Source organism: Euprymna scolopes, chromosome 32 (genome assembly GCF_053919585.1).
Source record: "Euprymna scolopes isolate OS-2025 chromosome 32, ASM5391958v1, whole genome shotgun sequence".
NCBI classification, from domain to species: domain Eukaryota; kingdom Metazoa; phylum Mollusca; class Cephalopoda; order Sepiida; family Sepiolidae; genus Euprymna; species Euprymna scolopes.
The window spans coordinates 7,243,255-7,315,343 of record NC_136513.1 but is presented as its reverse complement, the minus strand read 5'-3'; positions in this window follow the sequence as shown (position 1 = coordinate 7,315,343).

Sequence of the window (72,089 nt, the reverse complement as noted above, 5' to 3'; positions counted from 1 at the left end):
TGTTACGCTTAAGTTTAAAATATCATTTTATTTAGTTTGACAAGATTATGTTTTAAATAGCATTTTCATTTGTCTATTTAAAAGTTTAAAATGGCATTTTCAATGGTTTGTTAAGCTTGTTTTCATTGGTCTGTTGTATATAAATTTAAAATAGTTTTTTAATTGCTCTATCACGCTCAAATTTGAAATACAATTTTTATAGATCTGTTACGCTTACGTTGGAAATAGCATTTTCGTAAATTTTAGATGGCATTTTTATTTGTCTATTACGCTTAAGATTGAAATAGTATTTTCGTTGGTCTGTTACACTGAAATTTAAAATTGCATTTTCGCCAAGTTTGAAAAAAAACAAACATTTTCATCATCTGTGTAACTTAAGTTTTATCAGTGTTATGCTAAATATGTTGATTTGTCAAGCGTAGTTTGAAACGCGTATTTTCATTGGTCTGTCTTGGCCCCCAGTGTGTTATGCTAAAGTGACAAATAGTATTTTCGTTGATCTGTCACGCTAACATCGTAAAACTATTTCGTTCGTTCGTCACATTTCACATAAAAATAGCATTTAAAACACAAGCTGAATTAAAGAAAATCTGTTATCAATGTTTTAAAAATTACATTTTATTGATTTTAGCTTCTTTTTTATTTTTTTTTTTTTGGTGAGTTTTCAATTCATCTGACACAAGAACCTTTCTTTTCTATTAAATTGTAATCACAGGGACAACCAATATTGCTTGTTTGACGTCAGCAGCATTATTAGCCAATCAATAAAGAACACGTCACACCCACACACTTGTTTGAATACATGCTATTTTCTGAGGTTGTATTTTGATTGGTTTAAAACTTTGAATCAATATTTTTTTCTATTTTTTTTCTTAAAAAAAGTAATTCTCATTGTCATCATCTGAAGTTGATTGAGAGGAACTATTTTCTGTGGTTGAGTTGTCGCGTTGTCACTGACGAATGAAATATGAATTTCCGAATGAAAACATAGGATGTCTTCATCGCACTGGCGTCGTCTGAAGTGGACTTCAGATTCTAGTAACATATCTCAACTAAAATATTTCAATTTCACACACACACACACACACACACACACACACACACACACACGCGTCTCTCTCTCTCTCTTTCTCTCTCTATATATGTGTGCGTATGTATGTGTGTGTACGTGTGTGTGTTTGTGTGTATGCGCGTGTGTGTATATGCATATGCGCGTGTGTGTATGTGTGCCTGCGACAGCGTATGCGTTTGTGTAGTATGAAAATATAGCTTTTGGCAAATGTTACTTAGAAGCGCTCGACTTTTATTCTTGAGGAAAATAGCGAACGAATTAATCCGGCGATTTATTTAGGAAACAAAAATCATCTCAGTGTAGTTTACTAGCCATGAGTATATTATCATTTTAATACTAAGCTATACTCGCTTACTGAACATTATCGAATCTAATGCTGAAACTATATATGCGTAATAAATTATTTTATAATATATGAAATACATTACTCTTTCTCATACATACATACATACATACATACATACATGATGATTGCTGCATCTTTCCAGATGATCGCCGTCACATTGAGTTCTCCCAATCGTGTCGTCCATACCATCTCAGATGACTCTGCACTCCCGCCGCAGATTTGCACATCTTGAAGCAGATGTGACATACAAATTGAGCAATTTCCATCGAGTTGACTTTCTCTGGAGGTTGAAGGGTATTCCTATGAACAATCACATGTCTTCTCAGACCAGCAGTAGACTTGCAAACTTTGCTGCATGTTAAACAAATCGTTTGGTTCGGACTAAGAGGTGCAAAGTTGACCTGAACAGGAGTTTTGTGCGACTTAAGGTGGTTGACGTAGCCAGCTTTTGACAAAAGCGCTCGTTCACAAGTGTCGCACTTCCAGCTCTGTGTGTCATGGTTAAGACCGTCAATTAAACCTTTGCGAAGCTCTCGCTTCAGATTGCTGTGCGTCTGCTTTCTTTTCTCTAGAGTATCACAACTTTCACGTACAAGCTTTCACCACTTCAGCCTTTGTAGAGTAAGTTCTTCCCATGTGTCGATGTCGATTTGTAAGGCTTTCAAATTAGTCTGTAAAAAATTTGTTTTGGCAGCCTACAATCTTTCATTCGAACCAAGTGGTCCACCAAATGCATGTGAGATCTGATTACAAGGGTCTCAACACTAGAGCAACATGCTCTCACAAGGACTTCAGTATCGGGTACTTGTGCTTGCCACTTGATGTTTAAGATACGCCTCAAACATTTTTGGTGAAATCGTTCAAGCCATTTAATGTGCCTTTGATGCACTGTCCATATCTCCGATGAACACAGCAGTGTGGTTAGCACACAGTTAGCACGCAGATACATACATACATACATACATACATACATACATACTTAAGTTAGATATGTGCATATATTATATTATATTATATATATATTATATTATATGTTATATATTATATTTCAATATTTTAATCTCTTAAAGTAACCAACGGATTATCATGAATTTTGAAATATGTATTCTAGGTAATACGGTGAGTAATATGGGCACATTAATATTATTTGTGTAAATTTTAAGTTTTAGAGGTACACATACACATGCACATATATAAAGTTAGATACGTGCATATCTTTTTTATATCCATTTCGTTTTACATGATACACTGCTAAACTAATGAACCGAATATGAATTTTTGGGATGAATATACTCGGTAATATGGCGTGAAATATGGGCACATTATTATACTTTGTAAGTTAGCACATCAAAAGCGTGCATGTAAATAAGTTGCGTATGTGTATATGTTTCAATATTTCTATGTACATGATTCAATGCTAAACAAATTAACTGATCATTATGAATTTTGAACAGATCTGCTAGACGTAATAATAATATTAGACTATATTTTGTAATGTGTCATAATATAGGCTATATTTTGTAATAGGTCATAATATAGGCTATATTTTAATGGGTCATAATATAGGCTATATTTTAATGGGTCATAATATAGGCTATATTTTGTAATGGGTCATAATATAGGCTATATTTTAATGGGTCATAATATAGGCTATATATTGTAAAAGGTCATAATATAGATTATATTTTGTAATAGGTCATAATATACGCTATATTTTGTAATAGGTCATAATATAGGCTATATTTTTAATGGGTCATAATATAGGCTATATATTGTAATAGGTCATAACACAGGGTATATTTTTAATAGGTCATAATGATAAACAGAACACTTCATTCAGTAAGCACTTAACACGGAAGGAAGTGCCTTTATGCAGGTCGCCATGACAGTTTATATTTTACCTCTGCCAGGGGTAGCCGAGTTCCTATCTAGTGCACATAACTGCCAAGGTAGCCGAGTTCTTATCTAGTGCACATAACTCAGGTAATATGTTAACATGTATCTTTCCTTTTTTTATTTACAAAAAAAAAAAAAAAAAAAGAGAGAAATGTCATCCGAGTTGGAAGTCCTTAAATCTAGCCGGCAGTCGTTTGTTACGGACGGATCTAGACCTAGTTTCTAGGTCTTTGTCTTGTTTTGTCTCTGTTGTTTGCAGATGTGTCTTCCCTATTGGTGTTCCTGTGTTGACGTTATTTGTGTTTGCAGGTGTTTGCTGTCTACGTTTATTGGTATGGGTAGGATAGGCCATTGAGGGACATGGTTATCCATCTTGTTGTTTTGTAAGGCGTCTGGTAAGGTGTCGTCATGGGCCAAGTTGCGGGTGTTTGTGATTATCCTGCGAAGGTGACGGCGGTTTCGGAGTGTGGTTCTTCTACTGCCATCAACTAATATGCGGTACTGTCGGGGGGGGATCTCAACAACTGTGCCAGTTTTGTCCCAATGCAGAAGTTTGTGTCCGTACTGATTGTGAATAGACACGTATTCCCCAATGGGTCGGGCTGTTGCCTGTCCTCAGTATGCTTGGTGTTATTTATGAACCGCTGGTTGATTCCCCTCTCACGCATGTCAGCAAGTTCCAACCATTCATGATGGAATTTTGTAGGGTTTGGTAAGTGGTCATTCAAGAGACGAGCGAATAAAAGTTCTGCTGTTGACGCACCTATGTCGGGTGGTGGTGTATTGCGATGTAGTGGCAGAAGCTCCTCGTCTGTATCCAGTGATCCACTGGGGCTAATGCTTTTTGTGAGTATCCGCGTCATGTGCTTGACAATTGCCTCAGCTCTGCCATTGTCTGACGATACTCGCAGGGATATGCCCCATGTCTTTAGAAATGTCCTCCATTCACCGGAGTTGTACAGGGGCCACCATTGCAAGCAATCTTCTCCGGCACACCATAACTCACAAAGTATCTGCGTAAAATATTGTATAATGTGGAGACACCGGCATCTCGGTGCACTTAGGCTATCTCTGTCCAACCTGAATATCTATCAGAATATATTATGTATTTTCGTTCAGCCATGTTAAAGGTATCCGTGACTATTGACTGGAAGCGGTAATCTGGGTGGGCAGGTGGGGGTATGGGTTATTTATGGTTTAATGAGGCAATATTGTTTCAGTGTTAGCATTGGTTACATCTTTTCTGCAATTGTACACCCATACCAGGCCAATAAAAACGTTGTTTAGCATTGCTTCTCATGCTATTGACACCCTTGGTGACCAATATGAAGCTGGGCAGTGAGTTCACGACGTAATGTCTTGGGAATTAATACGCGGACTTCCTTGAACACTAGGGATTAAATAGTGTACAAGTCATTTCGCATATTCCAGAACTCTTTAAGGTTTTGATCCAGATGATCGTTATGTTCAGGGAATCCATTTTCTATCGTATCGACGAGGCTCAAATATTGGTTATCTACCTTAGACTCTTGTTGTATACGTGCCATTTTGATGGGTGATGTTTCCTGGTTGTACCGAGACTCTATTCCAGCTTGTAATACTTCGTCAAATTTGTCCGATTCAGCTTCTGTGACTTTGGTGCTAGGTGCAGGGATGCGAGACATAATATTTGCCCCACTATTAGCGTTGCCTGGTATGGGCACGGCCTTGAATCTGTACCCAGTGTCTGCTCTTTATATCCTGTCTTTTTTTTTATTTCGTCCAGGCCACGATCAATGAATATCGGCACAAGGGGGTTGTGATCAATGGCGAGTATCAGGTGGAGGCAGCACAGAACAAACATTTTGCAGCTTTACAAACCAAACTTTATGGCTACATGTTCCCTCTTCAATTGGTGCGTAACGACTCTTAGCGGACCTAGTGAATCGTGAACCAGCATATACAATTTTTCAATGACCTGGTCCACAAAGGTTGTCCACTATGGATGCGCACCCACAATGTCTTTATAGTAGAGTAAATCCTATTTTCGTTCGATTCCAGTCTGTAGTCAGGCATGTTGAGCAATTTATTTCGAATGTTTTAACACCATCTCGGATGCTTTCTAGTATTTTATGCTTAGACTGTTGAAAGAGTTGCTCCAATATATCATCCCAGTAAACCCTGCTGTTATGCTTAAGTAGCTCCCTGAAAAGTGACATGACGGGTGCTTGGGCAAAAGCATATGAAACCTGGTTAATCAGATCGAAGAAAGATCTGACTCTCGTTATATTTTTTTGGAGGGGGGGGGTTCTGATACCCTCAACCAGTTTATGAGATGGCTTATACCCTGTCAAGCTGATGTCAAAACCGGCAAACGCCACATTGTCTTTTGCAAAATGGAATTTATCTGGGTTAGGAACACGATCCATTTTTCGGCAGAAAGCATGATGTATCTAATAGTGCGTCAAAAGGATATTGCTATATCATAATCCCATAAAATTGAATCGCCCACACAACGGGTCACACGAGGGAAACCATCCGTAATGGTGTCGAATCTGTTTTTGTAGCCATCATTTGAATCTTTGAAACCTTGGGGTATTGTATTAACAAGGTTAAATGGAGAACGTGTGTGATGTGTTTCCCGTTTTGTTGCTGCATTAAAATTCTGCAGGTGGGCCGTTCTACGTGGGCTGCCATCTTTTTGGGGAACTGTGATCATTCTGGAACACCACGTTGTTGGTGTCCCAGCTGGCACTGGCTCAATTATTTTCAGGTCCACGTCGGTGTCTAGCTGAGAGTTGACAGCTTCTTTCCATTGGTGCGGGACTGGGATTAGCTTGTGAACGGCTTTGGGTTGGTAGTTGTCTAAAAATATAATAGTGCGTGATTCGCCCGTCATGGTCTGCAACTTTTAGTGGACATCTCGTTTGGTAGTAGTGAACAAGGTGATTTGGAATGACAACTGCAAGGAGCTAATGTACAGTTAGTTAGTTTACAGTCTTTTTTTTTCTTTTTTTTACACAGTGATCACCACTTATCAAGGCCCGGAAGCCACTCAGGGATATGGGTTATTGCAAGTACATTACGTTAGTGTGGATATTTGATGAAGTGTTTACTTAAGCGGCGGTTTATTAGGAATTTGTTAACATTGGACTCGAAGACATCCAAGTTGTAGCAGTTGGGAAGCAGGCAGACGGAACAGAGTTCCACAGGCGTGCAGTTCTAAGAAAGAAGCTTTGTTCATGGAATCCGCGTTTTGATTTAGGCACAGGTATAGAGTGGGGGAAATTTTTCACAGTGGATTCAGCTAGACGGGTGTTTTTCGTGAAAGATTGGCGAGGGGGGACCAGAGCACCTGCCATGGAAATAACGATAAAACAAGGATAGGCTCGCAACGTCTCTTCTGTGGGAGAGAGGTTGCAGGGTAGAGAAAAGGGCATCCCCCACTAAGCCACGAAGTCTATTTTGTACTCTGTCAAGGCAGGATAGGCTGTTTTTAGCAGTCTATTTTTGTTGTGGCTATTTGACTCCTAATTTGTGTTGGAAAGTCATTATCAATAATCCTTAGTTTTTTGGGGGATGTCTGTGAGATGTATAAGCCCCTAATTTTGGGGCAGATGTAAATCATCTTCGAGCATGTTACATCAGGAAGTTTTAATGTGGTGATTAAGGCTCCTATGATGGGCAAGTTGTTGTTGTTCACAGCACGTAATCGATGCCTAGTGCGTAATAGATGTTTAGAAGTGCACCCGAGATCCTTCAATATATTCTTTCCAGCTGTACTGGTTTGCACCCCAGTATCTGCCATTGCAATTGAGTAGATCGTGGTTTCACCTCAGTATGCATTAATTGTTCAAGGTGCATGTGAGCCATCGTGTTCAATGTGACTGTAATATTAACAAATGGGGTTGGCTCTGGTTATCCTGGTGTGAACTAGTGTGAACTGGTTGTTGATCCATGTCCCATGCGGAATTCCTTCTTCTTTTAGTCACCTGGGCTGCATGTCATGGTTGATATGAAATAGGTGTCATCACTTTGGTTGTCATCAGGGTAATCCTCCATTATGGCATTGGATAATGCTTTGCTGTGGCATGTGCTCGAGAAGTGGTTCTCTCTTCCACATTTGTGGCATAATTTACCTCAAGCGGGACATTTTCTGCGGCCCTTTGAATGTGCTTTGTCATTGTAACCTTTACATGTGTCCTCATTACTTGTCTTATTCGTGGCAGTAATTTTTGTTATGACAAAGATCTGATTGGCGCTATTTGTTTGGTCTCAGCTGGCCGGAAGTGGCTCGATGCTCTAGCAGTTGACTCTAGAGTCAATAAACGCTCGGCTAGGTCGCTTAGCTTTGGCAATAAATTAATCTCTGTCAAAATTTTGCTTTGTTGGGAAATATCCCGTAAGTCGGCAATGATGTGAGATCTCGGAAAATGAAAAAAAAAATCACTACTTTACTATTGCAGTCTCGTGTTATTTCTAACTTAAGTTCATTAAAGAATAGCTTAATTTTATTCCTAGTTTTTTCTATTATTCGATCGCTTGAATTTACTAAAAAATAGTGCCTGATTTCTATATAGCCCTTCATTTAGACCCGGTATTATTTAAATCATCTCCTTTAGTATATATAGACCTACTAGGTCAATTAAACAAAGAGTCCAGATGCCCATCATAATATCAAAATAGTTTTCTCTATCCTTCCTTGTCCATAATTCATTATAAACGTTCTTCTTGCTAGTTTTATAATTTCTATTTCTAATCTACTTGCATCTTTTTCAATTTCCGCTAGTTAGAGTGCTTTCTCAGATAATTCAGGAGTTACACATGGACAACATGAGACAATCTCAAACATAATGAATTTACTGTTTTGTAGTCAGACATTTTTGGCGATATATATACACATCTCTCTCTCTCTCTCTCTCTCTCTCTCTTTCTCTCTCTCTCTATATATATATGCATGCATGTATATATATATATATGCATATATATATATATATATATATATATATATATATATATATATATATATATATATATATATATTGCAAATTATGAAAATATATTGCAATAAACCTACACAGAATCTACTGGCAATATATATATATATATATATATATATATATATATATATATATATATATATATATATATATATATATATATTCCATGGTGCTTAATTGCTATATACTTACATAATATTCTACCTAGTTCTACTCAGTATTGAAGTAAATACTAAAAATTAATACATATAATATATCGTCTTATAACATTTTATGTTAATACATAAAATAATGTTATATATATATATATATATATATATATATATGCGTGTATGTGTGTATGCGTGTGTGCGTGTGTGTGTGTTAATCATTATACCCTGCACTGAAAATTCCCGAAAGGATGAAACATTAGCGTCTGTGTATTTAATTATTATAGTAAATAATTATATATATATATATATATATATATATATATATATATATATATATATATATATATATATAATGAAATAAGAATTACAGTTAAGTTTACCAAAATGATCCAAGATGGCAAAACTAAAGTATATTACAAATATATATTAAAGAATTAATATTTATAAAGTAATCTCAACCAGATGTAAAAGCTCGATAAAAGCAAATAGGAGATAGAGCTTCAAATACTTTTGTATGCAAAATCCGATCCCGCATTTTGCTAATTCCTACCCTCTGATGAGAAGGAAAGTATTTCTTCGAAACTCCGCGGATTAAGGACTATCCACTTATTTAGTGTTTCCTTTTAAAATTAAATATGCTTTTTTTTAACTCTTTTTCAAAGTGTTTTTAACATGTTTTATTAACTACTTGTAATTATATGGATATTTGTAGTAAAGCCAAGACTGCTACTACTACTACTACTACTACTACTACTACTACTACTACTATTGCCCCATTTACTTCCTTCTTTCCTTCCTTTTTTTAATTTTTTATTTACATTTCTAGATACAAAATAATTGTCTGAGAACGGTGAATTTGTTGACACATTTACTAATCTGTTTCAGTATTAGTTTTATTTTATTTTATTTATTTAGGTTTTATTGTTTTGCTTCAAGTGTTATTATTTATTTATTTTTTTTTAGATTTTAAGTTTTTATAACTTGGTTGAAGCATTCCAATGGTTTTTCATTCTTATTTTCATCGACTCTAGGACTTCTCAGGCTTATGCGCATAATTTATATATATGTAATTATAAAACTCAAATGACCTTGTAACGAGTGATGTAACCCACTTTCAGGTTTACGACATCCGGTTGCACATGCGCGCATAAACATTAGCCCATAAAAACATAAACAAATAAACACAAATCGCTTCTTTTGCAGATTTTGACCTGCGCACTGAAATATTAACGTTATTATTTCAAAATTATTATTTAACATGGGAAGAGTGGGGGTGATTTTTTTTTAAAACTATTCTTTATTACAACTATACTGTCGCTATTTTCTTACAACTAAACAACTTTAGCCCGTTGACAAACATAAGAACAATTGTAGTAAAAGCAAGACTACTACTACTACTACTACTACTACTACTACTACTACTACTGCCCCATTTACTTCCTTCTTTCCTTCCTTCTTTTTTATTTGTTTTTTACATTTCTAGATACAAAATAGTTGTCTGAGAACGGTGAATTTGTTGACACATTTACTAATCTGTTTCAGTATTAGTTTTATTTTATTTTATTTATTTAGGTTTTATTGTTTTGCTTCAAGTGTTATTATTTATTTTATTTATTTTTTTAGATTTTAAGTTTTTATAACTTGGTTGAAGCATTCCAATGGTTTTTTCATTCTTATATTTCTCATCGGTAGGTTCATGTGCGTTTTTTCTGCTTTCATCCGCGTTCGATTCGTAGGAAAATCATGTTTAATTTTCGATTTTTGAGCGATTATTCGGAAAAATAGGTAACTTTACATGAATAGGGAGGATTTTTTTCATGTTTGAGTGATCTGTCCGTGATTTTTCATTTTAATATATTTTCATAGAAATGTCTTTGTTATGTAAAAAAACAACTATTTTCTTTGTCACAAGTGTCACGCTCATACATGAATTCCATAGCTAATATAACATATTGACCTAACGGAGAACGGGTTGTCTAATATATATATATATATATATATATATATATATATATATATATATATATATATATATATAACTACTTAATTTACTCACATAAAATTAATATACCAAAGTATAGATTTATGCGTAAACTTTAAGTATTTACTTCAAAAGTGCTCAATACGTAGGTAGAGCTAGTTAGTAATTTATAAAATATATATGGCGATTAAGCTACACTGAATATTTGGCGTTTCATCCACTCTAGGACTTCTCAGGCTTATGCGCATAAGCCTGAGAAGTCCTAGAGTGGATGAAACGCCGAATATTCAGTGTAGCTTAATCGCCATATATATTTTATAAATTACTATATATATATATATATATAAATATATATATTGAAATTTTAAATTCCACTGTTTTGGATTTTACCATTTTTGGATTTTTACCCTTCACCGGACTATCAATTCATGTGAAATCTTTTTAGTATTTTTCTTTTGCCTCCTGTTCCCCTTACCTCACCCTTTTTTTTTAACCAAGTAAGATCTTTGACTTACTTGTAGTTTCATTAAATACTTTTATATGCAAAATCCGATCCTGCATTTTGCTAATTCCTGCCCTCTGATGAGACTCGAAACTCCGCGGATTAAGGACTATCCACTTATCTTGTGCTTCCTTTTTTTTAAAATTAAATATGTTTTTAACTCTTTTTCAAGATGTCTTTTAACATGTTTTATTAATCATTTGTTCATGTTATAAGCTTTATTTCCTTTTCGGTTTTATTGAGCATTTTACATCTGGCTGAGTTTATTTTACTTGTAAATATTAACTCTTTAATATTTATAATATATTTTAAGTTTACCATTTTGATTACCTTAGTAAACTTATTGTAACTTTTATCTTATATATATATATATATATATATATATACATATTAGAACCAGTTTTAGCTAGAATAGATGTTGTTTTTGTTTTATTTATTTATTTGCCTAAAGTACTGCTATGACAGAGCCCGGATGTATAGTGGGTTATCTGGGTGCGATTTACACAGCAAATTGTTTAGTCACATTACATTTAAATGTCTTTATGATGATATTATGAGGGAAACAAGAAGCAAGGAATGAATTATAAAAGCAAGTGGCCGGAGAAAATACTCTATTAGAGTAGAAAATAGTCTTTAATCTGGAGACCATTACGATGAAAGGGTGCGCTATTGCTGTCAATCGGGAGAGTCGGGGTATTTAGGTTGAGGGAGTATAAGCGAACAAATTTCATTGGCAACCATTATGAGAAAGTAATCGTAAAAAAAGAAAATGAACGAAATTTAGTGGAGATGCGGTAGAAATTGGAGCTTGGTAGACAGTGCAGGATTCATTTGTTTCGAAATTTTTTGTCACTCGGTACAAGAAAAAACGAATGGTTGGTGCACCAGCCCAGATGTGATAACAATCCTCCGGCCACAGGCAAATGGTGGCTTTGTAGAGATATATGATGCTGATAGGCGTGAGAATTTTTCGGTGGAGGGAGCCTACCTTTTTGCGGCAAACTTATGTACTTATTCCACTTCAAGGTACGTGCAGATGTCAGGCAGATGAGTTTAAACAATAGACCTCGGAGAAAGCTGTTACAGCTCATGTCAATCGTTGATAAGAAAAGGTTTCTTATAATTGTTAAAGGAGCTTTGTCTTACAAACATTAAACGTGACCAGCTATTAACGTCCCCATTTCACGACAGACTGGAGGTCCTTTTCTAAATAATCAGGCATTACAGACACATACGTGTGCGTTCATTTTCCCCACATGTCAACAAGAGTCTGATGACATCAGCAAATATACTCATCTCGGACACAATTTAACCGGAAAGGTCGTTTATGAATATAAGAAATAATAAAGGCTCACAGCTTGACACCTAACTGACCATCGTATTATTATCATTCTACTACACACTGGAGGCCCTTTTCCAAAGAATTCAACTATTGCCTTTTTGTGTGTATTGGACATTATCTTATGCCGGCAACAGAACGTGTTGTCATCAGCAAATACACCCCTTTCGTTAAATCGATTGTATCTGGGAGGTGGTTTATGAACGTATTATTTGGATGTATGGCCAACAAGAAAGGTTTCCTTTACAAGGTGGAGCGATAAACGTGTCGCCCTAAAGAAAACAACACTACAGCTTTATTTTAAAACTTTTATTGAAAAAAAAACAAAACAATCTAATTAACTTGATTATGTAGCAGAGCTGATATCTATTCAATGTATCCGCCTTTAGCCTCAATCACCGTCTCAATACGAGTCCGGAATTTGGAACATGCCTTTTCCATAAGCGCCGGCGGAAGCTTGACGATCAGGTTGGCTTTGGCGTTATGGGTGGTCATGTTGGTGATGCTTCCAACATACGACCAAACGAAGTAGTCCAGTGGGTTCAGGTGGCGGGAGGAGGGGTCAGTGAGAAAAGGGTACAAAGTCGTAGGATTTCTTCTGAAACCAAGCCTGGGCCTATTTGGACTTGTGAGCCGGCTCTGAGTCCTGCTGCCACACCCAAGGTCTGACAGCGGCCACCTGACTGCACCAGAGAATTGGTGTTTACTTTCAAACCGACTTCGAAGATGTAAGGAGGCATGGTGTGGCCCTTACTTGAAACCACATCAAAGACCATAACCGTGGCAATCCAACGATGTATTTTGAGGGTGCTGAAATGGTTCTGTTGTCATAACTTGGCTCGGTAGAGAGCGTCAGTTGGACAATGGCGCATCCCCGATCTAACTTGTTGAACATTGTGATACTTTCAGATATGGTAGAAGGCTCCTATCGCTCTTGGGATTTATACACAACTGGCCAACTAGTAGATGGGCTGCAAAAAAAAAAAAAAAAAAAAAGAAAAGAAAAGAAAAATGGTATTCATCAAACATAAATGGAATCATGTCGCCTTTTTAGGGCGACAATTTTATCGTTCCACCCAGTATTGATGTTATTTCTGTATTTACGCAGAACTTGTTTTAGTGTTTTTGTTGCAAAAGAATTCAATTTTATTTTGCTATTTAACCATTTTTTTTTTTTTAGATCGTGAGATTTTTTTTTAGACGGTAAAATGATCACTCATTTCCTGACCATCACTAATTTTCATAACGTATTGTAAAAAAAAAGAAACAACAACAACAACAACAACGACTGTAACCAAATTTCGTATTTAGTTTTTAACCCACCATATTTTTTACTACAAAAACAAAAACAAAAACAAAACAAAACAAAAAAGTGGAAACTACTCGTGCTAGCAAATTACTCACACCTGAAATTTTTTGGACATGGTCTAAAAAAGAATATCTAAGCTAATGAGTCCCGCACTGTCAACTAAGCACCGACCTCTGTCTCATCGCTTCAACGTTGCTTCTCGGTGCCTATTTTACAAGTATTTTGATAGAATATGCTCTGATGAATTCGTAGCACTTGTGCCCTCTCGACATAAACTGAATTCTCTAGCAAAATACGCAAAAATAATGTGGTCTAGTTGGCGATGGTTAAAATGTTACGTGAAGTTTATATAAGAAAGTGAAAAACTGAAAATCGAAATTATTATTTATTTGCTCGGTCTGTTTTACGGCAACTCAACCCTTTTGGTATGACTATTGTTTCTGTTCTGATAATTACACTTAATCTGTTCTTTTCATTCAAAAAGAAAATATACTAGGTTTAAATCACTTTTTTGTCTCAATTCAAAGTGCAACTTTTTTGAAAACTGAATGTTTCCTGCATAAAAAATTGACTTTGTGTTTAAATCTACCCTCGTAGCCGTTAAAACAGAAAGCTACATCAATACACACAGACATTGGGAGAAAATAAAATAAAAATTTGGCGCTGCTTTTGCAATCGTCGTCATTGGTTCATGGGAGATAACTCTATTTAACTTAGCGATTCCTTCAAGTTTTTATATGAGAATTTGAAACGTAAATTGCAGAGTTATTTATTTATTTACTTATTTATTTTGTCTTTACGTAAGGTCAGCTGATATTTGAGCTTGACGAGAAATGCCATGGAAAAGTCACTTCTGATTAATTCTAGGAAAAAATAATTTGGTTTTCAACTACTACATTACAAAAATATTAATAAAACAAAGAAAAAGAAAGCGACGATAATTGCAAAGGGATCGTTATTTCTTCGACTACATTTAAAAAAAAAATAAGAATAGTCAACTTCTAAATATATATATATATATATATATATATATATATATATATATATATATATATATATATATATATATATATATTGGAAATTGATATTCATATTATAGGCACCGCCAAAACTGGGGGGGGGTCAGTACTTTTGACGGACCGTCTTTTTAAAAATCTACCAAAAATCAGGCAATTATCCGATCAATACGAAATTTTCAGCGATTATTAAGAGAAGAATGAACTTTATAACAGTGTACTTATTTTTCATAAACGATATTTATATATATATATTTTTTTTGCTTACAACCCCCCCCCCTTGTTTTGAAGTGGGAACAAATATGCTTAAAATAATCATCTGAAACTGAACACAACATAGTGTATTGTTGTAAGGGACAGAATTATAGATTTAAAAAAAAAAATGTTTGCATACCTTATTTTGACGTCTGAATATCAGAACTTCGATTGTGTTTAATTATCCCGCTTTTTAGTTTTGAAGTGTGAAATTCGGTGAATATGTTAAGTAAAATAATTAATTTAAGTTAAGCAAAACAAAAAAATTTTTTTTTAATATTTATACGAAAAAAGCCATTTTAAAATCTTTGATAAATGAATTAACAATTTTTTTTAGCGAGTCGAATAATGCATGACCATTATTAAACAGGGCATGCTTTGAAGAATCGATACAAAAAAAAATTCGATAAATATTGTGCCCTTTGTGTTAAAAATAGCATCATTTTTTTCGATCCCGTTTGAAAACGTTTGCCGCCTTTCGACTACGGTGGACCAAACGCGCTGAAATATTTTTTTTATTCTGCTTTAAATTGCCCCCCCCCCATTTTGGGGAGCCTACACATACACATTAAAAACCAAACTCATACAAATGGTCACCCATCTGGTACTGGCCAGCCTCAGCTTGATAATACATTGAAATTTTCGTCACTGAAAAATAAGTTGTTTTTTTTTCCTGTTTGGTCTTCCATAGTTTGCTTTTTATCAAATGCAAACGTAAACAGTGTCGATCTAGACTCTAGATCGACGCGAAATAACTAGTTGCCTATATGAATAAGTGGAATTATTTGAAATCCAGGTACTTATATTATAATATTTTGCATATTCTCTTAGAAAATCATCCTAAATCTTAGTTAAACAACAAATAAATAAATTATTTCAAAAACCTTTTTTTTAATATTTATGTACATTTTTTGTGCAAGACAAAAAATGTCAATTGTTAACTTTTTGGGAAAATTTAACATTTACAATTTAATAAAAAATAGTAGAAAATTTTTTACATTATTCTGTTTTCTATATGAGAAAATTCAGGGTTTTATCTTTCTGGAAAAAAAAAGTTACTCAGAAATAATGGATTTTAATAAATGTAATTTCGTTTTAAAAAACAACAACAACTTGATTTTTCGGCCATTTTTGTCGGTGCCTATCATATTAACCCCCCTTTTTTCTATTTATTCAAAAATAAAATACAGATTTGTTATAAATTGGTCATGGAATTGCATTCATCTGCAAAAAATCTAGCTAATTTACATATTCTTTTAAACATTCATTTTAATTAATTCCCTATCAGTTTTTTTTTGGGGGGGGGTTCTTATGGGATGATGATCTTTAGTTGACTATTAAAAGTAATTATATTCATGCAGATATTCTACATGGTTTAAACTTGCGTAATATTTGTGTAAAAAGGTTATAGTGAACACAAACCACTTTGTATATATACTAGGAGTTTAGCCCGGCTTTGCTCGGGCCCTTTGTACTGTTCATAACTTGCCTTACGTAGAAATACACTTTATGTAAGATTTCGTTTAGACCAAAATTTATCTGAGTAATTCCGCAGAGGTCAGTTTTTTTTTAAACTTTGACCCTAATTTTGACCTCTTAACATTTATTATTTTGGTCTCAAATCAAAATAAAAAGGTTTATCCATGTCCAAGTTACCCACATCTAAAATTTCAAGTCTTTAGACCCAGAATTGGTCAACTCTTTCAACTGTGACCTTTTGGCAGCCAAATCTTTGCCTCCAAACTGATTAAAATGCTTGCCGCATATCTGAATACCAGTTATGCATAAATTTAAAATGTTTAGACCCAAAATTGGCTGAGTGGTTTGCTAGACACCGCAAAGGTCAAATCTTTTGAACGTTGACCCCTTGGCAGCTCAAATTTTCGACCCCAACAGATTAAAAAGCTTGCCTTATCTCTGAATATCCTTTATGTAAAATTTCAAATGTTTAGACTGGAAATTGGCTAAGTAATTTGGTAGAGACCACAGGGGCAATTTTTTAAAAAACGTTGACCCCAATTTGGACCCCGTAACATTTATTTGTTGAGGCTCAAATCAAATTAAAAAGTTTGATCCATGTCCACGTAACCTACATTTAAAATTTCACATGTTCTCACCCAAAATTGGCGGAGGAGTTTGGTAGAGTTTTCAAATGTCAAATCGTTGAACTTTGACGCTTGACAGCCAAATTTCTAGCCGAAACCCGATTAAAAATATTTTCCCAAATCTCACTACTCCTTATGTCAAATCTCGAGTCTCTAGAACGAAAATTGACAGAGTTATTTGGTAGGGAAATGTACACACACAAACAATTTTTGTTTTATAGATATATAGATTTATGTATGCATATATATATATATATATATATATATATATATATATATATATATATATATATATAGCAGAACCACACCTGTGATTTATGCGGTAAAATGACTGGCCTAGCTAGCCACAAGCGTTCACATGGAGATCAATCTTTCTTTGATGGGGAAAACATTGCAGGGCACAGATGTTCTGTTTGCTCTGTGGTCTGTAAATCGAGTGGAGGCCTGAAGCGTCATATGAGTGTCCACAGTAGAGTAGCACCAGTTGGCATCCCTCAATCTCAGCTTAAGTGTGACCCTTGCAACACTGTGTAAGAAGAGCCACCTGCGTTCCCACAGAAAATAGGAATTCATGCATCTCGATCACATCTCCACATGTATATATGTATGTGTGTATAAGTGTATGTATGTGTATGTAATTTAAATAAAAAAAAATTCAAAATTTTTTTAAATACATGAAAATGATTGAGTAATCAACAATAAAGCAAGGGAAAGATGGTCTTCTTCTGTCAAGAAGTGACAATTACCACACACACACACACACACACACACACACACACACACACACACACACACACATACGCACACATATATATATATTTGGTAAAAAACGTTTGCCTTGTGATTAAACAAAACATTCAACTACTTTATTTAATGTTATAAAATTTTATAATATTAATAACAAAAAAATGTAAAATGCGACGATATTGTAATTTTTATTAAATAAAACATTAAAGTAATTGTAAAAAATATTTTTTAAACTACTTTATTTAATGCAACAGTTTTATAACTTTGTTATTAAAACAACATTATTTTGTCACCTTAATAATTAAATCTATATACCTATAAAAGTGAATGTATCTGTGTGTGTGTCTGTGTGTGTACATTTCCTTACGCAATAACTCTGTCAATTTTTAGTCTACAGACTCGAAATTTGATATACAGCGTACTGAGATTTGGGAAAATCGATGTGATCGGTTTTTGGCCAGAAATTTGGCGATTAAGGGGTCAAAGTTCAACGATTTGACCTTTGAGAACTCTACCAAACTCCTCCGACTTTTTTGGGTCTAAACACTTGAAATTTTAGATATAGATTCCTTTGACATGGGTCTAACTTAATAACTTAATTTGAGACCAAAACAATACATTTTTAGGGGTCATAATAGAGGTCAAAGTTAAAAAAACATTGACCGCTTTTTTTTGCACAACATACACCTCCAAATACCAAGGCAACGCCTGCCACCCATGCTAGTATAAATATAAAAATCATAGAAAAAAATAGAAAAAATCCCTCACGCAACACCGAGTAGGTATATATTTGTACCTAGTCCTAGGAATCTAAAAATAAATGGTTTTTGTTTTTCGTTTTTTTAATCCTAATTTTTTACTTATGGTCTTAATATTATTTAAATCTTAATTGCTTATTTTGTCTTTAAATTTCACAATATATCTTTTTTTTTCTCTTCACTTTGAAACTTTGAATTTTGCAAACCTATTATAGATAAGTAAAAATTATCCTGATCCCTTATTGTATTTATTTTGTTTTAGTTGAAAGCTAGTCGACATTATTTATCTTTTGTATTATTTACCTCTTCTTGAAAAATCTCTGATTATTTTTTATACTTATTCCCAAGAATATTGAATTGTGTCAAGGAGCAATATTGTTTATGAGAAGTAGAAAACGTCGTCGCAGTTTCCTTAAATAAAAAAGTAACTTAAATTATTACATTAAAAAAGTCGTAGCAGTTTTAAAAAAATGACAATTCTTGTTGCATTTATCTTCTTTTTGTAACATTTTTTTTTTTACATTAAATAAAGTAGTTGAAAAAAAAAATTTTATACATTAAAAAAAGTAGTTGAAAAAAATAATTTTTTACATTAAAGTAGTTGTAATTTTGTTTTTACAATTGCTCAAATGTTTTATTTAATAAAAAATTACAACATCGCCGCATTTTACATTTTTTTTTGTAATTAATGTTATAAAACTTTATTATATTAAATGAAGTAGTTGAATATTTTGTATAATAAAAACAATATTGTCTTTTGTAAGGTTAAGGTACTTAGTTCTCTCCCACTAAAAGAACTTACACATCACAGTCGGAAAGGTGTATTGAAAAGTCAGCGCCCCCGAGAAGGGGCACTCTGACCTAAAAAAAAAAAAAAGTTCCCAGGCAGCGGCGTCGGCATTTCCTGGTAAGCATGCCTCAGGCGATTAGCAACAAACTAACTCCTTCTCAAAGAAAGAAGGCAGAGTCTTCACAGAAATAGCATTACAGTAATTATGTAATTACAGGAATAGTCTCATCTCTGCTTATTTTTGGAATAGTCTCATCTTTGCTTATTTTGGAGCCCGAAGATAAACATCCCTAACCGGATTAAATAAAATAGTTGAATGTTTGATTAGTATTACATGGGCACCGCCAAAACTGGGGGGACAGGTCAGTACTTTTTGACGGACCGTCTTTTTAAAAATCTACCAAAAATCAGGTAATTATCTGATCAATACGAAGTTTTCAGCGATTATTAAGAGAAGAATGAACTTTATAACAGTGTACTTATTTTTCATAAACGATATTTATATATATTTTTTTTTGCTTACAACCCCCCTTGTTTTGAAGTGGGAACAAATATGCTTAAAATAATCATCTGAAACTGAACACAACATATTGTGTTGTTGTAAGGGACAGAATTATAGATTAAAAAAAAAATTGTTTGCATACCTTATTTTGACGTCTGAATATCAGAACTTCGATTGTGTTTAATTATCCCGCTTTTGAGTTTTGAAGTGTGAAATTCGGTGAATATGTTAAGTAAAATAATTAATTTAAGTTGAGCAAAACAAAAATTTTTTTAAAAAAATATTTATACGAAAAAATCTTTGATAAATGAATTAACAATTTTTTTAGCGAGCCGAATAATGCATGACCATTATTAAACAGGGCATGCTTTGAAGAATCGATACAAAAAAATCGATAAATATTGTGCCCTTTGTGTTAAAAATAGCATAATTTTTTTCGATCCCGTTTGAAAACGTTTGCCGCCTTTCGACTACGGTGGACCAAACGCGCTGAAATAATTTTTTTTATTCTGCTTTAAATTGCCCTCCTCCCCATTTTGGGGAGCCTGGCCCCCACACACATACACATTAAAAACCAAACTCATACAAATGGTCACCCATCTGGTACTGGCCAGCCTTGAAATTTTCATCACTGAAAAATAAGTTTTTTTTGGCCTGTTTGGTCTTCCATAGTTTGCTTTTTATCAAATGCAAACGTAAACAGTGTGGATCTAGACTCTAGATCGACGCGAAATAACTAGTTGCCTATATGAATAAGTGGAATTATTTGAAATCCAGGTACTTTATATTATAATATTTTTGCATATTCTCTTAGGAAATCATCCTAAATCTTAGTTAAACAACAAATAAATAAATAAATTATTTCACCCCCCCTTTTTTTTTTTTTAAATATTTATGTACGTTTTTTGTGCAAGACAAAAAATGTCAATTGCTAACTTTTTGGGAAAATTTAACATTTAAAATTTAATTAAAAATAGTAGAAAAAGTTTTACATTATTCTGTTTTCTATATAAGAAAATTCAAGGTTTTATGTTTCTGGAAAAAAAAAGTTACTCAGAAATAATGGATTTTAATAAATGTAATTCCGTTTTAAAAAACAACAACAACTTGATTTTTCGGCCATTTTTGGCGGTGCCTAATATTACAATATCGTATTTTGTAAGGTTAACTGTTTCAGAAAAATTGAAGCAATTGCTTAGTTTTTACTAAGTAGAGTTATCTCCCATGAACCAATGTCGACAATTGCGAAAACGCCAAGTTGTCTTTCGTTATTTCCCTTTAACGATTAAAAAAATATATAGTGTTATCCCCCTTAAACCATTTATGCTATCGCCGAATAAACAAAAGGCGATGATGATTATTACTCCTCATCACAATCCCCATCATCTTGCAAAAACAAAGGGAGTACTTATACGTACTGATTCGATCGGAATAAGAAACAATGTCAATAAATCAAGCTTATTTTCCACTTTTGCATGACAAATAAGAGGGATAAGTTATCTTAACTTAGACATTTTCCAACAATTAAATCTTCAGCAGCAGCAACAACAACAATAATAATATTAATATATAGATAATAATAATAATGATAATAATGATAATAATAATAATAACAATAATAACAACAACAACAACAATAATAATAATAATAATAATAATAATAATAATAATAATAATAATAATAATAATAATAATTTATTCACTAAGAGTAGTCACACAAGCCAGCATCAAAGTTTTCTATTTGAGAACAACTTGTGGTGTTATCTGGAGTTTGAGTGACAGCAAGTCTCCTCAGATGTGCAGTACTCTCCATCACTTTCGATAACTTTTGCAGATCATTTTACGTTATCGCAACAGCCTTTACCATTGATTTCTCGTTGGCAGCGACCATTGGTCTTCACTGAAATTTGGGTGGCAATAAGCTCCCCCAAGGTCCTCTTTACACTCATCCAACGGAGTTCTGGCTAGTGTTTTTTTTTTTTTTTAAACTTTTCTTTGGAAGAAATAATAAAAAAAAAAAAGGACTACCAAAATGTAAGTTTATTGAAATTGGATATTTGGTGGGAATTCATAAAAATATAACAAAAATAATAAAAACCTCAAGACTTTGGACGTTTTCATATCACTAATAAGCATATTAATAAACACTAGCAGGGACGCTCGGCGTAGACCGGTCGTAAAATACGCTTAAATATGATATTTTAATTTCTATCGATTCTTATATATTATAAAGTTGTGATTTAAAAAAAAAAAAAAAAAAATACAGAACTTGAGCTACTTCAGCTATAATCGAACTCAAAATAAAAACTTATAAAGAATTCTTGGTAAAATTAATTATAAAAAAATAAGATGACTTAAGTGCCATCAACTATAATCGAAACCGAAACCAAAACTTGTGCAGAATTCTTAGTAAAATTATTGATTACAAATATGGAAGGTCATAACAATTAAACAACAGTCACTCGGAAGAAAAAAGATGTAAGCGTAACACACACGCTATCGTATTAATAAATAGATATTATGAATCCTATATTCACTCCAGCTAAAATTACAGATTTTAATCTTTTTATTCCGCGCGTATCAAAATTAATAGGAAATGAAGCCCATAACACGGGTTCCTTATGTATCATAGTTAATTTGATATTTATGTGTAATTTGATATATATATATATATATATATATATATATATATATATATATATATATGTGTGTGTGTGTGTGTGTGTGTGTGTGTGTGTGTGTGTGTGAAATATGGCACTTATCAACAGAATAACAGGGAAAATTTAGGGTTCTGACCCAGAATCTGAGCCCAGATCGTGTCGACATCTTCCGGCAGTTTACATTAAGCTGCCGGAAAAGCAGCAGCAATAAGACGACGTGATTAGCCAATCAGCAATCAGCTTTCGTTAATAGAAAAAAAAATATTTTAAAAAATACTCATCTGATATTATTCTTAAAAATAAATGTTTTTGTCCTTACAAAGGAAAAACATTTGATTAGCATTTAATTAAGACTTCGAATAGAATTTGAATTTTATAAATTGAAGAAAAAATACTGTATTCATTTTCGTAAATGTAAATAAAAGTTAATATTTTCCACCCCAAGTAAGTAATTTATTAAGTTGGCACTGAAACAGAACCTGACTCAAAGCTGCGTCGGCACCGTCCAGTAATTTAGGATAAGCTATTGGCAAAGCAGCTGGGAAAAGTACGCATTTTTAAGGGTTTTAAAGCCATATGATTCTTTTTTGTTTACGTTTTCATTTTTAAGGAAGAAATTTGCTCGCCATCGCATTCGGCGCATTAGTTCATCTGTTTCTTGGATTAATTTAATAATATAGCTATGCTTGCTAGGTGTGGGGATGTTTTTTAGCGATGTTTCGAAATTAACTCTTTCCATATCTATTTTTAATGTGGTGAAATAAATTCTTTTGAAAGTGCTAAACCCTAAGTCCAATCACCAATCATCAATTATAAAACAGATTCCTAACTTGATCGTAAGTAGACTCAGTAATAACTCAAGCGATGAAAATGCATTTAACAGGTCAACCAATATCTACGAAACAGCCCTAAAAAATAGTGGATACAAAAATATCGATATCAAATATTTTTTTTTTTTTTTTAATTACATTTTCACCCCAAACAAGGCACATTGCCACTTTGGTGTAGGGGGCTACTATCAGGGGAAACATCTACTGGGGCACTATGTAGGGATTAGGGCAGCGAGATGTTGGTTCACGTTGCACTTGAACTTATGCATGTCAGTACAGTTGGGGAAGCAGTGACCTGGAATGGAATTCCAAAGTCTAGCAGTTCTGGGGAAGAAACTACTGGAGTAGAACGATCTTTTACATCTAGGGATCTCTACAGTGTGGGGGTGGGATTTTGCAGCTTGTCGGGTCTGTCGAGGGTGTTCACGTCGTGGGGGCACAAGTGCTTGCAGTTCTTCAGAGCATTCACCATTATAATACTTGTAGAACAGGCAGAGGGATGCAACGTTTCGACGATGGGACAGAGGCTGAAGTTTTGATGCCAGTTTAGGGCCTATCAGATTTGCGACTCTCTTTTGAACCCTGTCAAGGAGAGAGAGACTAGTAGCAGATGCACCGGCCCAAATATGACAGCAATACTCCATACATGGGCGAATAGTGGCCTTATAGAGGTACAGGATACTTTCGGGTGTTAGAAGTTTTCTAGCACGGTAGAGAGAGCCCACCTTCCTCGCAGCGGCCCTGGCAATGCCCTCGATGTAATTGTTCCAGCTCATGTTTCCTGTGAACGTTAGGCCAAGGAGCTTGAAAGACGTACTCTCAGCTAAAGAGTTGTTGGCCATTGCTATAGGTGGTAGAGAAGGTTTCCTGTAATTATTGAATGAAACCAGTTTTGTCTTGGTGGCATTGAACGTTACCATCCATTTTTGTCCCCATTCCACTACTGATTTGAGGTCATCCTCTAGTGTTTCTGCCATTACTTTAGATATATGTTCATTTGTTTTCCTGTCGTGCCTGCTATAGAGTGTGGTGTCATCAGCATATATACCCATCTCAGAGGCAATTTTATCGGGGAGGTCATTTATGAATATCAGGAACAGCAGAGGACCAAGGATAGATCCCTGGGGCACTCCGGCATTTATATTATATTGTTTAGACGTACGACCGTCGAGGACAACCTGGATTTTTCTCTTATCTAAGAAGGATTTAATTATGTTAAGTATTCTACCAGTGATACCGTAAGATCTAATCTTCCTGAGGAGACCCTCATGCCATACCCTGTCAAAAGCCTTAGATATATCTAGAGCTACCGCTCTGCCCTCTCCCGCTTTGTCCAGTGAATGGTATATGCGTTCAGAGATTACAGTGAGGATGTCTGCCGTGGAACGGGCTTGTCTAAATCCATATTGATGGTCGGTCAGAAGTTTAGCATCTGTAAGGTGCTGGACTAGAGCATGGTTAATTAAGGTCTCAAATATTTTGGCAAAAAGTGGGAGGAGGCTAATAGGGCGATAATTTAATGGGTCAGTTCTTTCGCCAGAATTCTTGAATACTGGTACCACAGAAGCAGTTTTCCAGCAGCTCGGAAAGCAAGATTCATTAAGGCATTTGTTGTAGAGTTTGGAGAGAACTGGAGCTACTTCGGCTGAGCACTTTTTTAATAGCACAGCTGGGATGAGGTCGGGTCCACATGCTTTGGAAGTGTCAAGGTTTTTTATGATAGCATGCACCTGAGCAGGGGTGATTTCCAGATCGTCTAGCTTGGCGTCTGTCCGCATAGGAAAGTCAGGTAGGGGGTGGTTTAAAGGGTCCAGTGTAGAGTTGGAGGCAAACCGACTGGCAAGCATGTTAGCCTTCTCGGTTGCTGAGCAAAGAACCTCGTGATTGTTGGTTAGTGGGGGAATCGTTGATTGCCCATTATTTACTACACTGTTGTAGATTTTCCAGAAGTCACGAGTTCCTAATTTTTGTGCTTCGATGCGTTTTTTAAATTAAAAAATAGAAGAAAAAGAACTATAATTTGGTATACGGCCCCATACAATCAAATGTTAAAAACAAAACTTGGCAAGAAATTTCTAGATCTTATTGAAAAACACTTTCCCGCAACCAAATCCTTACACAAAATCTTCAATAAAAATACCTTAAAATTATCCTACAGTTGTTGCGAAAATTTAGAAACAACAACAACAACAACAACAACAACAACAACAACAACAACAACAACAACAATAATAATAATAATAATAATAATAATAATAATAATAATAATAATAAAAAAAAAAAAAAAAAAACCCAACCCCGGACAAGAACAATCATACTATAAATAAAAATGCTAATAACGAACAAGATAAATGCAATTGTAGACACCGCACACTTTGCCCAGTTCAAAATAAATGTCTAACCAAAAGCGTAGTGTATCAGGCAACAATATTTGCGAAAGAAACCCCGGATAACAAGAAATATTACGTAGGCATGACTTCCTTAGATTTCAAAACACAATACTATGATCACAAACATTCAACAATAAAAAAAACACCGTATAAAAACAACACTAGCGAATAAGTACTGGGAACTCAAAGAAAGCGGACATTCGCCGGTAGTCGAATGGAAAATAATAAGACAAGCTACCACGTGTAGGGACCTAGACGACTCATGTAGATTATGCCTTCATGAAAAATTTGCTATCCTGTACTTTAAAGAATCCCAACATCTATTAAACTGTAGAAGAGAAATAGCAAATAACTGTGTCCACAAGATAAAATTTACTCTAAGATAGTTTTAAAACTATTTTGTATCGCTAACAAAAACAATAGAAAATAAACAAATAAATAAATTAAATAAACATTAATATACATAAACGATCACACATATATATATATATATGTGCACACATATATATATTTATATATAAACTAACAATAAAAGAAAATAACCTAATTTTAAAACAGATCCTTTGTCCGATAAAATGCATGCCCATTGGCTGATAGGAAGGGCGCGGTGGATACTAGAAAGCTGATTGGCTAACTAAAATCTCAATAGAAGAGGAGCATATAAAAACGATAAACAACCACAGAATTCGCGCATAAGCCTGGGGAGTCCTAGAATGGATGAAACGCGGAATATTCAGTATAGCTTAATCGCCATATATATTTTATAAATTACTAACTAGCTCTACCTACGTATTGAGCACTTTTGAAGTAAATACTTCAATTTTACACAAAAATCTATACTTTCGTATATTAATTTTATGTGAGTAAATTAAGTAGTTATATATATATATTTTATTTATTTATTTTTTAAATTATTTTTAAGACAGTACTGTTTTAAAAATAATAAAAATAAATAAAAATAAATTAAAAAAATGTTATATATACGTCCAAACAAATTATGAACGACTTTCTAAAATAAATGATCAAAAGATCGAGCTTCGGGGCGAAGCCAATATTAACCGAATCTATCGTTTGAAAAACAAAAAACAAAAGAACAACAACATATATATATATATATATATATATATATATATATATATATATATATATATATATATATATATATTTATATATATACTAAAATACCCGTGACCCGTTGGGTCAGTATATCATATTACCTATGGAATTCATGTATGAGCGTGACACTTGTGACGTAAAGAAAATGGTTGTTTTTTTACATAACAGAAACATTTCTATGAAAGTAGATTGACATGAAAAATCACGGACGGATCACTCAAACATGAAAAAAATCCTCCCTATTCGTGTAAAGTTACCTATTTTTTCGTATAATTGCTCAAAAATCGAAAATTAAACATGATTTTCCTACGAATCAAACGCCGACGAAAGTCATTTAGCAGCAAAAACGCACATGAACCTACCAATGAGAAATATAAGAATAAAAAATCCATATTGGAATCCTTCAACAAAGTTATAAAAACTTAAAATCTAAAAAATAAATAAATAAATAAATAAAATAATTAATAACACTTGAAGCAAAGCAATAAAACATAAATAAATAAAATAAAACAAAACTAATATTGAAACAGATTAGTAAATGTGTCAACAAATTCACTGTTCTCACACAACTATTTTGTATCTAGAAAAGTTGGTTGGTTGGTTGGTTGTTTTTGTTTTACGGCATATCAACCGTTTTCGGGTTATTTAATGCCGAATCCAAAGATTTTGAAGAAAAATCTTTTTAATAGAATATATTTGTTGTTTTCACGTCGATTTCTATTCAACCCATAGTTGGGACCCTAACATGTACTACCACTCCAGGTCAGAGTGGGCTTGGGAGCAATGGTAATTAAAGGGTGGCTCCACACTCCCCAAATCCCACAAGCTGGGGCCTCACCACTGGATATAGTTTAAGGTCATATCCAGGACCCCCATTGAGGGACTTTTGCCCTCTGCAGGAGGACAGTCGGCGTATTCTAATGCCCCACCGACAGGGCCGTATCTAGAAAAGTAAACAAAAAATATAAAAAGAAGGAAGGAAGTAAGGAAAAGGGCCGGATAGAGAGTAGTATTAGTATTAGTAGTAGTAGTCTTGGCTTTACTTTACTTATCCTTATGTTTGTCAACGGGTTAAAGTTGTTTAGTTGTAAGAAAATAGCGACAGTATAGTTGTAATAAAGAATAGTTGCAAAGCACCTCCACTCTTCCCATGTTAAATAATAATTTCGAAATAATAACGTCAGGTCAAAATCTGCAGAAGAAGCGATTTGTGTTTATTTGTTTATGTTGTTATGGGTTAATGTTTATGTGCGCATGCGCAACCGGATGTCGTAAACTGGAAAGTGGGTTACATCACTCTTTACAAGGTCATTTGAGTTTTATAATTATATAGATACATGCATAGATCATCGTAGAACGATTAAATCACTGTCGGACTGACGCAAAGAATATTTAAAATTAAAATGTTTAAATTCAACGTTATTTCACGCGGTTAATGGTAGCCGAATGGATACGGTCTTTGCTAATCGAGCCAAAGATGGCTCGTGTTGACACCTTGCACTGAAGATTCCCAAAAGAATGAAACACTAGTGTCTGTTTAATAATTATAGTATAATAATAATAATAATAATAATAATAATAATAATAATTATATATAAATGCCACATTTTTGGCGATTTTTGTTCGAAATCTCGGTGACTATTTATCAGAATTTAACAAATGAAGATTCGTTGGAAAGGTAATGACCTGAATTGTGTAGCGGGCTATGTGACATTTGCCCTAAAGATCGCACATTATTGTTTAAACTTATGGGGGATCACTTTTTTTTATAATAATTTAACATAAAGTGAGTACCCATTTTATGGTCACCTTGGTTATAAAGTTGGTGTTTATTTTACGTTAAATTAATATAGAAAAGAGATCCTCACTTTTAAAAACTATAATTTATTCATATCATTGAAATTACTGGTTTCCTGGGATTTTAACTGTTGTTTTCGTTTTCAGCACCCTCGAAAACCTGTAATAGTGGTAAATGTAAAGGATTTTTGTGGATGGAAAGAAACTGCACCTTTACCAATATTTCAATTATAGTCATTTTTTCCCCTAGTTTTGTACATGAATTACAAAATATCTGAAATTTTCCCCAAATCTCTGATTTTAATAGAGAGGAGATTAAAACTTGCTGCTATGGTTTCAAATGATCTGAAAACAGCAAGGGAAGACTTAATTTCAAATAGTTCTTATATGTTATATCTCCCCTCTTTGGTTTTCATACATAAAGTAAATTTCACAGTGTATAAGGATTATTTGATACTGGAGATATTTATAATCGTACCCTATTTCCAAAAACAAAAGGGGGAGATATAACACATAAGAAAGATTTAGAATCAAGTCTCGCCTTGCTGTTATTTCAGATCATTTGAAACCATAGACGCGTCCCCTCTACTCCATCAAGGCCAGAGCAGAGATTTTGGGGATATATATATATATATATATATATATATATATATATATATATATATATATATATATAATTATTTACTATAATAATTAAATACCTACATACACTAGTGTTCCATCCTTTCGGAAATAATCAGTGCAGGGTGTCACGATTAGGGTCAGTCGAGAGATTCGAACCATGTCTGGCTTTATTAGCAATGACCCGAACCATTCGGCTACCGACAATCGCGAGAGATACAGTTGAAATTAAACATTTATTCTTATTTAATGCTTTTTACGTCAGTCAGAGTGACCTAATCATTATATGACGATCCACGCATATGAGCTAAGTTGGCCGACTTATTTCAACTGAAAGTGCTCAAAGATACGAAATAAGTTTCTTAAATGGGCTGACATAATTATTTACTACTAGCGGCGGGTACCCAGCGTTGCACGGGTTTTTAGAGACGTGTGTGGTGGTGGTGGTGGTGGGGGGGGGGGTAAAATGAAAACAAAGCGAAGTAATAACCCTGTTTAAATATTATAAAAACAAACAATGTTTAAACTATAAAAAAAAATCGTGAAAAAACAAAAGGAATTATTAATACGAACGGTCCGGCCGTGGCTGGGTGTTTGAAAAATCCTAAAAAAGTTCGGGGGTGGGGGTCTCGAACTCTAATCATTGAGGTGGAAGCGCAAAAAAAACAAAAAACAACAAAAAACGTGATAAATTAACCAAAAAGTGAATTAGCTCAAATATCAATTCCGCAGTGAAGTTTGTTTTGGTTTAGTTTCAGTAGTCACACAACACACTCGAATTCGCAATGAAATTTTTTGTTTTAATTTTAATTTCAGTGAAATGACGATATCGTTGCGCTGTAATAATAAATATTAAAGAATGAATTCTTTGTGTAAAAGTAAATGTTGAGTTGAAAGCACTAATAAATGAATGTTATAGAAAATTTCACGGTTAGAGTCGTTAAAACCGGAAGTAAGAAGCGGTTAGTCCCGCAGAAAATAATAATAAAAATCGCGTTTTCTTTTTATTTATTTTTATTTGTATTTTATTACGGGGAAAACAGAAAGCATAAATCAGGGGAAAAATATGAAGGAAAAAAATGGCATAAATAACCTTGTCCGATTCCAAACCGGTATTTCCTCATACTGTTCCTTGTGAATGCATCCGCTGCGGTGTAAATGGAGAGCGAGGAAAGGAGAAATCTAATAGATAGAAAAGATGTTGCAACTTCCATTGAATCTAACCGATTTTGGCAGCGGACTCTAACCAGAAAAAATATAGGAATGTACAATTGTCGAGGAATTGTAGAGGTAATAGGCCTATAGCACACCTCAGATAATGTGCTACAATTTGTACGCACTACATTTGTATGTAATGTCATGATTTTTAATCCTATTAAGGTCAAAGTCGGAGGGGAAAATGAGTTCATTTTATTTATATAGAAGAAGATAGAAGAAGATAGAATAGAATAGAACAGATAGAGAAGGGAAGATAATAATTAAATACTTACAGACACTAGTGCTTCATCCTTTCGGAAATCAGCAGTGCAGGGTATCAATATATATAAGTAGTTATATATATATATATATATATATATATATATATATATATATATATATATATGCATGTCTTGTGTGTCCCTGTCTTTCCCCCTCTCTCTTTATATATATATATATGTAGGAATAGCTTTTGTTCACTGTATTTCCTTTTTATATATACCAACCTTTATCTAAGAAGCTTAAAGTAATTACAGAACATATAATGAATGAATGACAAAAGTCTATATTGCAAAGTTCATGATGTTGACCATCTTAGAACTTATTCCTTCAATTCAGTTGACATTTACACTTACAGTATTTTTGTAGTATCTGTTTCGTAGCACAAAATTATTCACTTAATTATTACATCAATAAATGAATCTATTTTACCCTTAACTCATCGAATATATATATATATATATACTAACATGGGTACCTGGCGTTGGCTGGGTTGACATTAAGTTCCGTTTGAAACACGCCTGCTATACTGATCACTTTCATCATGGGTAACGTGGATACCCTCACAACAATTTCAAAAATAAAAGAACGGATAAAAACGTAAATATAATCGCCCCCCAAAAGAAGCACCTGATACCCTCTCCACCAGATGTTTCAGCAGAAGGGATACTAGCTGTACCCTGCCACGCGTTGCTGTGGCTGAATTTGATGTAATGGAAAATTCTAATAAAAAGAGAAAATGCATGTTTCTTATATTCTTAGTACAGCAATCCACTCCAAAAAGTAAAAAAAAAAAAAAGGCGAAAATGAAAAAAAATGGTACTCTTGCAGAATTGGATCCGGATCATCGAGAGTTACCGTTAATCATGGCTTGGGCTCGACTAACATTCAGTGGATTAAGCCGAAAGTTGCTAAAACGTTGAAACGCTAAATAGTTTTCTGTTTTATTGTATTAAAAAATGTGAGTTTTTAATTAATATTTGGGTAAGGGGGGTGTACTATACACAGATTCGAAAAAGTTGTCCAAAAACGAATAAATGAAAGCAAATGATTTTTTAATGTTTTTATTTAATGTAAAATGTTTAATCGGCTCAAAAAACTCCGTGTTTATCTATGTATTTGAAAAAGATTAATGGTCACGGACTCTGTTGAATACGTTAAGTTTGGGAAAATCAGTTAAAATCTATACAAAACAGTGTCAGACACCTACTGATTATATGTCATTGTGACATAGGCTGACATATTCGGTGGATTTCTGATAGTATTTTGTATAGTTTTTTAGTTTTAAATCATTTTCTAAAACTTAACATCATCAACAGTGTCTGTCACCGTTTGTATTTTTCAAATACACTCATAAACACTGTTTTTCGAGCCGACTAAACATTATAGTAAATAAAACGGGTTTGTATTACTAAACACAGAAACGAAAAAGTTGTTGAAAAATAAATATAACAAATAAATGTTATCAAAGGAAAGATAAGTTACTTTTCTACCTAACTGGATAAGATTTTAGTGTTTTTATTAAGTGTAAAATATTTAATTGGTTTGAAAACATGTAGTGTTAATCTGTATATTTGAAAAACACAAATGGCGGTAGACTGTGTTGAACACGTTAAGTTTGGGAAAATTAGTTAAAACTAAAAAACTATACAAAATACTGCCAGGAACTCACTTAATATATGTTACCGTGACATAGGCAGACATGTATTCGGTGGTTTTTAACTATTTTGTATAGTTTTTAGTTTTAACTCATTTTCCCAAACCTAATGTGTTTAACACAGTCTGCTGCCATTTGTAATTTGCAAATATAGCAGTAAACGTTGTGTTTTTCGAGCCGAATAAACATTTTACATTAAAAAACAAAAAAATTATCCATTTTGGTAATAAAGTTACATATCTTGCCTTTGATAATATTTGTTATACGTTTATTTTTTGACAACTTTTTCGAATCTATATGTACAGTAGTACAAACACAATAAAAACACTAAAAATTATCCAATTAGGTAGAAAAGTAACTTATCTTGCCTTTGATAATATTTACTTGTTATATATTTGTTTTTGTTGACAACTTTTTAAAGTCTTTGTGCAAGTACAGACTCAAAGGTGTATTTTTCTGTCTAATTTTATTTTTAGTACCGCGCTTAAATTTAAATTTCACAATATCTTTTTTTGAGGGAGGGTATTTTTTTACATTAGATCCACCTCCAAAATTTTCGACTATGCTGAATAAGAAAATCTCATTTAAAATTTGCAGAGGCAAGTAGTTTTCGAGATATAAAGACCTGTACTATGCACTATAATTCACTGACGGCCATGAATAAACACTCCCAACCTCCCCATATTAAGAACGGTTTTCGGAATAAACAACACGCATGCCTAACCACGTGTTTTAACCTTTTACCTGTCTTTCGTCTTTTAAAAACGGCTTTGGAATAAATACCACCATTCTCCCCATGTTAAGAACGGCTTTCAGAATAAACACCCCCAAACTACTCATGTTAAAAAATTGTGGAGGTGGACCTAATGTGAAAATTTACCTTTTGTTTTTTTATGAATTGTTAGTTGAAAGCATAGAATAGTGACAAAACACTATTCTCTCCTCTTGGTAAGAATAGCAAAAAAAAAAAAATAATGTTTTTTTTGGTAGAAACTTTTCTGTATTTCACCTAACAATTTCTGGTGCTAATGAACTTACTGATCCGCGCTATTTTTTAAATCGTATTTCCAAGTTTAATTAAAGTTTTATGATATGTTTTTTTATTCAATTGTAAGGTTAAAGTACAGAATAGGTACAAAGCACCCTCCCTCCCCATATTAAGAATGGCTTTTTAAATAATAACATTATTATTTCAGCACGGACCACTCTCTACATGAGTACCTAATAGTTTTTTCAGCCATTCTTACCATAGAGAGGGAATGGTGTTTTGTAACTATTCTGTGCTTTTAACTAACAATTTATTATTCAAAAAGATATTGTGAATGTTGAATTTAACTTGAAAAAAACAAAACAAAAAACCAATGTGAATGGCGCGTTCAACATTGTAGCCGGAGCTTATTTGGCAATAAAGTCACGTTAGTCGATTAATGGGTGCTAATGCACTTACTGATCCGCGATATTTTTTAAAATCGTATTTCGAAGTTTAATTAAAGTTTTATGTTTTTTTGGTATTTTTTAAGATTAGGTCCACCTCCGCAATTTTCTTTTAAATGACGAGTTTTAAAGGTTTCCGACTATGCTGAATACGGAAATCGCATTGAAATTTTGCAGAAATAAGTACTTATCGAGATATAAATAGTTGTTTTATGCATTGTATTCTTTAGCGGCCATCTTTGTTACGCGCGTAGATTTGTTTATGACGCGCGCAAGCGTATACAAAAGATGGCCGCCAAAGATTACAATGCATTATACAACTTTTTATATTTCGATAACTACTTATTTCTGCACACTTTCAATGCGATTTCCGTATTCAGCATAGTCGAAAGCCTAGAAAAGTCGTCATTTAAAAGAAAATTGTGGTGGTGGACCTAATCTAAAAATTTACCGTTTTTTTATTCAATTGTAAAGTACAGAATAGGTACAAAACACCCTCTTCTCCCCATGTTAAGAATGGCTTTTTAAATAATAACGTTATTATTTCAGCACGGATCAAATAAGTGCACGAGTACCCAATTTCTTTAATAAAGAAAACGCATTCAGATTTTCTTATATAAAAACAACTTCTGTAAAAAAAAGAAAAAAAGAAAAAACGTGTACTTTCAATTTTTGTTAAAAAATGTTTTCTTAAAAAAAACAAAAAAATACGGTAAAAAAAAGCAAACAACAAAACATTAATCGGTATTCATGCAGAGAGTGATCCGTGCTGAAATAATAACGTTATTATTTAAAAAGCCATTCTTAACATGGGGAGGCGAGGGGGTTTTGTACCTATTCTGTACTTTAACCTTACAATTGAATAAAAAAACATATCATAAAACTTTAATTAAACGTGGAAATGCGATTTAAAAAATAGCGCGGATCACTCTCTGCATTAGCACCGAAAGTACAGAATAGTTAGAAAACATCCTCCCTCCCCATGTTAAGAATAGCTTTCTAAATAATGTTAATGATTCAGTAATGTTCCTTGTCTGCTTAAGTTTAACTTTTGTTTATTAAATTGTTAGGTGAAAGTCCAGAATAGTTACAAAACACCCCTATTCCCATGTTAAGAATGGCTTTCTAAATAATAACGTCATTATTTCAGCAGGGTAGCTTCTCTGCATAAGTACCATGTTTTGTTTTTAAATTGTTAGGTGAAAGGACAGAATAGTTACAAAATACCGTCTCCATGTTAAGAATGTCTTTCTAAATAACATTATTTCAGCACGGTATTTTCTATGCATACGTACTATTTTTGTTTATTAAATTGTTAGGTGAAAGTATAGAATAGATGCAAAACTCCCTCCCCCATGTTAAGAATAGCTTTCTAAATAACGGTATTATTTCAGCACGGCATCTTCTCTGCATAAGTACTATCTTTTGTTTATTAAATTATTAGGTGAAAGTATAAAATAGTTACAGAACACCCTCCCTTTCCCATGTTAAGAATGACTTTCTTAATAGCATTATTTCAGCACGGTACCTTCTCTGCATAAGTACCATCTTTTGTTTATTAAATTGTTAGGTGAAAGTATAGAATAGTTACAAAACGCCCTCCCCATGTTAATAATGGCTTTCTAAATAACGTTATTATTTTAGCACGGTACTTTCTCTGCACATTGTTTATTAAATTGTTAGGTGAAATAACGGTACTCATGCAGTGAGTGATCCGTGCTGAAATAATAACGTTATTATTTAAAAAGCCATTCTTTACATGGGGAGGGGAGGGTGTTTTGTACCTAATCTGTATTTTAACATTACAATTGAATAAAAAAAACATATAATAAAACTTTAATTAAACGTGGAAATACGATTTAAAAAGTAGCGCGGACCACTCTCTGCATTAGCACCAAATATTATTTAAGCACGTCATCAATCCGAACAATTTCTTCGAAAAAAAACCTCTACTTTTATCAAACAATTTATAAAAACAAACAATAATAAAAAAGTTTAGGCACCGCCAAAACTGGGGGGGGGGCAGGTCAGTACTTTTTGACGGACCGTCTTTTTAAAAATCTACCAAAAATCAGGTAATTATCTGATCAATACGAAATTTTCAGCGATTATTAGGAGAAGAATGAACTTTATAACAGTGTACTTATTTTTCATAAACGATATTTATATATATATATTTTTTTGCTTACAAAACCCCCCTTCTTTTAAAGTGGGAACAAATATGCTTAAAATAATCATCTGAAACTGAAATCAACATATTGTGTTGTTGTAAGGGACAGAATTATAGATTCAAAAAAAAAAAATTGTTTGCATACTTTATTTTGACGTCTGAATATCAGAACTTCGATTGTCTTTAATTATCCCGCTTTTGAGTTTTGAAGTGTGAAATTCGGTGAATATGTTAAGTAAAATAATTAATTTAAGTTAAGCAAAACAAAAAAAAAATTTTTTTAATATTTATACGAAAAGCTATTTTAAAATTTTTGATAAATAAATTAACAATTTTTTTTTAGCGAGCCGAATAATGCATGACCATTATTAAACAGGGCATGCTTTGAATAATCGATACCAAAAAAAAAAAAATTCGATAAATATTGTGCCCTTTGTGTTAAAAATAGCATCATTTTTTCGATCCCGTTTGAAAACGTTTGCCGCCTTTCGACTACGGTGGACCAAACGCGCTGAAATAATTTTTTTTTATTCTGCTTTAAATTGCCCCCCCCATTTTGGGGAGCCTGCCCCCCACACACATACACATTAAAAACCAAACGCATACAAATGGTCACCCATCTGGTACTGGCCAGCCTCAGCTTAATAATACATTGAAATTTTCGTCACTGAAAAATAAGTTTTTTTTGGCCTGTTTGGTCTTCCATAGTTTGCATTTTATTAAACGAAAACGTAAACAGAGTCGATCTGAACTCTACGTCAACGCGAAATATCTGGTTACCTATATGAATAAGTGGAATTATTTGAAATTCAGGTACTTATATTATAATATTTTTGTATATTCTCTTAGAAAATCCTAAATCTTAGTTAGACAATAAATAAATTAATTAATTATTTCAAAAACCCTTTTTTAAAAATATTTAAGTACGTTTTTTGTGCAAGACAAAAAATGTCAATTGTTAACTTTTTGGGAAAATTTAACATTTAAAATTGAATTAAAAATAGTAGAAAAAGTTTTACATTATTCTGTTTTCTATATGATAAAATTCAGGGTTTTATCTTTCTGGAAAAAAAAAAGTTACTCAGAAATAATGGATTTTAATAAATGTAATTTCGTTTTAAAAAACAAAAACAACTTGATTTTTCGGCCATTTTTGGCGGTGCCTAAAAAAGTTCATGTTTTCTTATATCGAAAAATAAAAAAAACAAAACAAAAAAAAACGACTTCGACTCAAAAAGCAAACGACAAATTTTTTTTTTGCCTGATATAATAAAGAAAAAAACGTTTAAATTAAAAAATTTGGAAGATAAACAAATGAATTGTGTTTTTATTTTTTACGTATCGAGTAAACAGAAAATGAAATCTTCTAATTCCTTTCGTCAAATCGTGGTCTGTGAGATGAATCGAACCGGAAGTTCAGTTCTATCAACAAAAGAGGTTCGCACTAACGGCTTACAAAAAATATATTTATTTTATTTAATATTTTAATAATTGGCGATGTAAATTTATTTTAATAACATAGAAACATCCCCCGACTCTAAAGATGGGTTGTCTGAAAATTTCTAATGAATTGGTAATGTAGAAATATGATTGTATAAACTTTGAACGAACCAAGAATTGCATATATATATATATATATATATATATATATATATATATATATATATATATATATATATAATACTTGTTTATTGTTATATAAACATGCTCATATCCCGCTGCTACAAATAGCCACTTGTTTCAATCAAACAACAGATATCATCAGGCAGCGACTTGACTATTCAAAAGTTCAATGAATAATCTTATGATTATTCATTGAACTTTTTAATAGTCAAGTCGCTGCCTGATGATATCTGTTGTTTGATTGAAACAAGTGGCTATTTGTACCAGCGGGATGTGAGCATGTTTATATAACAATAAACAAGTATTATCAGCTCTTTTTATTGAGCACTATCTAACAACCTCGTTGAATTCATTAGTCCATTACTTTTGAATATAAAAAAACCCGAGTATATATATATATATATATATATATATATATATATATATATATATATATATATATATATATATATATATATATATATAAACGGTTAGTATCTTGTCTTTTTTCTTTCTTTCAGCTCCACGGACTGAATAACCCCAATGCTAGTGAATTAGGATAAATCCGTTCAAATAAACTTTTCGTTTTTGGCTCCAGTTCCGGTTGTCTCGCGCCGAAAACACACCTCTCGATATGTTTACACTATTCGGCTTCCTTATAGTCAGCAATTAGTATATGTGAATTGTTTTACCCGACGGTGCTACTAATGGGGGCGAGGTGAAAGGTATGCAGTGCAAACGCCACGGCGGCTGTGTTTCCGTGTTTTCTTATTTCACTTGTCTTTCTTAATGTTACCTCTCTCTCTATCTATCTATCTATCTATTTATATATCTCTCTCTCCTTCTCTCTCTCTCCCCCCTTTCTCTAAATCAATCGCAAACCTCTTTCATGATTATCGTGAGCGAAAATATACTAGTGCTGGTGTATTTGATTGGTACCAAGTTCTTAAAACCGTTACATCACGTGATATTACTTTAGTCGGTGTAATGAAATTAACATGCGCTTTTGTCGAGTCACTTATCGCAGGATCGAACCGAAAACAGCAAATAATTCACTTTAAATAATTTTTCACCAAATAATATACAAACAAACCGTAAGTGAGTTCATCAATTAATTGAATAAATAAACAAATGAGGGGATAAAATGACACTTTCTGACATTAGCACTGCGTATTTTTTGATATGTAAACATATATAATTTTTATCCGGAACATCACGGGTCCCTACGTGAAATAACGGGTGTTGGAGACTATTATGGACAGACTGAATTCCTACTAGAGAGAATTTGATTACCTACTACCTCCTTTCAAATATCGCTTTGCGAACAGAAACAATACTCATATGAAAATCAGCCTTTCTTACGTTTATTATATCATAAAAACTAGACATCACCAAGCCGTATGTGCCTGATCTCATCCCTGTCATACTAATTAAGAAATGGTCTGCTGAGCTAGCTCCCATCCTCTCCAAACTCTTCAACAAATGACTAGCCGAGTCTTGCTTTCCTGATAACTGGGAAATTGTCTTTGTTGTACCAGTATTCAAGAATTATGTTGAAAGAACTGACCCACTCAATTATCGCTCCAGCAGTCTCTTGCTCCTTTTCGATAAAATCTTTGAGACTTTAATCAAATAAACACTAGTCCACCATCTTGTAAATGCTAAGCTTCTTTCCAAACAATAGTACAGGTTTAGGTAGACATCTTAACCGTCATTATTAAACTATACCATAGACGGGGACGCTAGACCTGTAGTGCTAGATAAATCAAAAACCTTTGTTAAAATCTGGTATGAAGAGCTTCTCACAAAGACTAAATCTTATGGTATTTGTGAACGAATACTAACCAGATCCTTACTAGACAAAAAAGGGCCCAGGTTGTCCTCGATGGATGTGCATCTAAAGAACATGGTATCAATGCAGATTTGTCCCTAGGGTTAATCCTTCGATCTTTATTATTCCTGATACTCATACATGACCTCCTTGATAAAATTGTGTCTCAGGTGGGTATATTTTCTGATCACATTGCGCTGTGTAATAGACACGAGAGTAAAACCCGTGTACACATATATCGAAGGCAATGGCAAAACTCCTCGAAAACAACCTTTAGTTGGTAGTGGAAGTGGGCTGAAAGAGGGTGACAAAATTAAATTCTACTAAGACTAACCTCTTTTCCTTTAACAACTACAAAAACAAGTCTTCTGGGTCTATAACGTAGAATTTTAATGTAAAAATTGACACAGTGTTCCAAATCAAAAAAGAAGAAATGTTGTTAAAATATCGTTTATGATGAACAGTCAGGTAATGCTTTTTATAATGGACTATGATATATATATATATATATATATATATATATATATATATATATATATATATATATATATATATATATATATATATTAGTGTTGGGACGATTAATCGAAATTGGAAATCGGAAAAATTATATCCTAATTTCCGATTCCAATGCCGATTCATTTTTTTTTTGGACAATAAAAAAAATGAAACAAGCACAATTTTTTTTTATTAGAAGTTGTTCATTTACAACATAAGACTGAGAAGGGCCACAGAATCGGTTTTAAATATCATTCACAGATTTAACATGGATTCACAGAGTTCAATTTATTTTATTTATTGGTCATTTATAGAGAGATAACTTGCCTAATCCCTTTCTAAATTTTTCGCATTTAATCGCTCAATGTCTAGATGTTCCCATTCTCTGAACGAGTTTTTTTAAAAATTGCATTGGCGTCAGCTGTATATTGACGTGTCATCAGCTTCTTCTGAAATAAATAAAGTTTTATCACGCAAGTGAAAAATATAGATGAAAAGCTTCGATGAGTTTATTAAAATCTTGAATGATGCGTAAAGAAAATGCATCCATGGAAAACTCGTCAATTTTTACTAGGTAGGAAAACTGGTCCATTATTGAATAAATATCGATTGAAAACACATTTAATGACCGTTCTTGAAGGAGATATTGTTTTTTAAGAGACTGCACTCCCATAGTATTTTTTAAAAATATTTCGTATGGTTTTATTGTTCTTTTAAAAAATATAAAATCGATTTACTAAGTATTCGTTTTCTACCTAATTGGCTAAGTTTTTAGTGGTTCAACTTATTTAAAGCGTTTATTCAGTTAAAAAAAAGATACTTCAGACTGCATAATATTTTTACAAAAACATTTATACTTATTTACTTTTGGTTTAAAAAGGGCAAAATCGATTTTTCTACTTAGCTGGCTAAGTTGTTAATGGTTTAACTAATTGTTGTGTCGTGGAACAACAGTGAAAATAAGAACAATCAAATCTAGGTTCGGTTAAGGAACACGTGTATTACCAATAATATATAAAGATAGGAAAGCGTGTATATCTGCTGGGCACTCGGCTACCAGTTGAAGTACAGTCGCATCTCTCTCATCGATGTTGGAATTACTAGCGCTATTTATAATGCTAATCGGTGTAAATTCCTCTGTTCAAGAAAGGACAGTATAACACCCCCCTTTGGAAATATCCCGTCTGGGATTAATAATGTTTTTTATTTTGGGTTCATCCTAATCAATTCTGTTGATTTCCGTTTTCTGTTTGATCTTCTGTTCTCCGGAGCTATCTCTGGTATGGGCACCTGAAAAGTATCAAACACTGTGTCCATGATGTCCTTGTCGGGCGATCTGGTCACCTCACTGTTCGAGTATCTTTCCGAATTTAGTTAGTGTGATGTTTGTGCACGAAGTCTCGTTTCGTAATACTGTAAACCATGTTGCTTATTTGTTTCTCAACAATGCCGGACTCCCAGAAAATCTTATTTTTGTGAATTTTGTAGAAGACTCTTTCGCCGACTTTATACTGTTTTTTTTTTTTTTTGTTATCGTTTTTTATTAGGTTTGGCCTATCCTGGTCTAGTAACAACTTGTGAAAAATCGATGTAACCTTGCGTCCGAACATAACCTCAGCAGGTGTCTTCGATATTTCGATGTTTGCATTCGAAGTGACTCTGTAGACTTGTAAAAACTGTTGGATTAACTTATCCGTCGGCGACCCACTAGCTTTTTCAGAGCTCTCTTGAATGTGACAACGAATTTCTCTGCTTGTCCATTACTTCTAGGGTGATATGGCGGAATGGTTATATGCTCGATCCTCGCAAAAATGTTTAAATTCGGTAGACGTAAAATACAGTCTACTGCTCCAAACCTAGCGAATAGTTCATACAGGAAGTTGATAGTTACCTCGGGTGTGGGATTCTTACATTTTAATACTTCCGGCCATTTAGATAGGCTGTCTACAATAATGAGATAATAGAATCCATCTAGCGGTCCTGCAAAATCTAAATGAATCCTAGACCAAGGTTGGTCCGGTTTTTCCGACGATCCGAATTGAGTCGGAGGAGCTTTCATAGCTAATGTACATCCTCTACGTTCCCTGATTTTTCCTTCTATATACTTATCCATGTTTGGCTAATAAACGAAAGAGCACACCAGGTCTTTCATTCTTGATATACCTGGATGTCCTACATGGAATTCCTTGAGCATTCTTTTCTGTAATGTCGCAGGAATTACGACCCTGTCGCTATATCAGAGGACGTTATCGCAAATTGAATAAATTTCACATCCAGTTCGTTATTGTTGATCCTTTCGTTTGTGCGTATAATAAATTCGTCCACCTCTACTTTACTTTTAATCTCATCAAGTGTCACTGGAAGTTCTCTTATTGTGTCACATAAGGTATTTTTTACTTCAACTTCCGCTTGAATGGCTGCTATTACCATATCCTCCAATGGTTCTTTCTGCTTAGGTATTAACCTGGATAACCCGTCTGCATGACCAAATTTTGTAGATGGTACATATACCATTTGAAAATTGTAATTCAGAAGTATGGTACCCAATCTTTGGAGTCTATTCGCTGTATGTTGTGGTAGTCCCTTTTTCGATCCGAAAATCGTTAATAATGGGTTGTGGTCTGTTTGTAACAGAAATTGCCTACCGTGCAGGAAACGATGAAATTTCTTTACCGCGAATATAATGCTTAGCACCTCTTTTTCAATCTGTGAGTAGTTCTTTTCGGCTGGCAAAAGTGATCAGGATGTATGTGCTATGGGTTTCACTTTTCCATCATCCATTTTGTGTAAAATGCATGCTCCTATGCCATAAGAACTGGCATCGCTTGAAACTATAATATCACGCTTGGGATTATAATGTGCCAGAAACAAGTCAGACGTTAAAGTATCTTTAATTTCCCAAAATTCTTCTTCGCAATCTTGCGTCCAGACCCATTTTTGGTCTTTCCTTAAAACTTCATTTAAAGGCGACCTTAGTTTATGCATATTTGGCAAAAATACATTGTAGCAATTTGCCAAACCTAAGGAACTTTGTAAAGACGCAATATTTTCTGGAGCAGGCATATTCTTTACTGCACTCGATCTATCTGGATCCGGCCTTCTTCCATGTTTATCGATGATTTGCCCCAAGTATTTTATTTTCTACATGAAAAATGTACATTTTTCCTGTTTTACTTTAAATCCATAATCCTGGATCATTTTGAATATTTAGTTTACATGAGGTTTGTGTTGTTCTTTGCTAGTGCTTTTCATTAACACATCGTCCAGATACCCTACTGCGAAATCCAACCCATTTAACATAATGTCCCTAATTTGCTGAAAAATCGTAGGGGCGACTTTGACCCCAAAAGGAAGTGTGTTAAACTTATACAATCCCTTATGGGTATTAATACATAGCAGCTTTGAACACTCCTCATCGACTGGAACTTGTAAGTACGCGTCACTGATGTCGATTTTAGAAAAATATTTCCCTCCACTCAGTTTCACAAATATCTCTTCAAGGCTCGGAAGAGGATAATGGTGATCTTGTAATGCCCTGTTTAAGCCTGTCGCGAAGTCGGCGTAAACCCGAATCTCCTTACTCTTCTTTTTGATGTAAACCGTTGGTGCAGCCCATTCACTGATCAATTTTTCCGATGACACCCATGTTTTCGAGTCTTTCTAATTCACCGTCTATCTGTTCTATAGCGGCGTATGGAACATTTCTTTTCTTTCTGAACACTGGCTGTTCATTTACTTTTACGTCAAATTTTGCTACCGCTTTTGTACACTTTCCCAAACCGCCTGAAAATACGTCTGGGAAATTCTTTTAACTCCCTCTTAAATTTTACTGCCTCCACATTCGAATCCAACCTTTTGGCAAAATGAGCTTAAAGGCAGATCCCATAGTCTAAACTTTTCGAACAGATCAGTTCCAAAGAGGTTATTTGATTTTTGCATGACAAAAATTCTTGCTTTTTCGGCCCTGTTCTGGAAAAAATATTCGTCAATAATTCTCCTACGAAGGTAATTTTTTCGTCACTGACGCTTCTCGCCGTTTTATGTGATTTAATCATAGTGGGTCTCCCAAGCCTCTTCCACTCTGTACATTAATAATGGAAATGTCACACCCACTATCAAGCTGTATCCTTACTTTCTTTTTAAACATTTTGACCTGTAGATATTTCCGGATATTTTGTTCCTCAGGTTCAATGTTCGTAAGTTTAATGGATGTCTTTCTGACAGATTTTTTTCTACAATGCGATGCTTTATGCCCTTTCTCGTGGCAGTTGTCACATTGTTTGAATTTGTAGGGAAACTCATTGTACCAATGTTTACCTCCACACATCCAACATGGTCAAGGTGGATCTTTTCCCTGTTTCATTCTCTGGTTATTTTTGAAGTCGGATTTTTCTTTTGATGGGTCGTTTTAATATGCGACACTCCGCTTTCCTCTATGTCACGATTGTCTTGTTTCATCGCAATAAACCGTTAACAGTCTTCCGCTAAGTTTTGTAGTTTTAAATTCGGTTCGTTTTCGAGTTTATTTAAAATATAACGCTTGATTTCAGCGTCTTTATTTAAGACCAGCCCTTGCAAAAATATTAAACATTTAGAATTATCTTATGATAATTCCCCCAGTTTAAAATCGCCGCAATGCTTGTTCACTATACTTGCATAAGTAGTGTAGTCGTCTTCCTCTCTTCTAGTAACATGTATACATTTGTATCGTCTATGGAAGAGAGACGTTTTTGCCGAAAACAGTTCTGTAAGTAACGTAACTGTTTTTTGGAAGCTCAACTGACTGATCTTTTTGGAAGAATAAAATTCACGAACTTTGTATGCTCGGCTGTTCCCAATTTCCTTAGCAAAAGCCTAACTTCTTTCGCGTCTGACTAGGTACCACAATCCGATATAAAAATATCATCATATCGTCTATAGTACTGGACGAAAGTGAAATCATCTTCTGGATTATAATTGAAATTTTCAATGGCGGCCCACACAGCTGTTTGAGAAAATGCGTTATGATTATCGGCCGCTTTAATTAACTGTGTCGTTTCCAGAAATTTTCTTTGTTCCTTCTGTGTTTTCATCAATATTTCCTCAAAGCATTTCTGTTGTTGAAGCATTTTTCTTCAAATGCTTGTTTAAATCTCTCTCCTCTTTTTACTTGTTGAATTTACTGCTTTTGCAACGCGAGATTTTGCTTTGCCTGGAATTGGAACAATTCCAACTGAATCTTTGAATTTTGCATCCATCATACGAATTCAATTTACAATTTACGCTTGTATTAAAGAAATATTCATTAGTAAAAAAAAAAAAAAAAAAAAAAATCAACCAAGTTTTCTTTCCCAATTCTTTTGTTTGAAGCAGTCCTTTTGTAACTTAATTTGTTGAACGCTATATTTCTACTCTTACTAGACACAATCCAGCGAAATAACATTTGTTTAAGATTTTATTTATTTGCACGCGGTTTTACGTAACAAAAATAAAATCCGTCACTTTAAATATCCGACGAATTCGTATGGGAAACTTTTATTTTTTTTTTATTACCCTCTTTGCCTTTTGCAAAAAATGACTCGATTTTTACATGTTTGCTAAGCACAAATGATGTACGCGAATAATTAAATTATATAATGAAAAATAAGTCAAGCGTGTTTTTTTTAAATCCCAGATCGAAATAACGATAAGGTTACATGGTATTTGCTATTTGGTTTTGGACATTTAACTTTGCAAAAGAAAATTCTTACCGTAGGAAAAATGGCTTCTGGTGAAGAAAAAATGAATCTGTTGAAATAACGAAGGTGTTCTGCCGTAAAGATTTTACGAATCTTTATTTCAATCACTTTTGGTGATTCTCTGCAGTGATGGTCTGTTATGATTTAATTTGTTGTTAAGAGTTATCCCCCTTGGGATTGAAATTCATAATAAAAGCGCCCTCTGTTTCATTTTCCCGCTCGATCCTTTCAAGAGCGTACGTGTATTTTACAGTTAATAAAACCTTTCTAAAAGGCAATTCTTTACTTACTGATACTATTCACTTCAATTTTATTAACTGTAAAAAAAAAATAATGGATCGAATCTTACGTCCCGACAGATTCGAGGTGGAACCTACATGCCCTAATTCCGAAAAATCCTATAGGCATTGGAAATTAACCCTCCAGAATTATATCCGCTCACATAATAACGGATTAATCGAAAACACTTCAGATAATTTCTTTGCCTTGATCAATTGTATTTCAGCCTCTGTTTTCGATTTAATAAGCGATAAAACCGACTACGATAGTGCATTAAGAACATTGGACGCCGCTTATTTAAAACCTGAAAATATTGTTTATAATAGATATCGATTGATGACGACGAAGCAACAAACAACACAAAATATAGATGCCTTCATACTACAATTGGAAATGCTTGCCAAAACATGTAACTTCGAAGCGGTTTCTGCTGAAGAAAACAAAAATCAATACATTCGGGAAGCTTTCATCGGTGGAATTTCTTCTTCGTCCATCCGACAACGACTGTTAGAAAAACCCATCCTGACTTTACAAGACACATATGCCACGGCCAGATCTCTTGAACAAGCAGAAAAGCATTCGATAAGCTACGCAAATAATTTTACTGTAGCAGCTACAAATAATCCTTCGGGCTACAATCGTATAGCTGTGACTAAAGAAAATATGCATCCAAAAGGGGTTTGTTTTTTCTGTGGAAAATCACGTCATCCTCGATATTTATGTCCTGCACGAAACGCCGAATGTAAAAAATGCAAAAAAATGGTCATTGGGCTAAAGTGTGTAAATCTTCTATTTCTAACACTCATACTGCTGTTCTTTATGACGACTCTGACTACCCCTCACCTTCTCTATCCTGACTAGGAACTAACTCCAAAGATGTCACATTCACTCAATGCCAAATTAACGGGCACTTCGTGAACGCTATGGTGGACTCCGGCAGTGTAAAAACATTCATTAATGAAAATACTGCTAAAAAACTTAAACTCTTCACAATACCTAAAAACAAAACTATAGCTCTGGCTGCTTCCGATCAACATGCTAAAATAACTGGCGAAGCTGTCGTGGATTTAATACTGAAAGATAAAACCCATTCTGGAATAACAATTGAAATCATTGAAAACCTTTTCATTGATTTAATAATCGGAAAAGATATTTTAAAAAAATATAAAAAAGTAACACTTAAATTCGACGGTCCTAGAGACAAACTTATAATTGGAGCTATAAACACGAATAATTTTTTTCCTACCATAAACGTTCCACCCCCTCCTCTCTTTTCTAATCTTTCTCCTCATACTACTCCTATTGCGACAAAATCCCGACGTTACACTTTTGCCGCCAACAAATTCATAAAAGAAGAGACTGCTAGAATGTTGAAAGAAGGCATAATTGAACCTTCGATATCTCCGTGGCGAGCGCAAGTTCTTGTAACTTCGAATGAGAATCATAAGAAAAGAATGGTAGTCGACTACAGCGATACCATTAATAGATTCACGGAACTAGACGCTTACCCAATGCCTAATATCAATAAGATGGTAGACGACATCGCTCAATATAACATCTTCTCTACTCTCGACCTAAAATCTGCTTATCACCAAATACCTATAAATCATGCTGATCGTAAATTCACTGCGTTTGAAGTAAGTGGCAAACTTTTTCAATTTACTCGTCTTCCTTTTGGTGTCGCCAATGGAGTAAGTGCTTTCCAGAGGAGCATAGACTATATTATAGAAAAAGAAAATCTAACCGATACCTTTGTGTATGTTGATAACGTAACTATATGTGGAAAAAATCAAGAAGAACACGATTACAATCTTCAAAAATTCTACAAAATTGCTAAACAATATAACATCACTTTAAATGAAAATGAAAGCACAATTTCTTCTAGTTCTATTACTCTACTCGGCTACACCATAGAAAATAATCAAATAGCTCCCGATTATCAAAGACTAAAACCATTACTCGAAATGCCACCTCCGCTGAATCTTAAATCTCAAAAAAGAATAGTTGGAATGTTTTCCTATTACTGCAAATTCATTAAAAATTTTTCTGATAAAATTTTATTACTAAATCAAAACAAAGAATTTCCACTACCTCCATCTGTATTAAAATCTTTTCAAACATTGAAAAATGATCTAAAAGACGCCACTTTAATAACGGTAGATCCAAATAAAGAATTTGAAGTAGAAACGGACGCTAGTAACTATTGCATTGCTGCAACACTAAATCAAGAAGGTCGTCCTATTGCATTTTTTTCAAGAACTCTCAATACTAACGAAATTAAGCACCATGCAGTAGAAAAAGAGGCAGCCGCTATTGTAGAAGCTCTCCGTAAGTGGCGACATTTTCTACTCGGCAGGCACTTTAAAGTCATCACAGATCAGAAGAGCATCAGCTTCATATTCGACAATAAAAGAAAATCAAAAATTAAGAATGACAAAATATGTCGTTGGCGTATAGAATTATCCCAATACAATTTCACTATAGTTTATCGACCTGGACCTGAAAATATTGCTGCTGACACATTCTCTCGCATCTCTGCTCTTACTTACAATCTACAAGATCTTCGTGATTTACATAAACAATTATGTCATCCTGGTGTTTCAAGACTAAGCCATTTTATAAGAACGAGGAACCTCCCTTTTACTTTGGATCAAATTAAGAATATTACTGACTCTTGCTCATCCTGTCAATTACTGAACCCCAAATTCGCCAATACCAATGGAGGGACTCTCATTCAAGCCATATTACCTTTTCAACGATTAAATCTTGATTTTAAAGGCCCTCTACCTACTTCTATACATGGCAACAAATATCTACTTACTCTAATTGATGAGTATTCCCGTTTTCCTTTCGCTTTTCCTTGCAGAGATATGACAAGCAAAACCATTATCCACTGTCTAAACAAACTCTTTTCAATTTTCGGTTTGCCTGACATGATACATACTGACCGTGCTTCTGATTTCTTAGCAAGAGAAATAAAGGATTTTTTACACAAAAAAGGAATTGCTACTTCTAAAACAAGTAGATATCATCCTGAAGGTAATGGACAGATTGAAAAACTCAACGGTACCTTATGGAAGGCCATTCAAACAACATTACATTCTAATCAAATGAAACTACCTTATTGGGAAGACATACTACCGGACGCACTTCATTCAATTAGATCATTACTTTGTACTGCCACTAATATGACTCCCCATGATAGACTATTTAAATATAGTCGTAAATCTGCTTCCGGAATTTCAATTCCTTCTTGGGTTAAACCAGGCCCAATATATATTAGAAACCACACTAAAACAAGTAAACATGACCCTCCTGTAACGCCTGCCACCCTAATAGATGTCAACCCCCACTACGCTTATGTTCAACTACCTTCTGGTACTGAAACCACTGTCAACGTTCGAGACTTAGCTCCAAACTCATCAAATGAAGAAAACTCTAATAATAATCCTACTACTTCAGAGACTTTATTTGAACCTTCTACTAATGAAAACATTGGTCATGAGGAAGACAAAAATCAATCGTCTGATCTTGAAGAAAATCAGATTTCACTAAAAAATAATACTGAAAATCAGCATTCCTGCCAATCTGTGCGGAGGTCGTCCCGAGTTCGACAATTCCCTAGTAAATATAAGGATTTTGTGACTAAATACTGAAAAAACTGCAGTTTGGGTTCATATGTTATTTGTAAATAAAATGATTCTTATGTGATTGTAAAAAAAAAAAAAAAAAGAAAAAAAAAAAATTTGTCTATAATTAATTACCCCTTACTTGAATACTTTAGGACGGGGAAAATGTTATGATTTAATTTGTTGTTAAGAGTTATCCCCCTTGGGATTGACATTCATAATAAAAGCGCCCTCTGTTTCATTTTCCCGCTCGATCCTTTCAAGAGCGTACGTGTATTTTACAGTTAATAAAACCTTTCTAAAAGGCAATTCTTTACTTACTGATACTATTCACTTCATGGTCGTTTCGATTCCTGGTCGCCAATCTGTTGTGTCGTGAAGCAGCAGTGAAAATAAGAACAATCAAGTCGAGGTTCGGTTAAGGAACACGTGTATTAACAATAATGTATAAAGATAGGAGAGCGTGAATATCTGCTTGGCACTCGGCTAGCAGTTGAAGTGCAGTTGCATCTCTCTCACCGGTGTTGGAATTACTAGCGCTATTTATAGTGCTAATCGGTGTAAATTCCTCTGTTCAAGGAAGGCCGGTATAACACTTATTTTAAAGCTTTTATTCAATAAAAAAACAAGTAGCACCGAGCGTTACGCGAGAACAATAAATAATGTCCGACATCACAGGGATCACATCTTAGAAGTCTTAATAATCGCTTAAAAATAGAAAATTAAAGAAAATACTTAGAGAAATGTTCAATAAGTTAAACTATTTAAATTTAATAGGGTCAGTGAGTAAAACTTTGTTTCATCTGAACGTAAATTTATACATTATTATGATTATTATTATTATTATTATTATTATCATTATTATTATTATTATTATTATTAGTAGTAGTAGTAGTATAAGAAGCAAAGTGTAGTATCTATTCCGATACTGCACTTCACCTACTTTGTCCTCGGTCAGTGGAAGAGAAATCCTTCTTGACTAAGAATTTTTATTTTTGTTCCTATCTAGAGTGCCCCATTTTGGGGAGCTGGATTTTCATACTTAGAACTAATTATACATTGGATGCTGCGTAATAATAGTATTTCTTTGAAGTACCCGTTGTTGTTGCTGTTGTTGTTGTTGTTGTTATACTTCGGAATTTTAAATTTTGCAAAATTTGACAGAACGACAATAAATATTGATGATTGATGAAATTATAATTTTAAATAATGTATGAGTGCATTTCTTATGAGTAATAAAATAATAGACTTAAAAAAGAAAACAAAACAAAAACAAACAAAAAGTACCGTTGTAAATATCACTATTTATTACTAATTATCATTAATATATATTACTGTAGGAAAAGGTTCAAGGACTATATAAAAAACACTTTGAAAGTCTTACAAATCGACATTAACACGTGGGAAGAACTTACTCTGCAAAGGCCGAAGTGGCGAAAGCTTGTACGTGAAAGCTGTCATGCTCTAGAGAAAAAAAAAAGCAGGCCCACAGCAATCTGAAGCGAGAGCTTCGCAAAGGTTTAATTGACGGTTTTAACTATGACACGCAGAGCTGGAAATGCGACACTTATGAACGAGTGCTTTTGTTAAGAGTTGCCTACGTCAACAACTTAAGTCGCACAAAACTCCTGTTAAGATCAACTTAACACCTAGTTCGAACCAAACGATCTGTATAAATATTTAAAAAATATTATGCGGTCTGTAGTCTCGTTTTTGAACAGAATAAATGCTTTATAAAAAGTGAAACCACTAACAACTCAGCCAGTAAGGTAAAAAACGGACACTTGGGAAATCGATTTTATTTTTTTTAAACAACTGTAAACAAGTAAAAATATTTTTTAAAAATATTATGGTTGTGTGTATTCTCCTTTAAAAACAATATCTCCTTCAAGAACGGTCATAAAATGTGTGTTCAATCGATATTTATTCAATAAGGGACCAGTTTTCCTACCTAGCGAAAATAGACGAGTTTTCCGGATACAGATTTTCCGAGTAGGCGTTTTCCGGGCACCACACACACACACACACACACATATATATATTTTTTTCAGCCTGTGTGAGAGAATATATATTATTTCCACTGCCAGACAACATTGCAGCCAGCAAGAGTCACGAAAGCCAACAAACCGGAAGTCCAAGACTCAAGTTTCACCCTCATTTGGGCTCATTAGTTAGACACATCCGAACTCAGGATTCGAACCCCGAGCCCCTTGTATGCGAGCTAAGCATTCTACCAACTGTTCAAACACGCCGCACACAAGAAAGTCTTATTAACTCTCATAGATCAAGCAAATCCGACAGTGGAATGCACCCACGTTCGTCTCGAAGAAGGGATGTGATCATCGCAATCAGCCTTAACCCAAGTCGATGTCTCACTGGTAGGAATTTATACTGGCTTTCGTGGCTCTTGCTGGCTTCAATGTTGTCTAGCAGCGGAAATAATTTTACATTCTCTCATACATTCTGAAAGTACTGCTCGTTAGGATAGGCTTGTTGTGATGACATCCCTAGCGAGTATAAATTCCTACTAGTGATATATATATATATATGTATATATATATATATTTGTTTTTAATTATTCCCGTATATATTATCTCCTATTTATAATTAACGGTTCCTATATCATAGTAAATTCTATACTAGGTATACTTAGTAAATCACGCGCAAGATAATAACAGTGGTCCGATGAATCCAAATAATATGAATAACAGCTCCTCACCTCAAAAATTAAAAATTTTATTATATATTTTTAGATATTATGCATCCAGTGAAACGCCGATTAAGAAAATATAAACTTTGTGGGTCTTTACTAGTAGCTGGGCTTTTAGCTAGACATGCAAACATTCACACATATATACAATTGACCTACTTAGTAAGCTCCTGATGCTGGGTACAGTCTTAGTAGAGGTAGGGAAAAAAGTAAAATAGTGAACCATTTTCCTTTTATGGACGACCTCAAACTTTATGCAGAGACAGAAAAACAGCTTGCTTCTCTGATAGAAACTGTAAAAACTTTCACAGAGGACGTCTGCATGGAGTTTTGTAGGGGACAAGTGTGTCAAATGCACACACACAAAAAAAAAAAAAAAACAGGTAAAAAGACGACCTCCAGAAATCGGTTCAATGACGGATTTATTGAAGATCTAGGAGAGGATGACACATATATTTCGGTATAGAGGAAAACGGAATTGTGGAGCATGAAAAAATGAGACATAAGGTGGAACAAGAATACACATCACGCCTTAAAAAGATCCCCAAATCCGAATTTCGCGCTTCAAACAAAATAACTGCCATACATTAGCTTGCAATCCCTATTATCCCATATGGTGTTGATATTATTGACTGGTCTCAATGCAATATCAATATGCTAGATACAAAGACCAGAAATATACCGAAACCAATGAATGGACAGGATATACCTATCAATAAAAGAGGGGGACCTCGGCTTTACTGGAATGCATATCGAGCCAGCATAGTAAGTATGAGCAGTACATCAAAAGTTCAACAGATATACAACGGAAATGGTGAGGGACCACCATGAACGTCTACCCCAACAAACCTCAATCAAAAAGCTTGCTGAAACCTTTGAGGGTGTCATACTGGAGAATATTGCCGAGGTATATGATGAACCAGCAACACAGATTACAAGAAAGATAAAAAAGAAATACATAAAAATCGAGATAGACAGAAGAAAACAAGGATGGGAACAACATAACATAGCAGGAGAGTTCCTGAAGGAGCTTAAACAGCAATATATAGACAGGGAGTTCCTGAAGGAGTTTAAACAGGAATATATAGACAGGGAGTTCCTGAATGAGCTTAAACAGGAATATATAGACAGGGAGTTCCTGAAGGAGCTTAAACAGGAATATATAGACAGGGAGTTCCTGAAGGAGCTTAAACAGAAATATATAGACAGGGAGTTCCTGAAGGAGCTTAAACAGGAATATATAGAGTGGGAGACTTCCATTTGATGAGGAAAGATTTATTGTAGACAGTCAAGATCAAGGCTTACTTACAAATGGATTAAAAAATGGCAGATGGCCAGTGCAGGTTTTGCCACTCCGCGATTGAGAGCCCAAGCCACCCAATCTCTGGATGCTCAATCTTATTGGCAGATGGTCTTTACACTGTGTGCCACAACCAAGTATGTAAATACCTCCATTGGAAGATCTGTGGAGAGATGCAACTGACAGCTCGACAAAAATCTGGGAACCAGCAACACAGATTGCAAGATAGAAAAGAAAGAAAGACATGGAAATCGAGATAGATACAACAAAATAAGAATGGAAACAACATAAACGAGCAGGAAAGTTCCTGGAGGAGTTTAATCCTTAATGATTTAGACAAAGATGCTTCACTCCAATAGCTCAAGAGCGAGAGACTCCCACTTGATGAGGAAAGACTCATTCTAGACAGTCAAGAGCAAGGCTTACTCACAAATGGATTTAAAAAATGTCTTGCTTACAAGCAATTGGGCAATGCAGGTTTTGCCACTCAGCGATTGAGAGCCGAAGCCATGCAAACATGGATTGGATTTCCAATTTTATTGGCAGATCGTCTTTACACTGTCCACCACAACAAGACATATAAAACATATTGGAAGATCTGTGGAGAGATGAATCTTGACGGATCGTCGAACATCTGAGAAAATGAACCACCGCCGATAGAAACAAACAGAAAAGTGGCAGTGTTCTACGACAAAGACATACAGGCGGGCAAATACATAAAATACAAAGCCATCAAGCTATTGTAATATTGAACAACCCGAAAGAACTGCACTCATTATCGATGTCACAGTCCCAAATGATTTTGTCCTTTATAGAACTGAACGGGAAAAGATAACAAAAATATCAGGACCTAAAAAATGATCTAAAAATGACATTGTCTCTGAAAGAAATAAACATTATACCTGTTGTTATAGGAGCAACTGAAGAATCTTCAGAAATATTCAGAAGCAATCCATGGAAAGCTCTTACGAAATACAGATAGCAGCCATAAAGGGAACAGCGTCTATTCCCAAAAGAGCCCTCGAATATCAATTTAAATCGCAACGAAATCAAATGTTGGCTCTAGGAGGAGTTCGCTCCCTTGATCTCATAAAACTAACTAAAATAGATATATACAGACAACTGGCCCTTATATTAGGTTGGTGCAAAAATAATGTCGTTTTTTGACTTGAACTTGAACCTCAAAAAGCGACATTATTTTTGGACTAACCTTATGTTATAAATAATAATCGAATCGAACTGAAGGGGAGGAACAAGCAATAAGGGAGGGAAGCCTGTATTTTAAATACATTCAATCAATCAATCAATCAATAAGAGTTTTATCACTCAATGAGGAACTCCTCCCTGGACTTTAGCCAGCTATCTATGTGTTGTATCAGGTCGTCCCTCCATCTCGTTCTTGGTCTTCCCTTTAGTTCTTATGTTCACGAGATGTCCATTCCTGATGGACCATCTATTGTCATATTGTCTGGCTACGTGCCCTGCCCATCTATGTTTGGGTGTTTTGATGGCAGTAGTGATGTCTTGTTTGTTGGTGAATCCAGATGTTTGTCTTTCTGTCTTGTAGAGTGATGTCTAACATTATCCTATCCATCTTCCTTTGTCCCAGGTGGTGAGTTGTCAGAGTCCATGTTTCACTACCGTAGATCATCACATTATACATTAAGATGCTTTATTCCAAGTTTTGTTTTTTCTGACAATTGGCTAGTTAATCTCACGTTTCACAGTTTGAAATCGCATTTTCATCACTAACAGTATTGATTGAATGGACGTACCTTCAGAATGCCCAATTCTTATTTTGTTTTCTATTTTACCTGCAAAATGTTTTAGTTTGCTTACGCTTTGCTGGTGATCGTTCGAACGGCGTTCAAGTACAGCTTACGTGGGTGGGGGAGTGATTTCCACAGAGTACGTCATTTGTTGACTCGCTTAGCTCGTCTCTTGATGGGAGAGCACTTAAGCGGCCTTAGACAAACACAAATTAAATAGATCAATAAACAAATAAATGAATGAAAGATCCACAGGGATTAGAGATAATTCAACTCTAATCTAAAGAACCCCTTTCTTTATTATCTCTTCTCTCTCTCTCTCTCTCTCTCTCTCTCTCTCTCTCTCTCTCTATCTCTCTCTCTCTCGCGCGTACGCGCTTTTCTCTATTTGCATTTCTTCTTGTCTTTCAATCGCGTCTTATTTAAAATGGTAGACTGGTCACAATTTTATATTATTTATTAAAATATATACATCTATAAACTATACACATATACATCTACATATACATTTTATTCATCTATTATATCTATAAAAGTGAGAATGTGTGTGAGGACACTTCTCAACCTATATCTATATATCTATAAAAGTGAAATTGTCTGTGTGTGTCTGTCTGTCTGTGTGTGTACATTTCCCTACCAAATTACTCTGTCAATTTCAGTCTACAGACCCGAGATTTGACTTGAATTGTATTGAGATTTGGGGAAATCTTTTTAATCGGTTTTCGGCCAGAAATGTGGCTGTCAATTGCTTGTTTTAACTTTTTGCCCGGTTTGAATGCTTACTATATCCCTTTCCACGACATTAATTATGGACACTAAAACCAACGCTTTTTTTCTATAGCATTTTAACCTAATACTAGCGTGTTTTCACATAGTTAATATAAAAGATATTACAATATCAAAAAATATTCTTTTCGAAAGTGCACGAAAATACCCGACATGCAACACTTTTCGTTCGGCGTTACCCACAGTGTTTATGTTTCCTTTATCTTTTTTACTCGCACTCACGATCATAATACAAGCAACAAACCTTCCTCCGTCAACATTCCCCCCTTTTCTAAAAAAAAAACATTTTCTTCTATTCTTTCTTTCATCTATCTATACTCCTATATTTTTTTTTTATTGATATCTATATTAAAAACCTTTTTTTTCCTTTTCATTTAAAAAGTAAATGCAGCTTTGTTATATATGGTTCGTGGAATTGCATTCCACTACAAAAGATCTAGCTAATTTGCATATTCTTTTACACCTTCATTTGAACCAATTCCCTATTTATTGTTTTTCTGTTTTCTGATGGCATGATTATCTTTAGTTAACTATTACGTGTAATTATATTCATGCAGATATTCTACATGATTTATACTTGCATAATATTTGCGTATAAAGGTTATAGTAAACACAAACCTATTTCTTATTTCTGTATGCGTATATATATTTGTTTAAATAAATTTGCCTACCAAATTCGTCTGTCAATGTTTGGCCTACAGACATGAAACTTAATATATAGGGTATTCAGACCCATGCGAAACTTTATATTTGGGTTTTAGTCTGTAAAATTGATGCAAAAGAGATAAAATTATAAAAACATTTTATTATTTTTCAATTTTTTATCATTTTTTTTTCTAGCTGTGGATGGAGCATTTTACCGGATTCCAAACTTTCACCCGCTAACTCAGATATTCCTACCAAGAGATCTCTTTTTAGGATTCTGACCGTTCCTTTACGTGCAATTGTTTGAATCTCTCTTGCACTTGGTTCACCAGGTATATTTGCCAGGTAGTTTTTTAAATTCATTTTCATGAGTTCAGTTGCTCCTATAATTACTTAGATAAAGATCTTCTTAAAATTCCAGTTTCTTTTTATGTCATATTTGTTATCTTTTTCCTCTCAGCTGTGTGTGTGTGTGTGTGTGTGTGTGTGTGTGTGTGTGTGTGTGTGTGTGTGTGTGTGTGTGTGTGTAAATACACATTATATCATAAAATGTATTCTGGAGTAAAATTGTATTTCACTACGGTCGTTCGCACACAAAGAATTAGATAGCGTGAAAATAAATTTCTCAACATAGGAATCGTGACGAATCAATTCTTTGTACAGAGAAAAAAGGCCTATTATTTTAGATAAAGCTTTATTATTGACCCAATTTTTCTACCTAACAGAAATGGCCTTGGTTTGCGCGGACTTCACCCCCAAATTCATATTACAGATGAGACTTTAATATTATTTCCCTAACCGGGCTCCGACGAGTAGCACTGCAACTGCTAGTAATTAAATCAAGAAATGAAACAAAACACTTGAAAAACCGGAAATCTTCTGGAAGATTCATTCCCTTTGGAAATGGTCGACAGTTCTTGTCAAAAAAGGGGATGAAACTTTATAAAGACTGATATTTTATGACCAATTCTTCGAGTTTTCCGCGCCTTTTTATTTCGCCGAATAAAAAAGAAACCGAACATAAGGGTCCCTTGTTTCTCCTTCGACCGTTGGTAATGACACCGAGAAAGTCGTAAATCTTTCGGAACAGGAAATTTCAAAAGATGTTTATGAATATGAAAGCTTTTGAATTTTCAAGAGTTTTGGACCAGAATATTCTTCGCAAAACTGATGCCGAGGATGTTTCAGAGTTTCTAAGATGAGGATTGACAAAATGTATTATTGAGTTTATTATTCTCATCTTGGATATTATTCACGCAATTTTTCGGCCGATGTAAATTTCGATCTTTCATCTGAGTGTATATTTATGCGAACTCGAGAATCTGAACGGAATTTCGAACTAAACTCGCTATTTAATCCACAGGTTTTAACGGTTTTAAGTAATTTTTAGTATAACTTATACTGAGGATTGAACCTCCAGCACTTTATCCGTTCCGCCACGGGTTCTTGCGAACAATATATCCTCTACACACATGGAACAAAGAAGAAATTTCATGGCATTGTATTCATCAGTAGGACAATGGCAAGAGAATATTCTTGTCATTGTTTTGACTCTCGAGTATATATCTGACACAGACACAGTTAATCAATCGAGAACAACATCACTCTATCTAAAAACATATAAGATATTAACTGATATATACTCGAGAGTCAAAATAATGAAAATAATATTCTCTTGTCATAGCTCTATTCATCAGACAGGAGATTTTTGAAAGGAACTCCATTCTGCAGGCCAGCTGCTAGACGTAAAGACTCGTAATGTGGACTATATTTAGTTTTATTTAGTTTTAAACTACGTGAGTAACATGGGATAATCACATTGACACACCGGTTCTCGTCAAATCACCGAAGTTAAACAACGCTGAGCCTGGCAAGTACTAAAATGAATGACCATTTAGGAATTCCAGATGCTGTATGTGCTCTACACTTATCTCGGCATTGTTCCCAGTTGTTTAGCACATCCTTGACGCTGGATCCAAGCATTGCCGATTAAAAAGAGGTGTAATTGGAGATTGCGCAACATTTGGCACACATTTCTAGCGCAGCCAGCGTTACAGGGGGTATCCATTGTCTCTTGATACCGAACGGAGGCATCAAAACAAACGTGGTGGAAGGCCTCTGTGAAAATTCATATAAGCGTGTGAAAAATTATGAATAAATGCCAGACATCTATTAATAAAGATTCATCAAATTTCAGTTTCTTTTACGTTTTTTCTAAAAGCTTTTTAAGTAAAATAATATCGGCACAACTTTCGATTTCAATATTCAAATATTTTAAATTTTCTTAAAAATCGTTTAATGGATATTGATCAAAATTGAAAGAAGAATTCTAGACATAAGATTTAATATAATTATATATGGTAATGTGTGATACATACACGGGAGATTAATTTTACCCGTCGTTGGGCGTCAATTATTCTAATATATATATATATATATATATATATATATATATATATATATATATATATATATATATATATATATATATATATATATATATATATTTGAATATTTTGTGGATTCCTCTTGTAAACCTTGATCTTCAATATTTTCCACAAATTTTCAATTGGGTTGAGGTCTTACTGGACCGAATAAGAACGTCAATTCCGTTATTTCTAGGCAATTCTTTTGTTAGTTTGGCAATATGCTTGGGATCTTTGTCCTGCTGAAACACGAAATTGCTATTATGTCCCAACAAATCAGCAGATTTCTGGAGGTTTTTTTCTCCAAAATCTTCCTGTACATACGTCTATTCATTCTACCATCAATGATTTTTAGTTCACCAGTACCTTTGGATGAAAAACGCCCCCATACAAATCAAACCACCGCCAAACTTTACCGTAGGAATGGTATTTTTTGTTATAGGCAATGCCATTTTTACGTCATACATGTGTTGCTGTGTTTCTTCCAAAGATTTCGATTTTCGTTTCGTCGGACCAGATTACCTTGTTCCAAAATTCTTGGGGTTGTTCCCCATATGTTTTAACATAATTCAAATGTGATCTGACATGTTTAAGCTTCAATAATGGAACTTTTCTTGGGGACCTTGATACAAAACCTGCACGATTTAGAAATCTACTGATTGTATCCTTGCTCACATTAATCCCACCTTCTCTGAAGTCGGTTTGAATTTCACGACCAGTAAGAAAAGTTTTTTTTTTGTACCTTTCTGCTTACCCACCTTGATTTTGTTTTTCGTTTAATTTCCTTGGCCGACCACATCTTGGAAGATTTGCAACAGCTTCATCAGGGGGTTTAAACTTTCTAATAACGTTCCCAACTGTACTGAGTGGTAGATTAAGTTCCCTTCATATTAGTCGATACCCTTTTCCTTCTTTGTGCTTATCAATGATTTTTTGACGAATATCTATTGACAACTCTTTAGTTTTAGGCATTTTTATAAATGAACTGGTTGACTTTGAAGGAGTGAGCCCAAACTGGAAGAATTTTATAAAATTATTTTAATATAAAGCTCTCTGATTGGTCAGTGATAACTCGTTTGCATTATTGCAACACGCTAAGCAAAAGTCATTTAAATTTATTCCAGAAAAAGAATTTTTTTAAAGCGTATCCAATACTTTTGCGTTTGTTAATTGATATTTTTTCTTAAATATAAACTTTCTAAATTTTGAGTTTGTAATTACTATTCCAAATATAATGTAGAATAGTAATAGGAATATACTGACTAAATTTTAGGTAAAACCTTGAACCCTAATTAAAGTTATGAAGAAAAATGTAATGTATCCAATACTTTTGCGTGGCACTGTATATATGTATACATTTTGTCCATTATCATCAGTCATAGTTAAGAAAACAGAATATCTCAACTAGCCACAGGCGACGAAATTTGAGCACTCGCTTACTTGAAATCGACAATATCAAATTCGTTTGAATTGGTCTTTGGTAATACCATTTATAAATAATAGGTACGTGCAAAATGAATAGCCGATCCCTAAAAATTCAGGATATCAACTAACTTTACTGAAATTGTCAGCATTTCTTAATTAACGATCATAGAATACAATGAACCCATTATTTCTTGAAAACACGTTTACTAAAGTTATATTTTTAAGTACCAAAAATAAAACACATGAGTTTATTTCTGCTTTTTATGAAAATAAAGCATCTTTGTTAACACTTAAATTTTTGTTTGTATTTCTTGAAAATTACGAAAAATGCCTTTCAAATCCGTGTTATTGAAATCAATATACCTCGAAGAAAAAGTAATTTCTCGAACTAACGATATTATCGGCGAATAAAGTATCGTTTATTCAATATTTTCATCAAAATAATAATATAATTGCAAAAAGATATTTCATGTAATTTTTATGATAACAATCTTCGCGCAAATTTTGAAATGTAATATTATAATATTTTCCTTGCATATATAAACATCATCATCAGAAACTTTTTTATAATCTTAAAAATAAAAAAAATAAAAATATTGAAGAAATAAAAAATCCGGGCTACTTTAAAAAAATGGGATAATTTCTACTAGCGATTAATTTGCATCTCACTGCTGTATTCGATATAATTATTTATAAATAATTTTGTATGTTTATTTTTTTTTTCAATGAATAAATTGTAAGTCTTATCAATGAATTTAAATAACTTTTTCATACTTAAAATGTAATTTTACCTTTATTAAAAAGAATTAGTTTAATCTATCGTTATATTTATGAACAAATCGAATCATTACGTAAAACAAAAACAAAAAAAGTAAAATTGATGCTGTAGGCATTTTGCAAAGTTTTATTTCAGTTATGAGGAAAAAAACATTGATAAACAAACGTAATCAATATTTTTTAGAAATTACTGAATTTAGGTATTTTTAACAAAAGCCAACAAAACTGGAATGCAATTTTAACAGAGCGCGTACGCGTATATGGCAGTAGCAGTTTTAGGACAGAGAAGGTTTGCAAATGACCGAGCTGTGTGTGAGGTTACGTAACAACGAGGAAGAATGAAAAGAAAATATTATAGAAAAAAAAAACATGGTCCGAGAAGGATAGAAATAAATGTGTTACACACGTGACCTGAGAGCGACAAAGAAAGACATGTCCTGAACATGATCGGATAAAGACAGAGTATCACGTGTTCGACACGACAGGATCTTGTTAAGCACACTGAGCACGAAAAGACTTTTAAACAATAGTTAGGCGTTATTCTGAAAGTACATGTAAATAAATGTCTGTTGTTTCAACTAAAAAAGTGAGTAAAATTCTTTTCTTATATTTGTTTCCTTGCGACTGTCTGCGTACAACGTACTGATCCTGGCTGTTGACATGTAACGAATAGTATATATTAAAAAATATTATAATTTGATAAGCAATCCTTTTTATTTCAACAAAATAAGCGTTCTTTAGACGTTAAGGAACTTTTGTATACTCTTCAAAAATACAGAAATTAATGTATAATCATGTTTCAACTTCTCTATAAATTTAAAAATTAAATGGATTTTTTCATATTTTGGAAGTCCATAGTAATTGTGCGTCTCGATCGTCATTTGTGATTGATCAAAGGCAGGTTTCTGTTACTAAACTCTTCTATAATGAGGATAATTATGCAGTTTTTGTAAAAGAAAAAAAGAAAAAGAAAAAGGTGTTTCTTTTTATTTAAATATCTTAAAAGGGTAATTTATTAATTATATTTGAATTAGTTCCACAAAACTAATATTCATCTTTAAAAGGACTTTTACAATTAATTTATTTAAATTTAAAATTTAGTTGAATTTTCTGGTTTTCTTAATAATATTTCCCATTATAACGTTTTTCCACATGTAAAAATACATTTTTCATCCTTTTAGAGATTAAACTTAGTCTTGAAACACAATCAAAAAGTAATCGGAAACTTATTAAAAAATATGATAATCCGACTTTTAAAACCATAGTCCCTATAATCTTTCACCATTATTTTTTGCACGTACCTAATAAATACATATGACGCTCTTATTCTAAAAATTGTAAATCCTTGTATTTTAATAATCAGGTATTCGGTTGGATTTTTCGTGCAACAAATCTTACTAAAGAGGAAAAACCAAACTTATTTATATATTCATCAACGTTTCGTTTTTATTTTAAGACTGCGTCCAGATGATTGATTTTTAAAAAATTTAAAAATATTTGGTGCGTTTGTGACAAAACATTATTTTCTCAGCACGAATGCGCCAAACAGTTTCAAATATTTTACTTGCATGTTATTCCTTCAAAATCAATCGTCTTGACATAAAGATGGAACTTTTACGACTACATCAATAATTTGTTTTTTTTTCTTTTTTCATAGTCATCACGTTGGAATATGCTTTCAATTATTTTCATATATATATACATACATATATATATATATATATATATATATATATATATATATATATATATATATATATATATATATATATATATATATATATATATACTAGCTAAAGTACCCGTCGTTGACTGGGTTCAAAAACAGCCTACAGAAAATGGACTCTGATTTATGAAAGTATGATAGGTTATGAAAAGGAAGGGTTGTAAAGAGATAACTTCGAATTTGAGGGTATCAAAACCAAAGCAAAATATGATGAAAGTAAAAATAAAATAGATAAACCTCATAATTTATTATACCATACCTGTTCACACTGAAACAATATTCTGTGGATCTATATTAAAACACCTTGTTAAACTTTGTGACATATTTCCATTCTATTGAGGTCGGGCGCGAACGAACACCCCATAATTTTATTATACCATATTTCTTCAAACTGAAACATAATTATCAAAGTATACTTACGCAGATAGATATGAAAAGTCTTTATTAAAGTTTGTGCCTATTTCCATTCCATGGAGGCCAGGCCCGAACGCAGACCTCACAATTTTATTATACCATCCCTATTTAAGTGAAAACATACTTATCAAAGTATTCTTATGTACATCTATATCAAAAACACTTGTAAACGTTTTTTTAAATTTAAAAATTTTTTATTTCCATACTTTGTGGACCAGGTGCGAACGCAGACCCCACAATTTTAATGAACCACCATTCTGCCAAATCAAATATACCCATTCCTGTGTCTCGATACATCTTCTATCATTATATGTAATCAGTTTTTTAAAATAGTCAACCATATAGGAGCCTATTCGTGACCAGACATACACACACATCCAGCTTTATATTATATATATATATATATATATATATATATATATATATATATATATATATATATATATGAATGAGAACAATAGGAATGGGAAATTCCTTTGAAGATTGTAATGCTGGTTATGATGCAGCTAAACTAGCTACCAGCATTGCCTTGCTTTTTATTGAAACCAACCGAGAGCTCTTTTTAGTATCCTCGTTGTTCCTTTAAGTGCAATTGTCTGGATCTGTTTTGCACTTGGTTCACCAGGAATATTAGTTAGGAAGGATTTCAGGTTCTTCTCCATAAACCATGTAGTACCTATAATAACTTGTATGCTTGATATCTCCCTAAGATTCCAGTTTCTTTTCATATCATACATGAGACCTTGATATTTGGTCTATTTCTCTCTTTCAGCTCTGTTAAGACCTCCATCATTAGGGACACTCACTTCAATCTAGGTTGCAACTCTCTCTCTGACTTATTCCGTATAACTATGTCAGGTTTCACAGCAGCATTTTCAAGGTAGGTGGCTGTAGGGATTGTATGATCGTAATGTATGGTATATAAGTCATTTCCAACTGTTCTTTCAGGTTGATGTTCCGAGGATTTGCTGCTACATTGTATGTTTATTGTGTGTGTGTGTGTGTGTGTGTGTGTGTGTGTGTGTGTGTGTGTGTGTGTGTGTGTGTGTGTTAAAGTCAAATTTCAATCTGAGGTGTCAGAGTTGAACAGGAAGGAGGGGAAGCACTTGATATAAAAACGAATATAGAATCCAATTACGGGTGTAATTTGGATGTGTGTGTATGTGTATGTGTGTGTGCGGAGGGATGATTTGCGGTAAGTGGCGGTTATTATGTTTTAGCCTCAGGGTTCATGTTTGGGTGGGGCGGATGAGGTATTTTTGTCGGTCGCCACTTCACATACAATCCCTGTTCACCCCATGGATAGCGTCAAGGTCACAGAGTACACTTCTCGATTTGATGAGTGCGAACTTAGAGCATAGATTAGCGTCTGCTCACCTGCAAGGTATGAAATTCTCCGTGCGTTTGTGTTGTCCTGCATTGTTGTCCATGATGTCAGCTAAATCCGCCGATAATACTGCGTAGAGCAGAACAAAATTGTGTGGAACCTCTTGAAGCCGCGCAAATACAAAATAGTTTCAATATTGCATCAGTAACCGTCCAGAATAGTAAACAGGTTAGTACTCGTAAAAAATAAATAAATAAAAACAACGAATTTATATCAAACGCAGTAGAAAAAAATCACTACCTACTAGAAACTTTATGGCAGTGACGGTAACTCCTGGCACATCCTTAGAGACTGGTTATTTATAGGCTGAATAATGTTAAATTGTCCGATAAGTGTGCACGTTAATCGTATACATGGGGCAGAACGTTCCACACTATTTTCAGACATGGTAACATCATTCAGCCACAATTTATAATCTCTGAAGTCGTGCCTGGGATCACCTCCACCATGACATGAAAATAGAAAAAGAAAACTGTCGGTATTTCCCGGAAAATAATATTTTATTATTCGATAATGTGGAAAAAAAAATCAATTAGATTTAAAAAACGAATGTGCTAATTTAAATCAATTTTGCATTTGTCTGGTCTTTTCTACTGTTAAATCTTAAATTCTCAGTACCAAGTGTTTCTCAAAAAGTGGATTTCTTATTCTTATTTTTATAATATTAAGACATTTCTTCTTCTTCTTCTTCTTCTTCTTCTTCTTCTCATTATTATTATTATTATTATTATTATTATTATTATTATTATTATTATTATTATTATTATTATCATTATTATTATTATTATAATAATAATAATAATTATTATTATTATTCTAATTATTACTATTATTATAATTATCATTATAATAATAATAATAATTATTGTTATTATAATTATAATTATTATTATTATTATTATTATTAATGTTATAATAATAATAATAATTATTATCATTATTATTATTACTATTATTTTTCTTCTTATTATTATTACAATTATAATTATGTTAATAATAATAATAATAATAATAATAATAATAATAATAATAATTATTATTATTATTATTATCCATCATATATATATATGTAGAGATCATCATCAACGCTCTGATCCCCAGCTGGCATCAATTGTGATGGATGGCTCTCGTCTGGGTGAGGCCCCGTGTTTTGACAAGCTTCTGGGTTTGACCTTTACTCCTGATCTGAAATGGAACACGTACATCAAGTCTGTTGCCAAGGTCGCAGGAAAGATGGTGGGATCCTTCTACCGCTCCAGAAGATATCTCACTACTGATGCAATTCTCTATCTATATAAAAGCCAAGTACGGCCAAGGATGGAATACTGTTGCCATATCTGGGCAGGAGCTGCCAAAAACAGCCTATCATGCCTTGACAGAGTACAAAATAGACTTCGTGGTTTAGTGGGGGATGCCCTTTTCTCTACCCTGCAACCCCTCTCCCACAGAAGAGACGTTGCGAGCCTATCCTTGTTTTATCGTTATTTTCATGGCAGGTGCTCGTCTGAACTCCAATCCCTGGTCCCCCCTCGCCAGTCTTTCACGAAAAACACCCGTCTAGCTGAATCCACTGTGAAAAATTTCCCCCACTCTATATCTGTGCCTAAATCAAAACGCGGATTTCATGAGCAAAGCTTCTTTCTTAGAACTGCACGCCTGTGGAACTCTGTTCCGTCTGCCTGCTTCCCTCCGGACTACAACTTGGATGTCTTCAAGTCTAATGTTAACAAATTCCTAATGAACCGCCCCCCTTATTAAACACTTCATAAAATCTCCTCACTAACGTGATGTACTTACAATAACCCTTATCCCTGAGTGGCTTCCGGGCCTTGATAAGTGGTGATCACTGTGTAAAAAAAAAAAAAAAAAAAAAATTATTATTATTATTATTATTATTATTATATTATAATAATAATTATTATTAGACAAGTGAATTAATCTTATTTATTTACATTTTTATTTCCTATACTCAGGATCGAAAAGTATTCAATTATTTTACGGAAAAGGAATGCCTCATTGTTTTATCGAAGTCATTATTTTCTTCACCCAAGTTCTTCAAATACAGGAGAACCTAACACCCTCTCTCTTTCTCCCTCCCTATCTCTCTATTTCTCTCTCTCTCTCTCTCTCTCTCTCTCTCTCTCTCTCTTTCTGTGTGTGTGTATATATATATATATGCTGTCTCTCTCTCTCTCTCTCTCTCTCTCTCTCTCTCTCTCTCTCTCTCTACATATATATATATGATGGTGATTGCAATGTCTTGTCAGACGAGTGCTACTCCCTCAGACACTTAAAGTCCATTAGCCCAAAAATGACTTCCATCGCCACAGGACTATTTTTATAGATAAATGCCTAAGGGAGTATCTATACACAGATGATGTTACAGAGTCTTAGCTTTGTACGACAGCTAAGTCTCTTTCTCGGTTCAAAATGTTGAGATCCAGCTACAAGCAAGAGCAAGATAGCCAGCGACAAGTTAAACTACAGACCAGCTTAATGCGGGTACTGGTCTCCTGCTTTATGGTTTTTTAAAACAGAGATTTGCTTCTCCTAGAAAGTTTGCCTTCACCACGGCTTACGGGAGATGTCTCCACCCCAGCACACACATACATACACACAAGCACACACGGTGCTGGTTGGCCATGTACCCCGAAAAAGGGTTAATTTGCCCTTTTGAAGGTCTTGTTTTTAATCCTTTAGGGAGACTAGCCGCCTTCCTGGTGAGGGAACCAGTTCAGTTGCCGGTGACCCGACCATGAAGCAGAGGAAATATCAGGTTGGCGTCTCTCTTTTGAACTCTGTCCAGGAGTGACAGACTAATAGCAGATGCATCAGCCCAAATGTGACAACAATACTCCGTACACGGGCGAATGGTGGGCTTGTAGAGGTACAGGATACTTTCAGGCGTAAGTAACTTTCTAGAACGGTAGAGAGAGCCAATCTTCTTCGCAGCAGCCTTGGCAATGCTCTCCATGTGTCTGTTCCAACTTAGGTTCCCTGTGAACGTTAAGCCGAGGAGTTTGAACAAAGTACTTTCAGGTAATGTATCTTTAGTCATAGCTATTGGTGGTTGGGAAGCTTTCTTGTAATTATTAAAGGAAACTAGCTTAGTCTTTGCAGTATTAAACGTTGCCATCCATTTTTGATCCCATTCCAGTACTAAATGTCTTGCTCTAGGGTTTCCGTCATTGCCTTGGATATGTGCTCATTCGTTTTTCCTCGTGTCTGTTATAGAACGTGGTGTCGTCAGCAAATATACCCATCACAGGCACTATTTTATAAGGGAGGTCATTTATGAATATCAAGAATAATAAGGGTCCAAGGATCGATCCCTGAGGTACAGTCGCATTTATATCATATTGTTTAGACTTACGACCATTGAGGACAACCTGGATTCTTTTCTTATTTAAGAAGGAATTATTTATGTTAATTATTTGTCCAGTAATACCATAGGATCTGATTTTAATGAGAAGACAATCGTGACATACCCTGTCAAAAGCCTTAGATCTATCTAGGGCTACTGCCTGCCGCTCCTGTGCATGGTATATAAGTTCGGACATTACAGTTAGAATATCTGCAGTAGAACGGGCTTGCCTAAATCCATATTGTTGGTCGGACAGAAGTTTAGCAACTGTGAGGTAGTGGATTAGAGCTTGATTAATTATACATTCAAATATATTGGCGAAAAGAGGGAGGAAGTTAATGGGGTGATAATTTAATGGGTCTGTTCTTTCGCCAGAATTCTTGTAATCTGAGATCACAGAAGCATTTTTCCAGCAGCCAGGAAAGCATGATTCGTTAAGGCATTTATTGTAAAATTTAGAGAGAACTGGAGCAACTTCAGCGGAACATATTTTAAATAGTATAGCCAGGATGCTTTTAAGGAGTCTAGGTTTTTTTTTTATAATATCATGAACTTGAGAAGGGGTTATTTTCAGATCATCTAGTGTGGTTTCAGTCCGCAAAGGAAAATCAGGGAGGGAGTGGTTTCCTTTGACCAAAGTAGAGTTTGAGACAAACTGACGGGCACGCATGTTAGCTTTCTCGGCTGCCGTGCAAACAACCTCATGATTGTTGGATAGTGAGGGAATTGTTGATTGCCCATTATTTACTGCACTGTTGTAGATTTTCCAGAAATCTCGAATTCCTAATTTCTTCGTTTTAATGCGTTTTCTTGTGGTTTTAGTATATTCTCTCTTAGCTGTCGCTGTTTATTTCTTGCAATTACTTCTATAAACTTTTGTCTGTTTGTACTGGACTTATGTCGGTTAAAACTGCAGTATACATGTTGCTTCTGAGCAATGGCAGCTGCGCAAGTAGAGGTAAACCATTTGCTATAGAACTATTGTGTGGAGACATGCGCTTCAATTGCTGCTTTAAACCATCTAGTAGTCTTATTTGCGCACTGTTCCGCAGGAAGAGAAAATATATTTCCCCATAGGGCATCTGTGATGTGACCTCTTATGCCATTCGAGTCAGCCTTAGTGTAGTACCTTGTCGTTTTAAGCAATGGCTCTTCAACTTGGGGACGAGAGTTTAGAGTGATGTCTATCATTATCACAGCATAATCAGCATCCCGAGTAGGCAATGGGCATTTGTTACACAATACCTCGGAACTGTTGTTAGAAATAGATCCAGAAGTGAGGCTTGCTGGTCCGACGATCTGGGAGATGGATCGTGAACATTACTGTCTGTGTTAAATAATGAAATATAGAAAAATTATGGATGGTGCTATCAATTGTGTCTGATGATAGAGTAACCAAGCCAATTACTGTGGAGGGCATTAAAGTCACCAAATACATGTATCTGTGCTCTAGTATCAATAGAGAGTGCTAGATCTATGCTGTCAGAGACATGATTGATTAAAGTGCAGTCCTAGGTCGAGAGAGAGAGAGAGAGAGAAAGAGAGAGAGAGAGAGAGAGAGAGAGAGAGAGAGAGAGAGAGGAGAGAGGGAGGGGAAGTGTTTGTTTAAAGCATATGAAGGTCTGGTCATCTGATTCTAGTTTAGATTCCCTAGACATGGGGGAAGGTGTTACGAATGTAGACTCCAGGTCCGTGCATGTGTCCTTCAAAGTCCTTATGACAAAGTGGAAGATAACTAGACATGTTAAAGATGTTAGAGGGAATGGAGGAGTGCAGGTTAGTTTCACTGGTTTCAAAGCCAGGTATTTCTACGCCCACATGAGTAGTTAGGATTAATAGAGTTAGTATAAAAAATAATTAGTATCTACTTTGAAGTTACACTCCTCAAAATATGATTAAAATCGGAAGATGTGGATTATTCTCACATTTTGACTGGAAGTGTGTATGATTATGCATCTAAACGTTCAATAAGATTACTCTTAAACTTAAGTTTTGCTGTAACAGTGACTTAGAGCAATAGAAATAACAGACATATATTCAACCGTAATAATAATAATAATAATAATAATAATAATAATAATAATAATAGAAAGAAGCGTTACAGGGAATGAAGAACACTGAAGCTGCATATCAACAAATTCTATATCCCCATAACGCAACCCCTCCCATTGTCCCATTACCACCTCCTCCCCAAAAAGTGTGATACCAAATAGCCGAGAAGGGTCAAGGAGGATTGAAAGACCGAGGAGAGAGCGCTAACCAGACCTCCGCTGGACAAGCGCAAAGAGAACTGGGACCTTGGGGAGGCTTAGTGCCTCTCAAATTCCAGTATAAACCAATGGCCACTGCCAGCAAAAAATCAATAGTGAGAGGCTGTTGCGATTACGCAAATTTATTTGCAAATGCTATCGAAGAAGGTGGAGAGTGCTGGACGTCTGGGGAGACTTGTTGTCACTCAGCTTCCAGGGAACACCACAAATTTTTCAATCAAATCTTTGATGACTTGTGTGAAATCTCCATGTGAACCAATAATAATCATTTACTGTGTGCATGGCACAAAAGTAATTAGAAAAATACATTACGCAAAACACGGAAAGGATGGCAGCGAGAAACACTGAAAAAATGACTAAACAGAAAACAGAGAGATAAAGGATGAAACGCGAAAAGAAAAATGGGAAGAGAAACATAAGAATGACAAAAGTTTAGAATAACGAAACCCTTAAACATGGATGTGAAAATGACACCTAAGCCGAGAAACTGAATCTCTAACTGCAGCACAAGATAACTAAATAAAGACCAACCACATCAAAGCAAAAATCGACAAAACACACACAAAAAAACAAACAAACAGTAAATGCAGACTCTGTGGACAAAGAAACGAAACGATAAGCCATATTGTAAGTGAATGCAGCAAACTGACCCCAAAAGAATACAATAACAGATACGAGCAAATACGAACGGCAGTACACTGGGAATTATGTAACCAACTGCATCTCGAACCCACAGACAAGTGGTACAAATATAAGCCAGCAACAATACTTGAAAATGAGAAACACAACATCCTATGGGACATGGACATACAAATTGATAAACCCATTAAAGCAAGAAGACCAGATGCCGTAATAATTAACACGAAAAAAATTCCTGTCAAATCGTAGACTTTGCTGTCCTATCTAACCACAGGGCGAATATCAAAGAAAAGGAAAAACGGAGCAAATACACAGAGCTAGCCAGAGAGCTGAAAAATATATGGATAATGAAGAGAGTCCAAATAATACCTATAATAGTAGGAGCACTAGTGGGAATTTGTCTCGGTTCAAAGTCTTTCCTCACTATAAAAAGCTTCAAGCACAGGCATTACTTGATATGTAATGGAATACACATTTTACTAACAGTGTGTATCTCAATAACAAAAAGGCTGGCTGTAGCTTAAAATGGCAAACGGACACTCAATGAGGACTGATGCGGATATGGGCGTCAATGGAAATAAAGACTCTTGAACATCCAAGGTCTTGTCCGGTAGGTGTTCAGGGCACCACAGCCTGGATCCGGTCATCAGCAGATGTGCAGGAATGTACAAGGTTAATAGAAGTGACCGTCCAGCACGTGCTGCTAGTGGCACTCATGCCTGCCCCATTTGAACCAAAGGTATATTAAGTAATGGCAATACTTGAGAACGTGTTTGCTGCCATTATGTATGTATGTATTTATGTATGTATGTATGTATGTATGTATGTATGTATAAAACTTTCGACAGAGGCGACAGATTTTCACAAGATTGGTATAGTTTTGAAACGCGACCCTTCGGACGACAAATATTGAAAAATTGGCTAAAAGCAGTAATTACTTCACCCTCAACTGAGTACCTTTCTACAAGGAGGGGTCGCTTTTTTCGCTGATATTT